The sequence below is a fragment of the Tamandua tetradactyla genome, chromosome 6 (genome assembly GCF_023851605.1).
Source record: "Tamandua tetradactyla isolate mTamTet1 chromosome 6, mTamTet1.pri, whole genome shotgun sequence".
Taxonomy (NCBI): Eukaryota; Metazoa; Chordata; class Mammalia; order Pilosa; family Myrmecophagidae; genus Tamandua; species Tamandua tetradactyla.
Genome location: NC_135332.1, coordinates 79,465,611 through 79,537,699, shown reverse-complemented (window position 1 = coordinate 79,537,699; position 72,089 = coordinate 79,465,611). Strand labels below are relative to the sequence as shown.

The 72,089-nt window shown below is 42.5% G+C and overlaps 1 protein-coding gene across 2 annotated transcripts; it reads right to left on the bottom strand.

Annotated features, from left to right (window-relative positions):
* Positions 1–18,318: 18,318 nt before the first annotated feature.
* Positions 18,319–48,934, bottom strand: LOC143688454 (uncharacterized). 2 transcript variants are annotated; one of them, XR_013178073.1, is made up of 3 exons: positions 35,707–36,371; positions 23,742–23,863; positions 18,319–20,651 (listed from the first exon to the last, which is right to left on the bottom strand). XR_013178073.1 is itself a non-coding variant. In XM_077166362.1 (3 exons), exons 1-3 carry the CDS (start codon positions 48,398–48,400, stop codon positions 20,499–20,501), a joined length of 330 nt encoding a protein of 109 aa, XP_077022477.1. In that variant the 5' UTR covers positions 48,401–48,934; the 3' UTR covers positions 18,319–20,498. The 2 variants fall into 2 exon arrangements, 1 of the variants encoding a protein (XP_077022477.1); XM_077166362.1 differs by lacking the exon at positions 35,707–36,371 and adding an exon at positions 48,346–48,934.
* Positions 48,935–72,089: the final 23,155 nt, after the last annotated feature.

Below are 72,089 nucleotides of genomic sequence, written 5' to 3'. Positions count from 1 at the left end.
ATGGGGAGAGATGTTTGCTAATAGTGATGGGTGGATGAGGGCAGATGTGTGCCAATAGTGATGGAGGGATGGAATCTGAATTGTGCTTATGTGATAGGTGGATGAGGGAAGGTGTGTGTTAATCATGATGGGGGTTGAGGGAAGAGGTGCGCCAGTAGTGATGGGTGGGTGAGGAGAGATGTGTGCCTATAGTGACAGCTGGATGAGGGGGGAGGTGTGCCAATAATGATGGGTGGACAAGGGAAGAGGTGGGCTAAGAGTGATGGGTGGGTGAGGGCAGAGGTGTGCAAATATTGATGGGTGGATGAGGGAAGAGGTGTGCTAATAGCGATGGGTTTGTGAGGGCAGATGAGAGCCAATAGCGATAGGTGGGTGAGCATAGACTTGTGCTAATAGTGACGGGTTGATTAGGGCAGAGGTGTGCTAATCATGATGGGATAATGAGGGCAGAGGTGTGCCAATAGTGATGGGTGGGTGAGGGGAGAGGTGTGCCAATAGTGATGGATGAATGAGGGCAGAGGTGTGCCAATAGTAATGGCTCAGTGACAGCAGAGGTGTGCCAATACTAATGGGTGGATAAGAGCAGAGGTGTGCCAATAGTGATAGGTGGATGAGGTCAGAAGTGTGCTAATAATGAAGAGTACATGAGGGCAGACGTGTGCCAATAGTGATGGGTTGGCGAGGATGGAGGTGTGCTTGTACTGATGGGTGGGTGCTGGCAGAAGTATGCCAATTGTGATGGGTGGGTGAGGGCAGAGGTGAGGAAATAGTGATGGCTGGATGACGGCTGAGGTGTGCCAATAGTGGTGTGTGGGTAAGGGTCAGAGGTGAGCTAATAGTGATGGGTCTGTGAGGGCAGAAGTGTGCTAATATGATGGGTGGATGAGGACAAAGGTGTGCAAATAGTGATGGGAAGATGAGGGCAGACATCAGCCAATAATGATGGTTGGAAGAGAGCAGAAGTGTGCAAAAGTGATAAGTGGGAGGGGCAGAAGTGTTCCAAAAGTGATGGGTGGGTGAGGGCAGAGTTGTGTCAATAGCAATGGGAGTGTGAATGCAGATGTGTGCCAATAGTGAAGGTTTGGTGATGGCAGAGGTGTGCCAATAATGATGGGTGAATGAGGGCAGAGATGTGCTCATAGGGATATGTGTATGAGAGCAGAAGTGTGCTAGCAGTGATGGATGGGTTAGGGCAGAGGTATGCTGATAGTGATGGATGGGTGAGGGGAAAAGTGTGCTAATAGTACTGGCTAGATGAGGGTAAAGGTGGGCTAATAGTGGTGGGTGGTTGAGGTGTGCTAAACAAAAGGGTTTGTGGGGGGAGATGCATGCCACTAGTGATGCGTGGGTGACAGTAGTGTTGTGCTAAGAGTGAAAGGTGGATGAGGGCAGTGGTATTTGAATGTGATGGGTGAATGAGGACAGAGTTTGCTAGTAGTGATGGATGGGTGAGGGCAGAGGTGTGGCAATAGAAATGGGTGGGTGAGGAAAGAGGTGTACCAATAGTGATGGGTGGGTGAGGGCAGAGGTGTGTTAATAGTGATGGGTGCCTGAGGGCAGAGATCTGCCAATAGTGACGGTTGGATGAGGGCAGAGGTGTGCCAATATTGATGGTTGGGTACAGGCAGAATGTGTCAATAGATATGGTTTAGTGATGGCAGAGGTGTGCCAGTATATGAAGGTTGGTGTGCCAATAGAGATGGATGGGTGAGGGAAGATGTGTGTCAATAGTTATGGGTGGATTAGGTCAGAGGTGTGCTAATAATGAAGAGTTTGTGAGGGCAGAAGTGTGCCAATACTGATGGATTGTTGAGGGCATCAGAGTGTCAATAGTGATGGGTGGTATTAGGGCAGAGGTGTGCCAATGGTGATGGGCTGTTGAGTGAGTAGGTGTGCCACATGTGATGTGTGGGTGAGGGCAGTGGTGTGCCAATAGTGATGGGTGGGTGATTGTAGATGTGTTCTAACAGTGGTGGGTTGTTGAGGGCAGAGGTGTGCTAATCAAAATGGGTTTGTAAGGGGAGGTGTGTACCACTAGTGAAATGTGGGTGACAGCAGAGTTGTGCTAGGAGTGAAGGTGGATGAGGGCAGTGGTGGTTGAATGTGATGGGTGGATAAGGACAGAGTTTGCTAATAGTGATGGATGGGTGAGGGCAGAGGTGTGGCAATAGAAATGGGTAGGTGAGTGGAGAGGTGTATCAATAGTGATGGCTGGATGATGGCAGATGAGTGCCAATAGTGATGGGTGGGTTAGGGCAGAGGTGTGCCAATAGTGAGGCATGGGTGAGGGCAGAGGTGTGGCAATAGAAATGGGTAGGTGAGTGGAGAGGTGTATCAATAGTGATGGCTGGATGATGGCAGATGAGTGCCAATAGTGTTGGCTGTGTGAGGGCAGAGGTGTGCCAATGGTGATGGATGGGTGAGGATAGAAGTGTGGCAATAGTGATGGGTGGATAGGGGCAGCAGAGTGCCAAATGTGATGGGTTAGTTAGGACACAGCTGTATAAATAGTGATGGGGGATAAGGACAGATGTGTGCTAATAGTGATCTGTTTGTGAGGGGAGAGTTGTGACAATAGTGTGTGTGGGTGTAGGCACAAGTTTGCCAATAGTGATTGGCTGTTGAGGGTGTAGGAGTGCCAATAGTCATGGGTGGGATTAGGACAGATGTGTGCCAATTGTGATGGGTTATTGATGGAACATGTGTGCCACACATGATGTGTGGTGAGGGCAGTGGTGTGCCAATAGTGATGGGTGGGTGAATGTAGAGGTGTTCTAATAGTGATGGGTGAATAAGGGCAGAAGTGTGCCAATAGTGATGGCTGAGTGCTGGCAGAGGTGTGCCAATATTGATGGGTAGATGAGGGGAGTAGTGTGTTAATAGTGATGACTGGATGAGAGCAGAACTCTGCCAATAGTGATGGGTGGGTGAGGGCGGAGGTGTGCCAATATATTAGGGTTGGTGTGCCAATAGAGATGGGTGGGTGAAGGAAGATTTGTGCCAATAGCTTTGGGTGGATTAGGTCAGAGATGTGCTAACAATTAAGAATTTGTGAGGGTAGATGTGTGCCAAAAGTGATGGTTGAGTGAGGGCAGAAGTGTACTGTTGCTTTCTGTAGAAACAGAGCTCGAAGGATATTAAGGAATGATGAGAAAGAAAGACACAGACGGGCTCAGGGGGTCTGAAGCTTGAGTTTACTTCAGACAGACTTCAGACAATTTTATTCTTAACCAGATCCTAGTTATATAGCACAGGATGTCAATAGATATGCAGGCATTTCCTGAGGGAGCAAGATTCTTATCTCACAGTGTTCTTCATACTTAACATAACTGTTTTGGGTAAACATTCTCTTCCTCCCAGACTGCTCTACATAACAATTGCCACAGTTTACCGCTGCCATCCCGAGGCCAGCAGCTTGCAACAAATTCTGTAGGTCTTGCTTTTAACTCTTGGCTTCTACAGTGTACCAGAAGTGTTGAGTGGATGATGGCAGACATGTGGAAATAGTGATGGGTGGGTGTTCAAGTTTGCTAGCTCTGGAATGCAACACACAAGAGAAAGATTGGCTTTTAATAAAAGAGGATTTATTTCATTAGTTCTTTAGAGTAAAGGCTGCTAAATTTCAACTGAGGTTCTTTCTTACATAGGAAGGCACAGGATGGTCTCTGCTGGCCTTCTCTCCAGGCCTCTGGGTTCCAACAACTTTCCCTGGGGTGATTTTTCTGCATCTCCAAAGACCTGGGCTGAGCTGCGAGTGCTGAGATGAGTATGCTGAGCTGCTTGAACTGTGTTACATTGAGCACTCTCATTTAAGCACCAGCCAATTAAATCAAGCAGGCATGCCTCTTAGCCAACTGCAGATATAATCAGCAGCAGATGAGGTTCACATAACATTGGCTCATGTCCACAGCAACAGCATTAGGTGCTTCACCTGGCCAAGTTGACAACTGAGTGTAACTACCACATGTCCACCCCTTGTCAACTTGGCAAATACACGCATGAACTTAAGCAATATTAAGGTGCAAAAAATTCTCTTCTGGCTGTGGACCTGTGAATCTCAAAACAAGTTGCTGGAGCCAATATGCAAAGGAGGGACAGTCAAATTCTAGGTGTCCAGTGGTGTGGGGCATGTCGAGATATCCCTTCTAAAGTGAAGGATAAGTTGCTACATCTGGCCCCTCCTATGACCAAAAAAGAGGTACAATGCCTAGTTGGTTTCTTTGGATTTTGGTGACAACATATAACTCATTTGGGTGTGCTACTCTGGCCCATTTATCAAGTGACCAGAAAAGATGCTAATTTTCAGTGGGGACCTGAACAAGAGGAGACTCTGTGACAGGTGCAGGCTGCTGTACAAGCTGTTCTGCCACTTGGGCTGTATGATCCAGCAAATTCAATGGTGCTGAAAGTGTCAGTGGCAAATAGAGATGCTGTCTGGAGCCTTTGGCAGGCCCCTATAGGAGGATCACAACACAGACCCTTAAGATTTTGGAGCAAAGCCTTAACATCTGCTGCAGATAACTACTCTCCCTTTGAGAAACAGCTTTTGGCCTGTAACTGGGCTGTAGTAGATACTGAACACTTAACCATGGGCCACCAAGTTACCATGAGACCTGAGTTGTCTATCATGAGCTGGGTATTGTCTGACCCACCATGCCATAAAGTTGGGCATATGCAGCACCACTCTATTGTAAAATGGAAATGGTATATATGAGATAGGGCTAGAGTACTGACCAGGAATTGGAATTATCACAGAAAATACAATTAAAATCTCAAAGTGAAATCCATAAGGCATTTCCCCCAGAGAATCTGCAATACTCTTACAGACAGCAGAATAAATGAGCCTAAAAATTAATGAGAAGAATGTTCTGGAGCAGCTAGAAAGAAAAATCTGAGAGGATCATTTGGTAGCCCATGACAAGCTCTGGGATCTGTCCTATAACTACTTGTTGAAGAGTGCTTTGAAAATTATTGCCTTTTTCTTTCTTTGCTTTGTATATATTGTTATATTATACAACAAAAAAGATTTAAAAATATGATCTGCAATATTTGAGACAAAAAAGTAATGAAAGGAAAAGAGATTTGAAATTATGTGCTTAAAAATACAATTTTCATGAGAAATATTCAATGCCATTGCATTTACAGAATCACATTAAAAGAATATAAATGTCAATTTATCTGGAGGTGAGGTTGCCCGGGACTTAGGCCACCCCAATGCTGTGGAGAGTAAATGTACTCCTTCAGCATTCTCAGGCATAAGAAAAAGGGTAACAGGGAAATACTGAAGAATTATAAAATCATATCACATTCATTTTAATTAATGAAGTTGATGGATAACTGTTTACGTCTGAAACTGGTTTCTGAGATATGAAAAAGAACCCAGGAAACAAATAGAAAAATTGAATTGGGTTTCCTTAAGAGCATTCAAAATAATAATAATAATGACTAGAAATAAAATATAGTATTAATAAAAAAAGAGCATTCCAAAAGGCAGTGCACATCTCTTCAGAAGCCATCCTGTCCGATGGTCTGTTGCTTCAGAACCACACTTGCAAATCTGGACTAATGTGATTTGGGAACAAGAGGCCTTGGGTGTTTTTAATAGTGTAGTTTTCCAGAGAGCTCCCTAAATGTCCCCTGGACCAAACCCTGCACTCACAGCACAGCATTTTTTATTTTCTTCTGTGGGTCACATCTGACCTGAAAAGCTGAAGGAGGGGACCTGGGTGGGGGGCATGTCCTGTCTCTAGCTCCATTGCCCCATCCTGGCTGCCCCCCTGGCTGTCTGGGGGCCCCTGGCTGCCCCTCCTTTCCCAGGTTCCCTCACCCACCCTCATCCCGACCCTACAGTTGGAGTAGTACCTTTTAGCTTTCATTTTCCACCTTTTCTGCTTGTTCTCTGTTTGGCTGGAAAGGCAGCACAGAGCAAGGCGACTGTGAACTAAAGTCATTATCCAACAGCTTACAGCTAAAATTAAATCCGTGTCTGACCTGGAAGGAGACACTCTTCCCAGCATGTGAGGTGAGTCTTCCCGACTTTCATCAGCCACGTCCCCCCACCCCACCCCCCAGGGCTCTGTCCTTGTCCTGGGACAAACCTCTGTTCTTCCAGCAGCCCCAGGACATGTACTGGTCTCCCACATAAGCCCATTCCTCGTCCCCTGAAACCCCTTACTCCTCTGGGGTCATTGTACCATTCTGCCACCAGCACAGTGCCCCATTGACCCTGTTTCCCGGGTCCCTGGGTGGGTCAGAACTGCAACTCGGCCCCAGAGTTGGGGTGGGGAGGGCATCTGGCGCTAACTCTTGTGGACACTGAATGGCCGAGAAGGATTTCCTAAAGGAAATCCGGCCGTGAGGTTGGGAAATGAAATTCTACTGTGCCCCTCCTTTCTAGGCCTGGTTTCTTCCCCAGGCCACTGGCACGCAGAGGGCAGGACACCGGGCCATGGACCAGCGCGGGTTCCAAGGTGCAGTGGCTCATTCTCATGATCCAGTCTATTCCAGTTAGAAATCAACCTTTACTGTTTCAGACCTGAAGGCTGGCACTGTCACCAGAGAGGATATTCCTTCATTTCCAAGAAAGCCCCGAACCCCGCCGTCATGGCCAGAGCAGGCTGGCCTTGGGGGGTGGGGAAATTCGAACAAACCCCCAAAACTGCAAGATAGGGCCTGAGCTTAGTGACCCGGGAGACCTTTGGTTTTTCTTTCTCATTGCCCACCTTAATGGTTATGAGAGCATGGAGCATGCTTAAGGACTAAGAAGAGCTGAGTGCTGTTAGTGGAAATTCAATAAACACACAAAAGAACAATAACACACGGTCCCTGGAACAACATAAAGTGGGTTTATTTTCCCAGCACAATCACCTGTGGGTGCTCAGCCTGGCCCTTCTCCTGCCCCACTGTGTGCCTCCCTGGGGAGCCCAGAGACTCAGCAAATGCAGCCCACTCTATGGCCAGGCTCATGTTTTTCACCTTTCCAAATGGGCTGCTCACCTCCAAACTTAAGCATGTTAAAACACTTACAGCAGCTGGCAGACATTCCCCTTACAGTGCGAGGTGGCTCCGGGGCACAGAAGGAGCTGGACACATCCAACAGCATCTCAGTGCTTTCACTGTCCCAGAACGTCTTCAGAAGCCCAGAAAAGCCCCCTGAGTTTGTTCCTGGAAGCAGAGGATGCTCTCCTCGCACCATCCCCTCTCCTTCCCTGTTCCTCCCACCCCTGGTTCTTTGAGCCCCAAATCGATCTTCAGTACCCACTCTTGTCTGGAGTAATGACAGCTCTCATCAAATAAAAAACAGCTCCTCATGGAGGGCTGAGCGACTGCAAGCCTCAGTGGAGACAGTAACACCATCATGTTGCTCTCATGGTTAACTTTAAGAAATCACACAGATAAGAATGTGTATTTTTGATGCCTTGGAATAGAACTAAGTTGGAGACAGATAAAAAAAGAAAAATTGCCATACTACATGTATTTTAAAAATGCATTTATTATGATCTTTGAAAATTCAGTTGCCTTTCTTTTTCCTTTACCTTCAAAAAATAAATTTTAACTTTCATTATAAAAATAGAATATGGTCATACAACCTCCAGATGGGTCTCTGAGACAGATAAGTCCTGACATGCAGATGGCCCAGCCTCTCCAGAACATCAGCTAGTTCCATATTGCTTAGGTATTTATAATGACATTTTGAATATTTTCCTATCCCATATTAGTGACAAACCCTTGCAACATGAAAAAGGTAGAATGGGCATAGCCCAAATACCCCTAAAGAGTAGAATACATAGATCAAAGGTGATGGAGTTATGCAGTGAAGGTAGGATTTAACAAATGAGTATGATTGCCGGATTCTTATACTGATATTTCTTTTGGTCTCTAGCACTTTAGAGCAGCTAGAAGTAAAAACCTAAAATTGTGGAATTGTAACCCATATCAAACTCTGAAATCTGTTCTACAACTAATTATTGCACTCTGCTTTGAAATTTATGGCTTTTTCATATATATGCTATTTTTCACACAAAAAAGAAAAAAACTTGATTGTAATGATAAAAATATCTATTCCTTCTAGCCTCCTATATTCTGGAGCAGTTAGAAGGAAATGTCTGAGAGGATCGTATAGTAGCCCATAACAAACTCTGGGATCTCTCCTGTGACTAACTGGTGAAGAGTGCTTTGAGAACTATTGCTTTTATCTTTCTTTGCTTTGCATATATGTTATTTTATACAATTTAAAAAGTTATAAAAATAGAAATATGGTTATATGTAGGAAGCATATTGCTTTACATTATCTGTTCTCTGCATCCTTATTTGTACAAGGCCATGGACAGGTATTCATAATGAGATTTGAATATTTTCCACACTGAAAATATTAGTGCTGCCATGTTTTATGGCATAAAAGTTGGGGTCTTTAAACATCCATTTGAGTTTGAAAAGCATTCAGATATGTTTTCTTAAAAAAGAAAAAGAAAAGAGGGAGGGAGGGAGGGAGGGAGGACAGAAGGGAGAGAAGAACGCGGATGATCAGCAGTAACTGTTTCCCTAGGGAGAAACATGGTAGAGTGCAGTGGCTCAGCACACACTTTGAAATCAGGTCCCCTGCTCGTATATTTTCCAGCCATGCACCTTCAGGCAAATCCTCACCTCTCTCCCTATTATTTTCTAAACTGTGAAACTGAAAGTGGGATACACCTAGTGCTAAAGTAAGGTTCCAAAGGGTTCTAAAAAAAATTAACACATTAATCAATGAGGAAACTAGTAGAACATTACAACTGGTCCAAAGGGCATTTAAGAAGTTAGGAATTTATTCAAAATTTAATAAAGGAATGCCAGGATAAGATTGCTGGACTAGAAATAAAATTTGTCAATGTCCTACAGACAAAGAACCATGACATTTGGAAACATCACCCCTCTCCCACCTGCCCCAACAAAAATTATTTGCATTTCTCCCAGACCCTGGCTACAAGGGGCTCTGCCTCTGCAGAGCTGCGAAATAGCCCAGGCAATAGAAAATCAGTGTCACAAGCCCAGCGATGTACTAGGGAGATACCCAGTTGTGTCCTTTACCTATTTCTAAATTTCAGGTAACTTTTCTGATACTACCTCCTCAGGTTGACATGAGAAATACATTTAATACCCATAAAGCATAAAGAAAGTGCCTGACAGACAGTAATCACCAGCTATCATCATCATTGTTCTGGTTTGCAAGCTGTTGGAATGTGATATACTAGAACTGGAACAACTTCTAAAAAGGAGAATTCTTTAAGTTGCAAGTTTACAGTTCTAAGGCCATAAAACTATCCAAATTAAGGCCCAACAAGAGAATAACTTCACTCCAGAAAAGCCAATGAAGTTTGGAGTTTCTTTCTCAGTTGGGAGGATACGTGGTGACATCTGCTAGCTTTCTTTCTTGGCTTCTCATTTCACAAAGCTCCCCTGGGATGTTTTCCTTCATCTCCAAAGGTCTCAGACTGCACGGGTTCTGGTGGCTCTGGTGGCTCTAAAGCTTTTTCCAGAATGGTTCCCTCTCAAAGAATTCCTGGGAGCAACCCCACCATGAATGGGTGGACACATATCTCCATGGAAACCATCTAATCAAAGGTTATCACCCACAAGCAGGTGGTCACATCTCCATAAAACAATAAAAAAGCTCCCACCCAGCATTATTGAATGAGGATTGAAGGACATGGCTTTTCTGGGGTCCATGACAGATTCAAATCAGCACAATCACCACCTCCATCATCATCTTCATCACAATCACCACCTTGATCATCATCACCATTACCATATAGCTGCACTTAGGGTTTATGTTTAGTAATTAAAATAATTTTATCATAGAAGAAAAGGAGATGAAATGGGTGGCAGGGTAGACATGGAAGTTTCAGAAGGAAACCTTGTGTGATATATTAGAAGTTGAGAAAAACTCATCACAGGTCTGAGTCTTTTTTAAGAGAAGGTATGGAAGCCCTTCTGAAAAGCACTGCCTCACTATAAAGATGAAGGCTAGCCAAGCTATCTAGACTCCTGTGGGCTTGGGAGGTGGAAATCAACAATTCTAAATACTAAATCCAAAAGATATTTCATTAGCAGAAGGCAGGTGAGGGGAGAGCGTTTTAGTATGCATATTATCAGCAGAAAAATGACATAAATTTGAAAGCAGCTTAATGAGGAATGGTGAATAAGTTTTCTTGTGAGTTAGAAATGGCAAAAGCAAATTAATTTTAGAGTGCCCATAATTACTCATTTAGGACTATAAAATGTCACTTTCACTGACTTTAGTTAATATGTTCTCCATTATGTTGTTTTAATAAATGCACAGCATGTTATAATGGCTTTTATGGTTTTCACTTGCATCCTCAATCCTCCCAACTCTGTTTTCCAATAAGGACTTAGGCTCTCCAATCACTAATCTTTTATCACAATGCTTTCAAAAATCCTTATGGCTGGGCAGCATCTTTGCAAGAGATCACAGCCTTAAAATCTCCATTCCCAATTTCTATTCTAAACATTGGTTCCAGTTAATCCTTGTAGAAGGTGAGATAAAGACTAGGCAAGCTATCTACCTCATCTGTTCCTAAAATAAGTCCTAAATTTGGAGCTCCAACCTAAAAAAATCACACACACTCATAAATGCAACATTTCACCTATTCCATGAGAGTTATAAAGCCACTGAAATCCCTCTTTGGACCCATAGAGCCTGCAATAAGAACTTCTATTTCAGTCTTTGCTTGTTTGCCTAACTTTTTATTCCAGAGACTTTCAAACACAAGAGTAGGCAGAATCATATAAAGAACCTCATGTATCTATCACCCAACTAGAACAGTCATCCATGCCTGGCCAGTACTCAGTTGCTTCAACCTAAAAACTGGCTTAAACAAAGCCAGACTATCAGGTAACCACACATCTGAAATGCATTATAGCCCCCTACATCACTGTCACCAAATTATACTCAGGTATGATTACAACCTTGGAGTGACTTTGATGGATATTTGAAATGACCACTAGAAAAAAATTTACTTTTATAGTTCTTAAAAGTTAGTGTTGGAGTTAGTGTTACCCATTCTTTCCCTTCATACTCCCTCCCAGGGCTCACTACAGGAATGATCTGTACTTCTCTTCAACTAATTCTTTGGGGTTATCGTATGAACACTATGAATCTCATACATGATCACTTTTCATTAAAATTATTTGGGGGGATATTTTCAATGTTGGTTGGAATAGTGAATGCTGCTTTTCTCATTATTATTTCATCTAATTTCTGGCATTAAATAAGAATGTTGATTTTCTTTGTTATTATCATGTATCCTGCCATTTTATGGTACATTAAAATTAATTCCTAGAAAATTTTTTTAGAATCTTTTGAATAACCTATGTTTAATTATGTGTGATAAGTATATGGTGATACCATTCCAAAATACTGTCCAGAATTCCTTTCATTTTTTGACATTAATTTTATTTACCAGCCCTCTATACCAACTGTTCTAGTTTTCTAGCTGCTGGAATGCAATATACCAGAAACGAAATGGCTTTTAAAAGGGAGAATTTAATGAGTTGCAAGTTTACAGATAGATCTAAGGCCAAGAAAATGTCCCAATTAAAACAAGTCTATAGAAATGTCCAATCAAAGGCATCCAGGGAAAGATACCTTGGTTCAAGAAGGCCAATGAAGTTCAGGGCCTCTCTCTCAAGTGAGATGGCACATGGCGAACACAGTCAGGGCTTCTCTCTTGGCTGGAAGGGCAAATGGCACACACGGTGTCATCTGCTAGCTTGGTCTCCTGGCTTCCTGTTTCATGAAGCTCCCTGGGAGGCGTTTTCCTTCTTCATCTCCAAAGGTCGCTGGCTGGTGGACTCTCTACTTCATGGTGCTGCAGCATTCTCTGCTCTCTCTGAGTCTCCAAAATGTTTCCTCTTTTATAGGACTTCAGAAACTGATCAAAACCCACTCAAATGGGTGGAGACATGTCATCCCCTAATCCAGTTTAACAACCATTCTTAACTAAATCACATCAACCAGGGAGATGATCTCATTACAGTTTCAAATATACAGTATTGAATAGAGATTATTCTACCTTTATGAAATGGGATTTATATTAAAACATGGCTTTTCTTAGGGGGCATACTTCCTTTCAAACCAGCACACCAACCAAGCAAACATTACCTCCTCTCTAATCTGCTTTCAGTCTCTGCAAATTTGCTATTTCCAGATATCTCATATAAGTTTCACCATACAATATTTGTCTTTTTGTTGCCTTGCTTATTTCACTGAGTATAATGTTTTTAAGATTCATTCATGTTGCAGATTGACTCAGAATTTCATTACTTCATGTGGTCAAACAGTATTCCACTATGTCTATGTAACATTTTGTTTATCCTTTCATTTGCTGATGGACATTGGGTTGTTCTCACATTTTGGATATTGGCAATAGTACTGCCACAAACACTGGTGTATAACTGACTGTTTGAGAACTTGTTTTCATTTTGGGGGGTATACAACTAGGATTGCATTCCCAGGTCAGATGGCAATTCTGTGTTTAACTTGTTGAGAAGTACCGTGTCACTTTGGAAAGTGGCTGCATTTACAAATCCATCAAGCATGAGAGGTTTTTCTCTGCTTCCTCTCCAATAGTTGTTATATTCTGTTTGTATTTTTAAAATAATGGTCATTCATAGCTGTATCATTTATAATTTCCTTCTGAGACCTGCATTTTCTGTATCCCATAAGTTTTCATTTGTTGTATTTCTATTTTAATTCATCTCTAAGTATTTAATAATTTACCTTGTAATTTCTTCTTTAACCCATTGGTGGTTTAAGAATGTGCTGTTTAATTTCCACATATCTGAAAATTTTTCAGTTTTCTTTTTCCTATTAATTTCTAGCTTCATTAAACTGTGGTCAAGAAGTTACTTTGCATGTGTATTAGCTAGGGTTCTCTAGAGAAACAGAATCAGCAAGAGATATCCATAGTGACAAAATTTATAAAAGTATCTCACATAACTGTGGGAACACAGACTCCAAGATCTGTAGGGCAGGCCACAAGCTGGCAACTCCAATGAAGGTCCTCAATGAACTCTCAGGAGAGGCTGACTGGGCAACTGTGGGAATGTAAGGGTCCAAGGTCTGTAGGGCAAGCTATGAAGCTGGTGACTCCAATGAAGGGTCTGGGAAAACTCCACAGGAGAGGCTCACTGGCAGAAGCAAGAAGAGTAACTGTCTCTTCTGAATTCTCCTTGAAAGCTTTCTAGTGATTAGATAAAATGTCACTCATTGCAGAAGACAGCTCCCCATAGCTGACTACAAATGTGGATGCAGTCAACATAATCATTATTTAAGTCCATGGTACATCCTCATAGCAACAGACAGGCTAGTGCTTGCCTGACCAGATGACCAGGCACCACCAACTGGCCAAGTTGACATATGAATCTGGCCATGAAAGTATGAGTTCAATATCTTTACATTTATGGGGCCTTGTCATATGTGGGTTATCCTAGAGGATGGTCAATGTGCAGTTGAAAAGAATACATAATCTGCTGCTGTTGGTGATGTGTTCTATATATGTCTGTTAGCTGTATTTTGTTTATATTAAAGTGTTCTCTAGGTCCCATATTTCCTTATTTATCTTCTGTCTAGATGTCCTATACTGTATTGAAAGGGGTGTATTGAAATCTCCAACTATTATTGTAGATCTGTTTCTTCCTTTAATTCTGTCAATATTTGCATCACATAGTTTAGGATCCTTTCATTAGGTATATGTTTATAATTGCTACAGCTTCCTGTGGATTGACCTTTTTGTCAATCAATATATAGCATTCCTCCTTGTCTCTCATAAATGTTTTTGATGGAAAGTCTATTTTATCTGATATTTATATAGCCACCTCAGCTGACATTAGGTTTTGCATGGAATGTTTTTTCATTATTTCACTTTCAACCTGTTTGTGTCTTTGGACATGAGATAAGTCTTGGAAGCAGCAATAGTTGGGTTATGTTTATTTCTCCATTATTCAAATCTGTGCCTTTTGATTAGAGATTTTCACCCATTTACATTTAAGATAATTACTGATAAAGGAAGAATTACTTCTACTAGTTTGCTAATTGTTTTTTGTAGGTCTTGTATCTTTTTGGTCCTTTACTTTCTGTATAGATAGTCTTTTTTTTTTTTTTTTTTGGCATTTGCAGGCTCCAGGAATTAGAAAGTCTTTTGAATAAGCCATTTTGAATCACTTCTCATTTCCTTCTGTATTAATTTTTTAGACATTTTCTTCATGGTTACCATGGGTAATATATTTAACATTCTAAATCCATTATGATATAGCTTGTATTGATACAAAATTAACTGAAATAGCCTACAGACCCTCTGTGGATAGTTTTTTCTTTTTAAGGTAAAAAATGTAACTACTGATATATTGTGCATAGTGCAATGTTGTAATCAGTCATACAGTTATCTCAGGATACAAAATGATATTGTCCAAAAGAATAACTTATTTATCCAAAAAATTGTCCAAAAGTTTTCAGGTACATTTATAACAATAAACCTATAATGCATTATTAGGAGAACTAAGGAATATCCGAACATATGCATTCTTGGAATATTCCACTTAGAGTCATTGGCCTATGCTGAGGTGAATGGGGCATAAGAATATAGGATATGTTGTTTTTTTTTCTCAAATTACATCTTACTATGTCCAGTAACAAAGGATTATGATTGATTTCAATGAAATTGAATTTTAAGCTATAAGGAGTAAAAAAAAAAAACAGTATTATAGTGAAAATGCACTGGCATTTGTTTTTGCCCATATTTACCCATATCAGAGGTCTTTATATCTTCACATGGCCTTTAGTTACTGTCTCTTGTCCTCTCCTCTTAGTATGAGGGGTTCCTTTTAGTTTCTGTTGAGGGTTATTTCCTCTGAATATTTGAAACATCATCTTTCTCTTGCTGTTTTCAAGACTTTCTCTTTGTCTTTGTGTTTTGACAGCTGAACTATAGTGTGTCTTGGTAGGGATTTTTTTTAGTTTCTCTTGCATGGAGTTCACTGAAATTTGGATGTGTCTATTCATATCTTATATTAGTTTTGGGAAGATTTCAGCTATCATTTCTTCAAATATTTTTTCTGTCCTTTTCTCTCATTTTACTAGGACTCCTATCATGTGTATAATGGTGTGTCACAGGTCCCTCAGGCTCTGTTCTTTTTTTTTCATTCTTTTTTCTTTCTGTTCCTCAGACTGGATGATTCCAATTGTCTTACCTTCATGTTTGCTGATTCTTTCTTCTGTCTGTTCCATGTGCTGTCTGAACCCCTCTATTGAATTTTTCATTTTAGTTTTTGTATCTTTCAGTTCCAGAAATTTTATGATTCATTTTTATTATTTGTGCCTCATTATTTAAATTCTTATTTGTTCATATTGCTTTCCCAATTTCCTTTAGTTCTTTGTCCATGTTATCCTTTAGTTTATTGAACTTATAATGAAAGATTGAGTAATATACCCCAGAAAAAACATTTTTACAATATTAATCCCATTCCTCTGGAGGTGAACACACTGTAAATAGAATCTTTCATAGGTGTTACTTTAGTTGTGGTGTGGCCGACTGAATCAGGATGGACCTCAACCCAATTAATGAAGGCCTTATGGAGAGAAAGCCACAGGTGGGGCAAGAAGCTGGAAATCTTTGGCACACAGAAGTCAAAGGAGAGGATTCCATGATGGGAAGGGAAAACCAAGGAACCCAGGGGCTGCCAGCCAGTCAAAATGCCACCAACCCCAGAAGAAAGCAAGTCTTCCAGCCTCCAAACCTGTGAGACAGTAACTTCTCATTTAAGCCAAACCCAGTTTGTGGTATTTATGACAGCAGTCTAGCAAAACTAAGACAGATAAGAAGTAAAAACTGCTGCTGTAGAGGCTGAAACTGAGGCCAGAATCTGTGTTGATATCTCATGGATCTGCCAGACCAAGAAAAAAGAAAGAAAAAGAGAGAAAGAAAGAAAAACAATCCCAAGATGGTCCATTGGCTCCTCACCTCCCAGTAGGTGTTGGTGTGAGACCAGAAGCTGCTGCCACTGAGAGAGCTTAAACTGAGGACAGCAGAGATGGTCCCTCAAATATCACCAGCCTGAGAAACAGACACCAAAACAACCACAAAAAAGAAAAAGTAAAGAAACCAAAAATGTCTTGATAGATGCTTGTGGGAGACCAGAAACCCTTGCTACACAGAGGGCCAAAACTTGGCCCTTAGGAACCCAGCAAACCAAGAAACACACTCTCACAAATGAAGAAAACCAAGAGGGGAAAAATGCATGGCACCTTCAACCCTGTGAATGCTGCTGGGGGTCAGAAGCCCTTGCTGCCCCAGTTCGGAAGCTGAGGCCAGCACCTGTGGACCACTTCCTTTCTAGTATGTCTTTCTATTTCTTTCATATCTTATAGTACTGACCAGTTATTAAATGATACTATTGAGAAAATATTCCCTAACCTGTGACTAATTTTAAAGGGCATGTTTCTGGGTTTCACCAGCATGTCAGCTGTAGGTTGTTGATTTGAACTTCAAATGCTTTGTCACATTAAGAAACATTCTTTCCATTTTTACTTTACAAGTAGATTTGTTTCATTTTACTTTAAATACGAAAAGAGGGGACTTTCTCAAATACCTACATGGCTACATGACATGCTTTAAAATGAACATATTCCACTGTTAATTTATTCATTAATGTTATTTTATGTCATCTAGTTGGCTAATATTAAATTCAATAACAATTGCATCCCTAGAATAAACTCTATGGCACATTAAGAATGGTTATCTCTTATACTACTATATTGTCTTTGATTCATATATATCAAGAAATGAGATTGTTCTATGGCATCTTGTCTGCATCTCTTTGGTACTGGGGTTTTGTTGCTTTCATAAAATGAAGTGAGCAATGCTTAACTTTTCTCTCCATTCCAGATTCTTTTCTACATAGCACAGGAATTTACTGATCCTTGAAAGTAGGGAGCAATGCATCTATAAAACAAACTGATTTTAGAGTCTTTGGAAAAATATCCATAGTTTTCTAAATTTTGTTTTGTGAAAATTTTTTAAAATGCATAAGTTGTTTTGCTTTTTTATGTTAAAATATAAAGTCTTAAACTATGCCCTTAAAATGGTTGCATTTTAAAGTATATAAATTATGCTTTGATTAAAAAATGAAGCCAAGGAGGATGCACAGAAGAGTGTTATGGGTTGAATTATGTCCTTCAGAAAAAAGGCATGTCAAAGTGCTAATTGCTGCTATCTGTGAATGTGACCTTATTTGGAACAAGGATCATTATAGATGGATTAATTAAAATGAGGTCACAGGAGGAGGATCCTGAAGAAGAGGAGAAGATATAGACATGGAAGAAGTTCACATGACAACAGAAGCAGAAACCTGAGTGATATAGCTGCATGCCAAGGATACCAGGGATTGCCAGCAAATGCCAGGTGCTAGAAGAGGCCAGGAGGAATTCTCCTTGTGGGCTCAGGGGGACATGCACACCCCAACACCTTGGTTTTGGGTCTCTAGATTCAATAACTGTGAGACAATAACATTTTGTTGTTATAAGCCATCTAGTTTATGGTACTTTGTTTCAGCAGCCCTAAGGGATTAAGACACAGGAAATATCAGAACCCTGGTGGATTTCCTAATGCTTAAAAAAAATTAAGCCTTTACATTTTAGTTTCATCTGATTTTTATAGATACTCATTTATTTGCTATGATTATAAGAAAAAAAAACTAAGCAATTATATTTTCATGTAGCTAAAGCAGATTTTTCTCTGAGAAGCTAGTGTTGTTTTATGCCATGAAAATAAGTTGGAAAATAGAATATATAGGTGGCCAAACTTCCACTGTCTCTTGTTAATTACTGCTGCATAGAAGAAAACCTAAATCTGGTGCTGAGTTTTAGTGCTAATCCTTCTGAGTCCATGCTCAATTAGAAATGACCTTGTACTTATATATAAACATGGGCCCATGTTAAGCATCTCACACAGCCTTCCTTTCTCTCCTCTCCCATTGAGGAAACAACCACCCATTTAATCCTCCCTCTCTAACTCCTTTTCACAACCAAGTTTCTCAAAAAGTGCACCCATGTACACCACACATGCAGGTCCACTCCATGGGTGCTCCTCCACCTCTCTGCAGCAGGTGCTGCCCACTGCTTCTCTCACTGGGCCTCCTGAGCTCCACAATGATGCTGAAGCCAAGGTTGTGTCTATACTGCAACTCCCCAGCCTTCTCAGCTGTCAGAAGTCTCTCAACCCCACCCTAAGGACCCTCCCCCAACTCTTTGCCCTCTAATCACACTGGCTTTTGCCTGCAGGGAAACTTCTGCATGGGTTAGTCAGGAGTGAGTGTGCAGACTCAGCCTCTGGGGCTATTGCAGAGAAGTGAACACCACTTACAGCACCCACATGTGCACAGACACTGCCCTGCTGCCTCCAAGACAGGCTCAGAGCCCTCCAGTGAGAGCACAGGCTGCACAAGTGCTGGGGAGGGCCAGGGAGGGAATGGCAGCAGCCTCGGGAACTCCCACCAGTTCTGCATTTTCTTAATTCAGCACTTTCCCAGTGACCACAATGCTTTAACTCTTTTCTGGAGTCCTGAACAAGATGGCTCTCCCAGTGTCTGCCAGTTGTTCAAACATCCTGTTGGAGAAGAGAACCCTGGAGAGACTCACACCACCATCTTTGTTGACCAGAGTCTATTTTGCTATGTTTTGAAGAGTATTTATAGTGATTATAAAATCCCATGTTGTCAGTTTTTTCTCCTGCACTTTAAAGATGCTATAGCATTATCCTCTGGCTTATATAATTTCTGACCAGAAATCTACTGTCATTTTTATCCTTGTTTCACTGCAGCTACTATGTATGTTTTCTGATGGCTGCTTTTAAAATATGAGAAGACTTAATGTGAGGCTGTGGATATATGGGTATTTATCTTTCTTGAGGTCACTTGAGTTTCTTGAATGTTTGAATTTGTAGTTTTCAACAAATTTGGAAATTTTCCAACATTATTTCTTTGATTATTTTTTCCTTTCCTTCCTCCAACATCAGTATCCTTCTTGGATTCCAATTACAAGTATATTAATCTGCTTAATATTGTCATATATTTCACTGAACCTCTGTTCATTTGTCCCCAATAATTTCCCTGTGCATTTCATTTTCAATCAATTCTATTTTTATGTCTTCAATTTCTCTAGTATTTTCTTTTGCAGTACCCCATCTGCTGTTCATCTAATCCAGTGAACTTTTCATTTCAGATAATATATATATATATATTTTTTTTTACCTTCCTTTTCTCTCCTCACAGCATCTATGTTTTCCTTTAAATACTTAGTTATATTATAATACATATTTTAACATTCTTGTTAAAACAACACAGTTTCATCATCTCTGTCCCTTCTAGATCTATTTCTCATGACAAATCTTTGTCCTTGCCATGGGTTATATTTCCTCTTTCTTGGCATGCCTAGTAATTTTTATTGGTTGCTGACCTTTGTAATTAATATGTTGCTGAGTGTCTGGAGTTTCTTGTCTTCTTTTAAAGAGTGTTGGCTTTGTTCTGGAAGATGGTTATGTGTAAGTCAATTTGATTACTCTGAAGTCTTTTTTTCAAGCCTGTTTGAATAGTGCTATAGTAGCCATTTCCCCTATATATCTCAGCTCCACTACTAAGGCATGACCACACTGAGGTCTTCATGGGAATGTTTCAGGTGATCACTGAGAAATCTCTATTTTGGCTAGCTAGAATTCAAACATTTCCCTGACCTGTGTCAGGCTGTGGCCTCTCAGATATTCTTGCAATGTAGGGAATGGTGAGTGGTTCAGATGGCCAACATCTGTGGTAATGCAGATGGTGGCTACTAAAGCAACAGAATTTGGGAGTTATGGCCTTCATCACAGGTTGATGGAACCTCAAGATATTGGGGTTATATTTAAATAATCAGCTTTAATATAAAGAACCTGGCAAATGATAATTGATTTTATAGCAGATTAGATATCCAAACCTTTATTTCAAAAGTCATAGTTTATGTCTCTTTGTTCTAGGAACAATGGTGAAACTGTAATTCTCACTTCATTCACATTTATTAGAAAACATTGGGCTCCTTGTGCACAAGGAAGAATTTCCTATCATTGGAAGTCCCCAAGACACCTGAGAGGAGAGACAGCTGCATGAAGCCATTGATTATAAGAACATGTTCAAGGTACACAGAAAACATGAACAGGAAGCATTCACTGCCATTTTTATGACAGCCAAACCTATACAATTCAGCAACATGTCTTGCATTATAACATTCCTGACTTCAAAAGAGGGTTACCCAGTCAGAATAAATCTAGCCAATGTGACATTTCCAATGAAATACAGACAGTGCTCTACATACTTTTAGAATGTAATACAGTACTTGTAGCAGAGAAGCCTAGACTACACACAGGTGTGCCTAGGAGTCACCTCTGGAGGACCTCTTTTGTTGTCCAGATGTGGCCTTACTCTCTGTCTAAACCCAACTCTGCAAATGAAACCATTGCACTCCCTCTACCTGGGACATGACATCCAGGGGTGATAGTCTCCTTGGCAATGTGGAAGATGACTCCCAGGGATGAGCCTGGTCCTGGCACTGTGGGATCAACAATTACATCCTGACCAAAAAAGGGGAAAAGAAGCAAATAAATAAGGTATCAGTGGTTGAGAGAGTTCAAATACAGTTGAGAGGCTACTCTGGTGGTCACTTTTATGCAAGCTTCAGTTAGACATTGTTACCTATCATAGCTTGTTAAACCCCAACCAAAACTATTCCTGCCAATCCTAAAGAATACCAAGGGCATTAAATAAGATTCTACAAAATTCCATGCTCTAGGGTAACTTTCCATCAACCTTCAACTTCCAGATGGGTCCCTGGTCCAGGTAGGTCCTGAAATGCAGAAGGGCCAGCCTCTCCAGAGCATTAACTAGTTCCATCCCCCATCCCATATTATTGACAGCCCTTTCCAACCTGAAGATGTTAGAATGGGCATAGTCCAAATACCCCTATAGAGTGGGAAACAGGTCAAAGATGATAGTGGAGTTATACAGAGATAGTCAGGTTTAACAAATGAGTATGAGTGCTGAATCATTTTATTGATATTTCTTTTAGACTCCAGTATCTTAGAGCAGCTAGAAGTAAAACCCTAAGTTTGAGGAATTGCAACCCATATCAAACTCTTGAATCTGTTTTATAACTAATTGTTGCTATGTGCTTTAAAGTTGTTTTGTATATGTGTTATTTTTCATGAGAAAAAGAGAGATAAGAAGGAGTATAACAGAGAAGATAGGATTTAACAAATGAGTATGACTGCTCAATCATTATATGGATGTTTCTTTTGGTCTACAGTGACTTGGAGCAGCTAGAAGAAAAAACAAAAAAATGTGGCACTGTAACCCATAACAGTAAGTAATCCATACCTAACTTTAAAATCTACTCTATTTGTTAAACAAACTTGGAAGTTTATTGCTTTTTGTGTATATGTTATATTTCACAACTTAAAAACTGTTAAAAAAATTTAATATGGTACATGCTCCTTCTCCAGTGTAAGAAACAAACCAGTGAAGGGTTTTACAGAAAGCTCAGCACAACAATGGTGGTAGAAATGGGAATCAAATTTCACTGTTGTCCTTAGCCATGGAATTACACCACTTCTTATGTTTAAGGTAACAAGTTCTCCATAATTCAAAGTATGAAGTTTTTAATAACCAAATAAAGAACCCAGGCAATCTCAAAGACTATGTAATAGAAAATTAATACTGAAAAATCCATTTGAACTGTAACACATTCTAAAGAAATAAGAAGTGGAGAATTGAGCCCATTAGCAAATTTCATCAATTCAGTTGGTCTGATTTTCACAGTCATTATCTTAGCTCAGAGGTCCACAGCATTTTATACATCCCTCAACTCATCTGTTTCTTTAGGGGAACATACAATTAACAATGCAAAGGCAAAGCAGTTTGCAATGAAGACTGTTTATTTGTTCCCTGTTCACACTTATCCAAAAATTACAAGTGACCTCTCACCATGGGACATGAGTGTGAAGGTGTTTGAAATGTATGTGTGAAGGACAGATAAAATGGAGATTATTGCTTTTAGTTACTCAGCAGGTATTGAATTCTCTTTCTACCTGCTAAATATGTTCATCTCAATGGGAATTCCAAAGTACAATATTAATTCCCTCCCTAAATAATGGTTTCCAGCATAAGAAAGAGCAGAACACAACAGCAAAGATAACATATTGCTTAGAATAGAAGGTGGAGCACATTGATGGAAGTTGGAAATGTCCCTGGGGCAGTAAAATACAATCTATGCCTCTTCTCACCTCTTATAGGTCCAACTCAATTTTGAATTATGCATAATTGTGCTGTGCAACACAGATTGTGCTGAATAAAATGGCAGCTTGGAATGTCAGCAGTTTTCCAGAGAACAGGGAACTATACCACTGAGGATTCTTTCACCAGCCATAGAAATAAACTCAAGTGCCCAACTGACTAAAAAATACAATTTAAAGGATAATTATATTTCCATATGCAGAGACTAAGGAAAGTCTGTAAGGAGGTACCTTTTCTTCCCTGATGCCTCCAGAAGACACATATTTGAATATATACCCAAAATAGAAAAGGCAAATCAGAAAACTTATTTTTTGAATAGCTGAAATTCCTGTAACATGTGAAGGAAAACCTTAGTGTTTCAGCAGTGTCTGACTTGCTTTCTGCATCAATTCTGCAGTAGCTGAGTCTTCCCAGCCTTCTTTCTCTAGCTTCTATTATGCAAAAATAAAAATTTCTTTAAAACTAAAAAAAAAAAAACTATTCCTGCATTTTGCTAAGCACAAGAACCCAACCTCAAAGGGCATGAACTGTAAGAGTCCATTTATCACACAGCCTGGTAGAGGCAAACCTATGGGAGCAGAGAGCTGGTAAGTGGATCCCAGGAATTCGGGTTGAGAGAAGATCTGTATGCAAAGGCAGTGCGAGCAAACTCTTCAGGGTGTGAACTCTTCTGCATCTGTTCCGTGGTGCCAATCAGAATCTCTGCCTATGCACAAACTCATGCAATGCTGAAGAAGTAAATTTCCCAGAAATTTGTCTAGAAAATTTTTAAATTAATTCTAAAATTATTTGAGGGCCTATTTTGTACCAACACAACTATAGGGTTTTCCTTACTTTCATGATGTTGGACATTCAGCATCATTACCACATTGTTGCTTCAGCATGGCTAAATCATTGCTACATCATTATTTCTGCATCATTACAATGTTGTCCACTCAGTCACCCAACCCAGGCACTCCCTTAACTAAGGCACACAACTCAAATGACAGGAACTGATGGTTGGTGGGCAGCTTCCACTGTTCCCACATGCTTGACTTTCACTGTTTTTCCACAATGTGGGGAGCCCTCTACAGCGTGGGGACCCCACCACAGCCCTGGGACCGGACCCCACCACAGCGTGGGGACCCCTCTACAGTGCAGGGATCCCAGCACAGCGTGGGGAGCCCTCTACAGGGTGGGGAGCCCTCTTCAGCTCGGGGACACAGGAACTGCAAGCGGCCTTGAAGTGGGACCCCTGATTCCAGAGCAGGCTTCTCCCCCTGCTCCCCTGGATGGAGCCCATAGGGCATCGCCTGGAGGGCTGGACACGTCTATGCCAGCAGGTGAGGGGAGTAATCCGAGGTGCTGTACTGACTTTTCCTGCTAAAACTTACACACGAGAGCTCCACACACTGCACAGGGGACAGGACTGCCAGCTGGTATGTGCCGCCTTTCCAAGATGAATTGGGCAGGACAGTGACATAGGGTGGTGGTTTTCCAGAAATCATTTGAACCACTAAAAGAAAAACAACATAGGTTTACTTATGGGAGACACTGCAGAGTAAACTGCTCTAATATTCATTTTTATTGCAAATGAAATCATCCAGAGACTTAACCTGTTTTTGGCCTGTGTGCTGCTATCAAATTCATGTAGGGATTTAGAAACTATTTTTTAAGTGCAATACATTATTTTTTATTTATATGAGTTCTGTCTACTTGGAAAAATTGGAATCCACACACACATCTACAGTTGGTTCAAAGATAAAATTATTGTAGATTTAAAAGCAATGAAAATCATGGATGGTGATGGGTTATCCATTCACCAATTTGTGTTTGGAAACAATATAGGTTCATTGTCTTTGATTATATAGTGAAATAAGTTCTGAATTTGTCACCTAAGCATCTGTGACAGAGTGCAGAGGTCAGGTGGAAAGCACCTTTTGTGGAACAGCTGGCTGCTGGGGCAACTGGATGGAGGCACATCTGGGGCTTTCGAGGGAATGTTAAGAATGCTCTAGAAATGGATCAAGTGCATCTCAGAGGCCTCTACTTATCTACACAGAGAAGCAGGTTGATACAACAGTCTGTATCTGTAAATGTGACCAAGTTCAGAGCTAAAAGAGTCTTGCTTTGCTGTGAAAACATTTCAAATGCTTGACCTGCCTTGGAATATTCCTATAGGATCTGTTTTCCCAGGGAGTGATCTCCAAATATATTGGGATTTGGATATAAAGGTGAATGCATGCCAGTGGGCTTTCCCTACATGAAGGTGTGCTCATCTGAAACTGTTATGTACCCCAGAAAAGCCAGGGTTTTTTTCTAATCCAATCTTGTGGGGCCAGACTTATTGTTTAGGGTGGGCTCTTCTGATTAGGTGGTTTCCACAGAGAAAGAAAGACCCACTCAAGGTGGGTCTTAATCCACTTACTGGAGTCCTTTAAGAGGGAACCATCTTGGAAAAAGCTCAGAGCCAACACAGACACGTCTGGATATGGAGAAAGAAGACAGCCTTGGGGAAGCTGCTTGAAACCAGAAACCAAAGGATCAACAGAGCCAGCCAGGTGCCTTCCCAGATCAGCCTTTGTTGAGTCAAGGTATCTTTCCCTGAATGCCTTAGTTTGGATATTTTTATGGCCTGAAGAATTGTAAACTAGTAATGTAATAAATCCCCTTTATAAAAGCCAACTCCTTTCTGGTATATTGTATTTCTGACAGCTTTAATAAACTAAAACAGAAGGTGATAAGCAACCTGAGTGAATTAGAATATAGAGTCCTCTAGAATTGTATGTCTCTTAGTGCCAACAAATGCACAAGGGGCCTGAACAAGAAGGCTGCACACCCAGGGAGCTGGCTGGGAGAACTGGCAGCATGGGAGAGTCTCAAGAGCATATCAAAGACCTTTAGGAATCATTGAGGTTTAGGGTTTTGAATTTTGTCCTCCAAGGAAAACCAAACATGCCCAAGCCCTAACCCCATGTACCATGAAAGAGCCTTATTTGGAAGCCGGGTCACACTGCAGCTGAGATTAACTAAAATGAGGTTATTTTGGAGGAAGATGGGCCTTATTCCAGGGTTACTGGTGTCCCAAAAAGGGTAGAAGAGACACAGACAGTCATAGGGGAAACACAGCATAAGATGGAGGCAGAGGCCTCTATACGCCAAGGATGTCAGAACCTCACAGATGGCCAGGAATCACCAGAAGCAAGGAGATGGCAAGGATGGGCCACACTCTTTCAAATTACAGATTAGAAAAATGAGGCTCAGAAAAGTGATCTGAATTGCTCAGATCCCATGTCAGGTCTGGAAGTCAAGTAGCCCCTTGTCCTGAGCCAGCACCCTCTCACCAAAGGCCACCCGGCAGGGAGGCCCAGTTTGGGACAACATCCTCTAACCACGGGACTCAATGAGCAATTATTCTGTGAATCTGATTAATGGGGGAAATGTCATTTTTTTTTTTTTTTTTTTTTTTTTTTTTTTTTTAGAGAGAGGGAGGAAAGGAAGGAAAGACAGAGAAGGAAGGAAGGGAGGAAGAAAGGGAAACATTTTTAAACATTTTCTTGGTTTATTATATTTCGTTTGTTTGTTTATTTTTTACATGGGCTGGGGCCGGGAATCGAACCGGGGTCCTCCGGCACGGCAGGCAAGCACTCTTGCCCGCTGAGCCACCGCGGCCCGCCCGGAAATGTCATTTTGAAAGCTCAAATACCTAATTTCAAAGTTTGCTAACTAATGTCATAGTCCATTTTAAAAATGGAACCATGAAGAAGGTTGTTTTTTTAATATCTCTCTTATTTTCAGAAGCTTACTCAAAGATTTTACTGATAAGGTTTAGGGTACTTAAGCTCTAAATTAAGTACTTGGGCTTGTAGCTTATTTTTCCCCATTCTAGCACATGTGCTGACTGAGGCCTGAGAGGGAGCAAGTCATCTGAAGAAAGTGCCTGCCCCTCCACCACACAGCCATAACACATGGGGAGAGGAAGTGTCACATGTGAAAAGGGTGCCTATCAGTTTTGCAATCAGACACACCCAAGTGTAAATTAGTTCTACCATCTGTCAGCTTTATGACCATGGACCACACACCTATCAGAATCCCAGTTCCCTGACCTGTAAAGCACTTTACTAACTTCCTTGCAGGTTCACTGAAAAGGAGGCCTGTGATAATGTCCCTCCATCAGCTGGTACACAGTCTGGGACCTGGAAGGTATTTAGGAAGGTATTTAACAATGGAAATGACTCTTAACTAAAGCAACTGTAGGACATGGAACCCCAGATTGCAGAGAATGCTGTCTTAACCTTTCAGACAGTTCACATGGACTGGGGACCCCTCCTAGAGAACAAAGTTGTCTGTGGATACATTATGAGCAGGCCTGTCTCTCCTGAATCCATGTTACCTGTGAACACAGGATGGGGAAAACTGGGAAATGGACATGGAGCCCTGGTTCCAGCCCAGGCCCAGATCCCTGAAGTGGTGTGGTCTCATCCCAAGCCTGTTCCTTGCTGGGAAATGAGGCTCAGTGCCTGCTTCCTGCCCCAGGGCTGACCTGAGGTTGCCTTTCTCAGCCCTCCCTAGTCCTCCTCAGTGCTCCCAGCCCTTCCTAGTGGTCTCTGTGCTCCCTAAAGCGCCCAGTGTTCCCAGCCCTCCCCAGTGCTACCAGCCATCCTTAGTGCTCCCCAGACTTCTCCAGCCCTCCCCAGTGATTTCCAGGCCTCCCAGCCCTCCCCAGTGCTCCCAGCCCTCCCCAGCCCTCCCCACCAAAAGGCATTTCCCTGGGAAGTGCCCTCCAGGTTGCACTGGACATGGACCTGCTCCCCTTTGCTACTGATAGCACTTCAGTGACACTGATGTTTTTCCTACTAGCCAAGCTCAACATGGGACTGTTGTCATGTGACTCCTTCCTTTTCCTCATTAACCAACCTGGTCACCACCACCCACCACTGCCCTTAGTGATCACTACTTTTGTCAATGCACTTGGTCTAACACTTGCAGCTTAATAGTATAACATGTCCTATGGCCTCTCACCCTCTCTGTAGGAAAAGTGGAGCTTGTCTCCAGGATGTTTCAAAGTGGGCCACCCTGCCATGGTGCCACACCTCCCCACCAGCTTCCAGTGGTCCCTTGGGTGCCTGTACACCATTCTGTATGGGTGGCCCTCCTTCTGGTCACCCCCCTCCCCATGAAGCCCTCCCTGTCTAAGGCAGCTGGAGTGGCGAGCCCCCCCCCACCCCAATACTGCAGACCTGGAGCACATCTAGCCTGCAACCATGAACAGCACAAAGCCTTGCTGGTTCTTTACATTTATATCCAACAGCTACTGACTCAAGTCTGCTCTAAGGAAGGTGTAATCCTGAGTACAGAAACTGTCTTCAGCTCCTCAGAAGACACAGTTCACTAAACACGATGAAAACTCAATACATATTTCTTAGAGTAAATTGTTGACTCAAGTCCTTGCAGGCAGAAGCAGCATTTTACACATTTTACTATCTTCTTATGAGGATAGCACATGATGGTCAGAAATTTACATATTAAACAGGAGGAGAGAAAGCCAGAATAATCCAAATATCCATGCAAAAAATCTCCATCCACTTTGCTAAATGAACCTGGTCGGTATGACAAAATATTCAGCCTAAAGGACAAATACTTGTTACCTAGAATAACTAATTAGCTAACCAATGACAAAAAAACAAATTCACAAATGAATAATCCAGATCTGAGCTGAATTCTGATCCCCTTAGAATTTCCAGACAGCATATTCGGGCTCTGAACAGTGGCCAGGGGGAAGGCAGGCTTGCAAGAATCTTATCCCCGTGGGAAGAGGGTTGTGGCAGGGGGGCAGGTTGCTGTGGGATGAGCACATTTCAAACCCAGACCTTCCAGCCCAAGGGCCTTGCCCACAAGCCTAGCTGGGAGACAGCCTATGGCTCCTTGGATAACTAAGCATAGAATTACCATATGATCCAGCACCTCGATTCTAGGTATGCTTCTAGGTACATATCCAGGAGATCAGAAAACAGGGGTGAACATGATATCTTCACCTGAGTCTCACAGCAGTTGAAAGGTGGAAGCAACCAGCCAATGAATGATAAAGAAAATGTGGCATATGCACACTAGGGGATGTCATTCAGCCTGAGACATAGGACAACATGGGTGAGCCTTGAGGACATGCTGAGTGAGTAAACCAGAAACAAAAGCACAAGTATTGTGTGATCTCACTAATATGAAATAATGAGAATAAACAAACTCATAGAGTGAGATTCTAGACACAATGGCCAGGAGCTGACTGGGGTCAGAGACCAGAAAGTCAATGCTCAGATCACACATGTTTCCACCTGGGTTCATCAGCAAGTTTTGGTAATGAATGGTAGTGATGGCAGCACAATGTTGTGAATTTAATTAATACTGATGAATTATATATTCAAATGTGATTAAAAGCAGAATTTTAGGATTGCATGTATGGTCCTTAGATCATTCTTTTAAAGCTATAGGACTATACAACACAGTGAAACTTACTGCAAATGATGGTCTAAAGTGAGCTATACGATTATAAACATGTCCTATATGATATAACAAATGCTCTACACTAATGCAAGGTGTCAGCAATGGGGTGGTATAAGGGAACTATGTATCTTATGCATGATTTTTCTGTAAACCTATGACTTCTGTAATAAACAAAGCCCTCAAATATCAAAGTCATGCTGTACTTTCCTTCTGCCCACTACTTGAATAAGTAGTGCCCTCTAAGACAGACAAGTGCACTCACTTCAGCAGTAGCAGGTCAGCTCTTGATTTAAAAATAAACTTTCTGGGTCTATGTAGGTTACCAAATATCATATTTACTAAAATGACAGATTAACTTTTGTCTTTGAAACTGTAATTTTAGAAATACCCCTAGAGTAGCCTCTATCAATTTCATAGGAGAATACTAAAAATATGGGGGAAAGGTAATGAAAAATTCTTTTAAGCCCCAGACATAGCAACATCCCTAAAAGAACAAACTGAGGAGGCTTCTCAGAAAACCTGAAGCCAAAAATCTCTGCTCTATAAGAGCCATGGGTCATTAATTCATGGCTGGGATCTGTGACACTCTTTCTTTTTACAACCAGAGATCTCTGCTAACAAAGCAGAGCATAGATAAAACTTACTTCTGTCATTATAAAACAGAAAACAAGTGGACTCCTTTGTGGCAGCAAGAATATATACACATACTAGGATAATTAAAGGTCTTACATGTACTGGACCCCAAAATTGCTTAATGGATGTCACAGGGAGGGCCCCAGAAGTCAGCACCCCCACCTATTCCAAGTACTGGGACCTATCAGTTTGGACAAGAAGAAATCATGCAATTTTTTTAAAGGGATGGAAAAAATCTCCATTACAATCCATTGTAAGACTCAGACTTCTAATGCAATCACATTAAAAGTCCTCACCCACTCACAATACAACTGCCAGAACCTCATCTGGTTCTGAAAAAAGACTTTCTAAGCATCCTCTCAGCCCTAGCACACTTTGCACATCCTGCTCCTGTGGTGTAATTGTGTCCTTCTTAAAAGTATTTTTAAACTGAGCTTGCCTTTTCTTTCATCTACTTAGCTAAAAAGAGACCCTGATCAGAGCTCTTCCATGTCACACAGGTTGAGGTGATGCACTTGGCTTCCTTGCACCCCTCCCACAGTTCACACCCCAGTGCCCACCTAAACTGCACCATCCTTACAGCCTTGTCTGCAAAAGCATAAGCTGCAACACTCCAGGAAACAAAGTTCCTGTAAATAAAGCTTCCCTCCTCTTGCCAAATACCAAAGTTACACACACACACACACACACACACACACACACATGCACACACACACGGGTGTGCATGTGGTGTGAATCAACTACCAGCAGATCAGCACTGCCAAGAGCCTTACACACACACACACACACACACACACACACACACAGAGGTGCACATGTGGCATGAATTAGCTGCCAGCAGACCAGCACTGCCAGTGGTCGCACAGGAGGAACCTGAGGCAGGAGAAAAATGGTACGAAATTGGAACTGGGTCTACACAATGCAAATATGTACACTAAAATAACATACTTCTTAAAAGTCTTAGTCTCCTTAAAAGATAAATGCTTTGAATGGGATTTATAAAATATGTGAAAAAATGCATGAAAACACTAGCACAAAGTTTAGGAGGGGAGAATGGAAATAATTGTTGTAGGGTTCTTACATTAAATGTATCATGGCATAATATTATTTGAAGGCACAACATCCTAGGTTAAGGATGCTTATTTTAAAAGCCTGGAGAAACCCTAAAGGGATGGGAAATGATGTAACCCACTCAAGACCTTGGGTCTAGAGGGAGAGGGACATCTTAGTTCCAGCACCTTCAGTGCAGCTTAAAGCAAGTGGACAATGGCTCACATGCAGGACAGGACCTGGAAAGACACTCCAGTTGTGGCTGCAGCCAGAAAAATGCAGCAAGAAGCAATTATTTCTCAACTGGTCCAGGAACAGTTGTGATGGATGGATGCTGCAGAAACAGGTCCACTTTGATTGGGAAATGGGATTCTAGTGGAAGAAACCTGGGGAAACTCATGGAAGACCTGACAGATGACTGTACGAGATCTCCTGGCCTTGTCTGTGTCCACATACAGGGACAGAAAGCCCCATTATCTGAGAAAATGCCCTTGAGAGAAGCCCATTTACACATCCCCTTAAATAGGGCAAGGAGGTGAACATAAAAGCTATGACAGTGACACTCCTATAAAACTGGTCAAGTAGTGGCTCAGCAGGCAGAGTTATTGCCTGCCATGCCAGAGGACCTGGGTTCAATTCCTGGTGCCTGCCCATGTAATAAAAAAAAAACTGGTCAAGTAAATGCACTACTACTAGTAGAGGCAATCAATACCTTCCCTAGTAACTACTGAGGAAGGTGCAGGGGGTGTCTCCTGGGGGGCCCTGCCCAGCTCTAGAGAAGTAGGGCATGGCTCCCAGAGATGTAGGCAAGACCCCAGGGGCATCTTATTCCTGAGATGTCCCTGTGAAGGTGGGACACAGTGCTCCCCAGCAGACCAGCTGTCCCTGGGCTTGCCCCCACCACTACAACAATGACAGGACAGTCAGGGGTGGAGCAAACCAAGGATGCATCTGTGGTCCCTCAGTACCAGGGACCAAGGACCACCCAGGACCTCTAGGCACCTCTTGGCTAGACACCTAGAGACATCACGGTGAGGAGATGCAATTTGTTTGTGCTGAGTGTCACAAAGCTTCTTGCAGACATGAGACCTCCATGTGCACACGAAGTTCACACAGCAGAAAAGCTCTCATGAGCAGCACATGTGAAAGTCCATCAGCCACAAAACCTCCTGTAGGCTCACAAGCAAACCCATGCCAGAGAAGCCCTGGGTGTGTCACTTTGCCAGAGAAGCCACCATCACTCCCCCTCAGGCCACCTCCCTGTGCAGGCCTTCCAGAAAAGGAACCCCCAGGGCGGTGCTGCCACACCAGATGCTTCCGCACCTACTGTCCTCACATAGAATATGTTTTCAAGCTATCCAGGGTGCTTAACAGCTCCCAAAAAGTTGTAATTATTTTAGTAGGGAGATCAGGTACAGATTGGTTACTTAGGAAGGCAGTAACTAAATGAAATAAAAAATGGATAAACAATAGAGGAAAGTAATGAGATCAAAGGATGATTCTTTTTCCAAAGTCAGTATAATTGATAACTATCTATCCAGACTGATCAAAACAAAAGATACACAATATATACCACCAATATCATGAAGAAGAAAGGGTGCATCACTACCAGTTCTACAGACATTAAAAGAATAAGAGGTAATAGTATTAGCAATTTTATGACAATAGGTACCACAAACTACAGAAAATGGACAAACTCCTTGAAAGACAAAAAGTACTAAAGTGCTTTCAAGAAGGAATAAATAACTTCAATAGTGCTATACATATTAAAGAAGTTGAAACTGTAGCTAAGATCTTCTATAAAGTAGCCCAGATGGCACTTCACTCTTGGTAAATCTTACCTAACAGGGACAAATTATACCAATTCACAAACTCTCCCAGAAAACAAGAAAGAACACTTTCCAATTTGTCCTATGACACCTAACCAGACAGATACAACAAAAAAAGAAAACTACAGATAAATATTCTTCATGGATAGAAACACAAAAGTCCTTAGGAAAATACTACCAAATTAAATTCAACAATATTTAAAAAGGATAATATGCCACAACTGATATAGGTTTATTTTAGAAATGCAAGACTAATTTCAAATTTGAAAATACATCAGTATAATTTGCCATACTAACAGATTAAAGGAGAAAATAGGATCATCTCATCTCAGTACATTCAGAAAAAGAATCTGACAAAATTCAATACCTCATCATGGTAAACACTCTTTAGCAAACTCAAAACAGAAGGAAATTTTCTCAGGTTGATAAAGAGCATCTATAAAAGCCTACAACTAACATCACACTTAGTTGTGAAAGACTAGATGATTTCTCCCTAAGATCAGGAGCAAGATAAAGACATCTGCTCTCACCATTACAACACAATATGTGCTTCATAGACATCTGCTCTCACCATTACAACACAATATGTGCTTCATAACCAGTACAACCAGGCAAAAAGATAAATAAAAAGCATTTAGATTAAAGAAATAGTAAAACTCTTTATTAGCTGATGGCATGCATCTGCCTAGAAGTCCTACAGGATCTACAACACTGTGTTTAGCAAGATCACAGAATACAAGGACTATATGCAAAAATCAACTGTCTTTCTGGCTACAACAACTGAAAATAGAAATTTAAAAACAATGTCATTCAAACATTCTTACCATATTATCATTCAATTCTTCATATATATATATATATATATATATATATATATATATATATATATATATATATATATATATAATCAATAACTCCCAAAATCATCACATAGTTGTATATTCACCATCATTGTGTTTGTATGCTATATATTTAATAAATAAAAATTTTAAAAATGTCATTCATAATAATATAAAATATGCATTACATAGGGATAATTCAATTAAACATGTGCAGGGCCTATACACTGACAACTGCAAAACTTCTTGAGAAAAACTATATAAGACCTAAATAAGGGTTGAGATTAATATTCTCATGGATTGAGAAGTGCGATATGGTTAAGAGGTCAGTTGTCCTCCAATTGCTCCAGAGAAGCCACATAATACCAGTCAAAACCCCACCAGTCTGTTTTACAGAAACTGATAAACTGGTTGTAAAATATAAAAGAAAATGCACAGGAACTAGAGCAGCCAAAACAACTTGTAAAAAACAAAACTGGGAGGCTTCAGTGTCTGACTTCAAAACTTAGGATGAAACCACAGAAATCAAGACAGGAGGTAAGATTGTGGGAAGGCAGGGGAGTAAGGCTTCCCTCCACCAGAACAACTGCAAACAGACTTGACTGTCCAAACCCACCTTCTGAAACTCTGAAGTCTAGCAGGAGCCTGCAGCCCCCAGGGAGGTACAGGAGGAAGAAGCCGGAAACCGTGGCCCATCCCAGGGAACTGCTCTCCTGCAGTGGCCTTGTCACCCAGGCCGTCTCCCACTGGCAGAAGGGAGAGGTGCACACTCGGCCCCCAAGGCAGTGTGCTGGTGCCAGAGTGGGACACAGAGACCTAACTGCCCAAGATCCAGGAGCTTCTGACCAGCTGCTGTGGCTCACTGGGGGCCACAATTCAACCCAGGGAGGGCAGATGTAGGGCTGCATGTACTGGGTGGGTGCCCAGCAAGGAGGCACAGCCTTGGGGAGTCATGGGAGAAGCTCCAGGCACTTGCCTGGCCCCACCCCTCATTGGCTCCCCAGGGCAATTTGGAGCCAGACTGCACTCCCTCTGTTAGTACAACCTCTGTGAGTGTCCCTCTGAGTGTCTCCCTCTGTGAGTGTTCTGCTCTCCATGTGAGTCCCTCTCTGTGAGTACCCCTCTGTGAGTCTCCCTGTGAGTATCTCCCACTGTGAGTCTCCCTTTGTGAGTGCTCCCCCTGTGAGTCTACCCCTCTGGGTGCTCCCTCTATGAGTCTCCTCTGTGAGTGCTCCCTCTGTGAATGCTCCTTCTGTGTCTCCCTCTGTGCATCTGGGGCCTTTCAGTGAGGAAGACTGAGTTAAACTCCTCTCTGGTGTCAATTCCCTCCCCCCAGAATCTGTCCTTCCAGCAAAAGCAGCAGGAAACAGCAAAAGTGGACAAGAAACAACAGAGTCTAAATAAATAAATAAAATAAAATAAAACAGAAACAACAGTCAAGCAGCCTGGGGCAAAGGCTAACCTGCTTTAAGTACTGCAAACAGCTGAGAGAGGGAAAGGGTCTATTTCCTGGGGAGTAAATTCTTGTGAACAGGGGACTTCTGAGGCCACCAACACATGGTAATGGCAGCACAGCACTATGCACATTAGCTGGCTGTTCTGGACTAAATATCTGAATGTGGCTAAAAGGGGAAATTTGCATAATGATAAAGAGGTTGTGTGTATATCTTGAGAATAAAAATTAAAAATGCTCCATGGTACCATATAACACAACCAGTGAATGCTATGGGAACTACAGACTTAGTTAATAGTAACAATATAAACCTGTGCTCTCATCAAATGCACCACGAATGCAAGGGGTTAACAATAGGATGGTATATGGGGACCCTGAATTTCATGCATGAATTTTCTGCAAACCCAAACTTCTCTACTAAAAAGAGAAAGAAGGAAATCAAGACAGTGGGTATTGGCAGAAAGAGACCCAAACATATATGGCCAGTGGATTTTTAACAAAGGTTCTGAAGTAATTCAACAGGAAAATAATATTTTTCCAAGAAATAATACTAAAACAATTAGACATCCATATGTGAAAAAAAATGCTCAACCCTTATCGCATACCACATACAAAAATTTACTCAAGATGGATCTGAGACTAAAGTAAAGCTAAACATATAAAACATCTAGGAAAAAAGAACTTAGTGACCTTGGATTAGGCAAAAAGCTTTTAAATGGGAAACACAAAACACAAACTGTAACAGAAAAAAATAGAAATTTGACTTCATTAAAATTTAAAACTTTGGCTCTAAACAGGACATATAAGAAAATGAGAAGACAGACCATATACTAGGAGAAAACATTTGCAAAAGATATCTATTAAATGGACTTGTATCCAGAATACAAAAGGAACTCTTATAATTTCAGAAGAAGACAAACAACCAGTTACAAAAATGGGCAAAAGCACTCAAGAGTTCCTTCACAATAGAAGATATTGGGAGGACAACAAACATGTGGAAGGATTCTCAGCATCCCTAATCCTTAGGGAAGGACAGACAGAAGCCGCAGTGACTTACCACTGTGCACCTGCTAGAGCAGCTGTCAACTGCATGGAATGACAACACCACGTGTCGGTGAGGCCATGAAGGGACCGGAACACTCTTGCACTGCTGATGGCAGGACAATCTGGCACAGACACTCTGTAAATGGGAAATTTCTTACAAAACTGATCAGATTCTCAGCCATGCAACCCGGCCACACTCCTAGGTATTTGCCCAATAGAAGTGAAAACTTAAGCTCGTGCAAAGACATACACACAAATATTTATGGTAGCTTCACTCATAACTTCCCCACACCCAGATGTCCTTGAAATGTGAACATAGCCATTCAGCCACAGCACACCCTGAGGGACCCATACTCGGCAAGCAAAGAACCAATGGCCCACACAGACAATGACCAAGATGAACCCCAAACTGTGCTGTGCCAGGTGAAAGTTGCCAGACCTAATAGGCTACATACTTCCTGCATGATTTTTCTGTAACCTATAACTTCTCTAAGAAAAAAAAGGTGCAGCTATATACTGTATGGCTCTGTTTAGGTGATGTTTTAGAAAAGGCAAGCCCATAACAATGGCAAACAGAGCAGCGTCTGCCAGGGTTTGGAGCTGACTACAGGGAACCTGAGGGAATTTTCTTGGTGATGGAACTCCTCTAGATCTTGATTTGTTCATCAAAAATCACAGAACTGCTCCTTAAAAGGGGGGTGGATTTTACCGTGTGTAAACAGGAATGAGAACAATGTCCTCCCCATGGTGAGGCCCACTTGGGCAGGCTGCAGTGGCCAGGAAGGCAGCCAGCCCTCCCTTCTCTCCTTCTGGGCCTAAGACACGCATACCCTGAGGCCTGAGAACTCGGGGTCTCAACTTCTTCCTTCTGAATCAAGCTTTCCTGTTGTGCTCAATATCAAAACTTGAAAACCAATTTCTAGTGGAACAGGCAGGATTTCTTCTGAGCCTGAATGAGACCACATCATTTCCCTTGCCCCCGTTGGTATAGGGGAGGCATGCATTTGCTCACTCTTCTCAGAGACCACCAGCTCCACTGGCTCCAGCATCCCGGGTTGGTGAATCACCTCTGCTGAAATCCACTTTGCAGGTGCTGTGTCTGTGCTTTTGTTTGTTTTGTGCTATTTGGAGACTCCCATCTGCCATTCCAGATCATAAACTGCTCTGCCTTATGTCAAGACCATGGTTCTTCCTTTCCTTCCCAAACTGTGGTCCCACAACCATCTGCTCAGGTTGGGATGTGGGATTCTTGGTGTCCCTGGCCAAGGCTCAGAGCCACTCTGGGAAGCTGGTCCAGAGGATGGATTCTGGGTAGCAATGGAGCAAACAGGAATCCTGGTCCATGAGAATGTCCACATAGGTCAGTGGAAAACTATTTCTATGACACAAGAAGAATCAATACAGTTTCAAGCATGCCAAAAGCATAAATTGCCAATTAATCATCCTCCTGGTTGGTAAAAGAGGAAGCTGGAAAATGAGGTATGACTTTGATTCATAAAATGGTTACACTCCTGTAATTTACTGTCATCTATCTTAAGGAGTTTTACATGAAACTTAGAAGCATCACTAACTGGAATTAATATTCACTTGTTTGGCCAACATGCTCTACCTCTGGACTGACATCCAGCTCGGAGGTGATCAAAGTGGACATAGATGTTGCCTTCAGGTGATGTCCACCAAGGTGGGCCACAAGACTTGGGCTGCAGAGCCCCAAGCTGTCAAGATGAGTCACAGCTGTGGGCCTCATATGGCCTCCTTGGAGGCAGGCACTGCCCACATCAGGACAGTCCAGCTGGGGACACAGCCCAGGCCATCGCCAGTAGCAGTGAGGCCCCCTTACGCATGGAGTCAACACTCCACATTGTCAGAGTGCTTCCAGAAACCCACTCAGCTGTCCCCACAAAAAGGGGGAGGTAAAACATTCCCATGTCACCAATGGGCCTGAGGCCCAAGAGGCTGCATCCTCTGCCCAAGAGCACAGAGCAGGAGTAGCAGGAGAAGGGGCCAGGAAGCTTGGCTCACCCCACCACCCACCCATAATCCACAGTTCACAGACTCGGGTGCGCCAGCTGGGAAAAGGAAGTGCACATGCAGAGAATGACATGGAAGTTGATGAGAAACATTGATGTTTCATTCTCACACTGAAATTCTCAACACAAACAGTGCAATCCTCCTCCTGCATGCTGAGCACCCTCATTTGTGACAAGCCTTGTGCTTAGGACACAGAAGCAGCCCCCGCCTGGGCCCTCAGGAAGCTGCAATCCAGAGAGACAGCAGCACCTGCTCACTAAAGTATGTGGCCCCCACAGGCTCAGAGGGACAGCCTGCGGAGCAAGGACAGCTGGACACCACACCTGCACATGGCTTGGGAGGTCAGATTCACCTGGATCTGGGTTTGGGGCTCTGCTTCCCAGCTCAAAGCCGTGGGCCAGCAGAATTTTATTTGAGTCAGTCTACGGTGCAGTGCTCACTGTGGCAGCCTGGTGTGCTAAGACAGTGTGAGACATCTCAGAAGGGACTGGTGTGGAGGCAGGGTCTGTAAAGTGAGCAGGGCCTTCTCGGGTGCATAGGAGAGCATGCTGGGTGCACAGCCACCCACCCCATCAAGATGCCCACAGGAAGAGAGGAGGGAAGGAGGGGAAGGGAGGAATGAGACATGGCTGGGAACTGAGGCAGGGGAGTACGTGGGTGGTCATGGGCCCAGCAGACGGGCTGAGGAGGCGATGCAGCACTTGCCTCCTGAGTGCCTCTACAACCCACTTACACTTATAGGTTTCGAGGTGTGCATGGCATGTTAAGGCTTGTCTTCAAAGACTTGCTTATTCCAACCAAGAGGTATAATGCTAAAAATGATGAGATTTCCAGTAAACTCTTAATTTTTTAAAATGTTTTAAATTTGGGTCCAAGAATATCCCTCCTATTTTAAAGGAAAACTTCTGAGGTGCTGTTAACCACTGATTTTGCTTCTTTTTTCTTAGGTTCAGCAAAAATAACCAGTCACTGCATTTAGTGACAGATATAAGCATAACCATGATGCAATCAAGAACATCATAAATTCTGTATACATCACAGGACAAAAGAAATAATATGTCTTAAAATTCTTAAAAACTTAGCACTCTTCAATTCAACTGCCAAATCCTAAACCAAACCCTCTGTTGATGAAAATGCAGTTTGTTGGATCCTCAAAATTTCAACCTGATTATTCCCTTAGCAAACATGCAAATAGGCCAGACCACCACTGTTATTTTCCTGAAGTCTAGTTTTCAGTCCAATCATGAAAACCAGGAACACAGAGATTGGGCTGGCATATTTTGCCTGGGAAAACCGATCAAATATACAGACCAAGCCAATGGCACACAATAAAAGTAATAATGACAAAAACATCCACTGCAGAAGAACTTGAAGATAAGATGATTAATTGCTGCAATAAAATCAAGAGGAGCTGACAGCTTAGGGAATTACCTTTGGCTGTCCTTTCAGGGATGCAGTAAAGGTGAGGAGAGAAACTGTGTACTTTCAGCAAACTGAGCCTTGGGGAACACATGAAGGTCAAGTAATGTAAGGAAAGTAACAGAGGTCAGACTGTTGTTTTGTCTGTGACCTGCCACTGTCCATTTCCCAAAGGCCTGCAGAAAGCATTTGGAAGAGAAGCTGGGTTTCAAGGCCCTGGCTGGTGGGACCTGAGCCCTCAGGACACCTGTGGTCTTGCTGTGAACTTTAAATGAGCATTACACTTGCTGAGGAATTGGCTGACAATGCAGAGATGTAAATAATTCACTCCATCCATGGATGTTTGCTTCTCATACATTTCATGTCTAATTGTGGGGAGAAGGGCCCCCAGCCCAGGAATTTGGGGTTTTGGGGAGGCCCACTGCAGAGCTGAGGGGCTAGCAGCCAGGGCGCACTGTGGCCAGTTGAAGGCCCTCATGTCTGGGGAGCAGAGCCTGAGTGAGGGTGACGAGGGTGACAGCCCCAGATCTCCCAGGCCCTGCTTCTCCCATGACGGAGATGGCCCCAGACTCCCAGGCCCTGCTTCTCCCATGACAGAGATGGCCCCAGACTCCCAGGTTCTGCTTCTCCCGTGAGAGTGATGGTCCCAGACCCCCCAGGCCCTGCTTCTCCATGAAGGAGAAAGGGTGGGCCTCACAGCTACTGCTGGCACCTCTGCCCAGGGTGCTGGGACCCCAGGCCTGGCCACCTGCCATCCTGAAGGCCTGTGCTCCAACCCCAAGTCCCCCAGTTCCATGCCCTGACACCTCGGTTCCCTCCATGGACAGGTACTCATGCATCAGCCCCTCCTTGACCACCATGCAGTGGCCTCAGGCAAAGCGCCCACAGTCTGACTGTTTTTTCCTGCACATGTAAACTGTACATCTGTTATCATCATCATGATCTACAAGTGAGAAAACCAAGGGTCAGAGAAGCTTAGACATGGCCCAAGTCTACACACAAAAACACACCCACACCTGATGGAAGTGCACGTCAGGCCTGTCGGTTCCCAAAGACCCAGCTGCCAGCACATCATGAGGCCTCTACCAGGCAACAGGAAATATATTCCTACTTCCAGAGTGTTCTCAGCTTGAAAATGAGATTTCCAACAGAACAAATGTTCCAATGTCCCTCTTGGGTAACAGGTCAGAATAGCTGGCCTGGGGTCTCACTCCCCACCCTCTGGCTTTTGTCACCTGCTGAAAGCTGCCTAGCCCCTCTCTGGCTCACTCTCCTTATCTGCAAACCAGAGAAAACACTAGTTCCACACCACAGAGCTACTGTGAAATTAAATAAGATAATATACAGAACACTTAGCACAATGCTGCACATGCTTCAAAGCAACGAGCTACTTATATGACTGTTTTGATTTAAATGAAAGGCCACTGACTGTGACCCTCCTGCATGTCACAGGGTCATTTATGATCTCCAGGGACATAACTCTGGCCAAGCACAGCACAGGGAAGCTGTCCACTCCATACAAGGCACTTCTTGAGCAAGGTGGGGGTAACCGCAAACAAAAATTTTAGTTGTTGTGCTATATAGTTTACACTTACATTGTTTCACAACTAAATGCCATTCCTTTGCAGATAAAGAGAAGAGCTGCTGCTAAATACCACTGAAGAAGGCCTTCCTTCTGATCCCAGTGGAAACACTCACTTTCAGGTGACCCCCAGTTCCTAGAGGCACCAACTGAAATGTCAGGCACTGAAAGCCAGGGATTTCCTTTTACACAAAACTCACAAAAGGGAAAATAATCCTATCAAATTGGTAGATGGAAATGCTGGTGGTCAATGAGAAGGAGGTGTGAGGAGTATGGGATGTATGAATTTTTAAAATTTTTTTCCTTTTATTTATTTTTTCTGGAGTGATGCAGATGTTCTAAAAAAAGGATGAAAATAGAGTTAGGCGATGATATTGAGAGCCACTGATTGTACACCATCTATGGACTATATGTATGTGAAACTTTCTCCACAAAAATATTTAAAAAAAAATAAAAATAAAGAGATTTTAAAAATAGCACTGATACTCCTGCAAGCACCATTGAGGTGCAGCTGGCAGGGCCATCTGCATGAGGGCAGCACATGGGTGGCCAGGCTGGCTCCCCTGGCCCTGGCTTGGCTGCCCACTTCAGCATCATGCACAGTCACCCACTGGGCTGTAAGCCCCCACCCAGCACTATAGGGTTGCCACGGACTTGAGACCATGAATACCAGAGAAGCACACACTATAAGAAAAAAAGCAAACTCAGAGTCAAGATCACAGCAAATCATAACAAGAAGGGACAAGTGGCAGCTGGAGACCCAAGTGTAGCTCAGGGGACCCCGAGGGGGTACTGGGCACCCCATATCAACTCATGGGGACCCCAAGGGTGTGCTGGATGCCCTATATCAGCTCAGGGGGGCCCCAAGGGGGTTCTGGTACACCATATCAGCTCAGGGGGGCCCCGAGGGGGTGCTAGGCACCTCATATCAGCTGAGGGGAGGCAGTTAGGCCCCTTGTCCAGGCAAGAGGGCTACCAGGTTCTTCCAGGACTGAGCATCCACCCTGCTGCTGCCCGGCCCCAGGGGTCTCTACTCACCCCACTCTGCAATGGTTGGCCCAAAGCCCCATTTCACCTCCACCCTTTCTCTGGTCCAAGCGTCCACTCCTTCCCCTTTTTAGTTGACTCTCCTTGACCTTCCATAGGGTCAAGGTGGCAGGACCCAGGCCTCCAAAGGCCAGCAGGGTGCTCAGTGGGGATGGATGAACCACCTACTGCACAACACTTCATGTCCAGCATCTGAAATTCTTCCTGAAATAAGGCTTTTCTGAGTACATGGAGCCACAGTCAATAAATTAAAATGTGTGGGATATGTATAGCACTCTGAAGGGCTGTGTTTTTACAACCTGTACCTTCCTCAGTTTTACACATGGAAATGCCAGGGAGAAGCTCAGTCTCCTGAGCAAAAGGGGGCTGTGCCAGAGTCCCTGGAAGGAAGTGTCTCACAGAGAGGGGAGACACAGAAGGTGCTGGAAGACAGAGCCCATCACTGCAGGAGCCTGAGAGCGGGAGACTCAAAAGCTAAAAGAAGAGATGGAAATTGGCTCACAATGTCTGCAAGTCAGGTCAAGGTGAGTTTTAGTCCTACTTGTGTTTGTGTGTATGAGCCAATAAAGTCTCCTTTTTAATTAAAAATAAAAAAAGAACTTGGCTGTGATTACATGGCTCTGTGACAGCTCTTCTCTGTTTGGAGCTGTGGGGGTGCCTTTAAGAACAGCTCTGCCACTCAGGCACCCTCTGCCTGCTGGCATCTGAACCCGGGTGCACTCTGACCCCCAGCCCACACACCCGGGCCTGCCTCCACGGCTGTGGCTGTGCCCCTCGGCCCCCATGGCTCCCACCTCGCTGGCTGGCAGTGAGTTGCAGTAACACAGAACAGGACCTGGTTTAGAGAAAGATTTACCAATAAAAACCATACTATAAATAAGGCTGCAGGACATGTTCAACATATTTTTGAAGTATAAACTATTTTAAAAGCTTCTTCATAAACTGTTTACAAATTAACTTAACTTGTTTTCTGCATTTGTTAAGATGATTTGGGTAAGGGTTTTCCTTGGAAACTTTATAAACAACTAGTTTGAATTTCTATTGTGCACTTAATTTTGAAAAAAAAACCAAACTATTTCTTTATAAATGCTCAATTTCTACATAATCTGTAAAATTGTGTGGATTCTTTCCCTATGAAAAATACACTATTATTTCATATGGTAATCTGTTTTGTCCCCAAAGAAATAAGAACCACAGATTGGCATGCACTAAATGCCTGCCTTGGAAACAGCGTATCTGTATATAGCTCACCAGCATCAGCAGCCAAGTACCATGTCCCAGCTCTGAACCCACCCGCTGGGGCCATCACTCAGAAACCCCACTTCTTCTCCAGTGGCCCCTGGCCCATTGGGGCCCTGGGGGAGCCCGGGCAGCGCACAGGGTGGGTAGGGGTTCACTCCTACTCACTGCTGGCCTTAGTGCCCAGCAAGGGCCACCCCAAGGGGTGGGAGGGAAGCCTCCCCTTGTGTTTGCAGAGCTGATGGGTGCCCCCCTGAGGCTGCCACCCTCAAGCCCAGCCCAACCATGGGGGCCCTGCCCTGATTACTCCACCCTGAAAGTCATTACTCCTTTTTCCCTTCCACCCTCATTCCCCAATGCCCCTTGAACTAACTGCCCAAGTTAAAGTCTCCCTGTTGGCCTGCACTGTGGGGACTGCCTCTCTGACTGCATCCTGGCCCACCTCCACCACCATCCCACCCCAACAGCCACACTTGAGCTCTCAGGCAAGAATGCAAAAGTCAAGAGGACACATTTGGAAGCTGCAGTTTAACCACATTTGTGCCTCATCAATGTGCCCTTTCCCTCATAAATCAATTTATGTTTATTCCACCTTTTAATTTAATATTCAAATTTCACATAGTTTTACATGTGCATTCTTAGGTTCTATAAAATCTGCAAATCTAATTTCATATTGGAGTGTATTGGGCTAAGTACAGTGAATACACAACAGCATCTCTATGAATTTTAGTTAACTTAAATCTACCATATCTGTATTAGAGAAAATTAATTAAAAATAGCTCTAAATTTGGACAAAATATTATCATAAAATGTCATTTATTAAGACAATTATGTAATAGGCAATACACCTTAGCTTGTTATATATAGGAATTACTGATGCCAACTGCCAGCTCTTGCTACTCTCAGGACAATGATGACCTTTCTATGGGGTACCCAGGGGATACCTGATGACCTAGGACTCAGCACTGTGTATTGTGCCCCTATTTAAAAGCAGACTGGGTGAGCCCAAAGGCACTAAGACAAAAGACAGTTAATAGTTATCATAAATTAAGATATATAAAGAGGTATACTTTTTCATTAAAATTTCTTGTCTTACATTTAAAGAAAGAGTTTGGTGGTTCAAGAGAGTCTGAAAACTCTCTGTCAACCATCCTCTTTTGGATGATGTATTAGGAATTACAATTGCAAAATCTGATCAAGGTAATTTCTGTTTCAGGACTCAGTTTCAGTATTTTTATTGTTTAAAACATAAAAGAAAAGTTATTGCAAACATAACTAGGAAATCACTGGATATAATGCCTCTTAAATTAATCATACCATTAGTCATGCAAAGAAAATATGTTAAAATGACACACTACCCTAACTCTGCCCTGGAGCCATATGACTTTCTCTTCCACATTAAAGAACTCCTGAATATATTCAGGCCCTATCCTCTGTTTTCTCCCCTCCTGGGTTGAGCAGGAGGGGAGAAAACAGTTCTAAGCTGTCCTTCTGGCTTCCTGAAGGTCCCCCCATCCTGGCCCCCTCCCCAGAATACACTCCCACTTGTCTGATCATTCAATAAGGGCTGACTGTGCTGCACACACGTCTAGACCCAGAACTCAGCCTAACAACTCATGTGCCTGTCAGTTCACTAGGCATCCATCCTCTGTGCTTCACAGTTAGCTTCAGAGGATCATTTCCAATGTGTGGAAAGTAGGGGTTTTGTTTTTACTCTAACAGTCAGATGTGAGATGTCCAATTGAAACTGGATGCAATGTATAGACATGTGACAAATGCCAGCAACTACAGAGCACTGAGACCAAAGGGTGGGGTGGACTGAGGCAGGCCAGGAAGGGTGAGCTCTCCTTCTGCAGAGTCTCCTTCCCTCCCCCAGGGCACTGCAGCCAGGTGCTGGCCAGAGCACACTCACTCCCCACCCCAAAGGGAAATTCTCTCTCCTCCCAGGCAAGCAGTCTGTCCATCTTCCTCTCTCTCTCTCTTTCTCTCTCAATCTCCCTCTACCTTGGCAGTGCCTCCAGCTCTGGGAGGAGGGCACATTGGGCTCTGAACTTCTTGGAGTCCCTCAGAGGCTGGAAGCTGAGAGGACCCTCAGCCCTTCTTAAAGGGGACAGATGGGCAAGTATTTTTCAGCGGTTGCATTTCACAAGCAGTTTCCACATAATCCCTGCCATACAACAGTCATTCAATCATGAAGAATGAATGAACTGAATCCTCTCTATAATATCACTCATGTTTTTTGTGGCTATTCATAGACTCCTAGATCTAAGAGACAGATGGCAAAGATGAACAAACTTTCAACACCACTCCTGGAAGGGGAGGAGCTGATGGAGGGGATGCAGCCGCTGGCCCCAGGACAGTGGTTCCTGCCAGCCCCCTCACTGGCTCTCTCATGCAAAGACTCTGAACAGGCAGCAGCAGGGCTGGGGGGGGACTTGCTGCGGCCCTGGGGGCAGATGTGGGGGGGGTGCTGCTGAGGCTCAGGGCGGGAGGGGATCACCACACTCCCAGGGCCCCTGCAGCAGCCTCAGGGAGCACCAGTGAAATGCGCCCCTGGGCTGCACTGTCACCAAAGCCCTTTCCAGGGCCAGCCCCAACCAGACCACTTCTCCTGCTGGCCTCTGACTCACACCCAGGTTTTCACATACTTGCAATACAACATGTGTCCTGCTTTCCAGTGGCAAATATTTAGAGCAGTCCTCCCGGGGCAGGCGGGGCCAGAAGCCACACAGGCAGGGACATGGCATACAGATGAACAGCAATATGTCAGGTTTTCAGATTTCTAGGAAGCCCTCTGGGGAAGTGAAAGATCTACAGACATCCCTCAATGCAATAACCCCAAGAGAATTAAAGTCTAAGAATATAAACACTCATGAGGCATGAGATCAATACTGCAGATTTCAGTTCATACAGTAATGCAGTGCCACCAATTCTAAATCAGCAGCAAACTATCTTGAGGTTTGATTCAAATTTATGAAATGAATGCTATAAATGGCCCTAGTAATTCATCCCCCACAAAAAGGCCATACTGAAATAGATTTTATTCATAAAATTAAAATGTGTGCCTTGTAAGAATACGTACTTATAACAATAATTACTGTCAGGACTATCAGGCCTGGAAAGTAACGTCATTGTCAATGTACCCACTCATTAGCTGTTTCATTTTCCCTTGCAACATCCCTAGGAGTGGTTTCCCACTCCATGCTTGAATACCTTACATAATGGGGAACTCATGACTTCTAGGCAGTTCAGTTCATCCTTGGACATTCACGTTTCATTCTACATGAAAGCAGCATACTTCAAAATGCAATAGGTAAAGGGCAGGAAAAATGTTTTCTGATCAGTTATATAGTTCTTTAGTTACAACTTTACTTTGAAGTTTATTTAAGGAGATGGATAGACTTCAGTGGTCAGTAAACATGTACAATAGCATTTCTGTTCATGGACATTCCCTTCAGAAAGCTCACAGTGAAAACTTAGGTAATCCAAAGGAAACAAGTGCTATATAAGGAATTCATTAAAAGCCATTTTTGGAACATCTACAGCATTTTAAATCCTACAATGTCTACAGTAACTGCCAATGTTAAGGAACATTTCTGTGTAGTAATGGAAAGAGCCTTATCTTCCAAGGAACATTAATTTATTGACAGTATATTCTATTTACTACAGTAAAAAAAAGAGTATACATTTTGGAATAATGTTCAAATACTGGGATTCAAATGAAAGGGCTGGCATGTCCACAGCACACTAGCTGATTACTCATAGGTGAGTTCTACACTACAGGACAATTTTTGCTCTGGTCAAGATTTCTGGGTACACAAGCAGTTAACTTTCCACACCACTCAGGCCTCTGCCCAACTGATTAAAAAATCATTTTGTTGGCTATGAATATATTAAAATAATAGCATTAATGAATCAATTAAACCAGAATTGTTTTATCTAATAGCAACACCAAGCAAGGGCACCAGGGTGGGGCAGGTGGGGGCCTGCTCTCACCACCTGCCCTGCTGCCTGGTTGTGCACTGCAGATGGCCCACCTTCCTTCCACCTGGCTGCCACCCACCCACAGTTGCCAGCTCTCCCAGGAGTGCTCTGTGCAAGCTGTGCTCAGGGGGAACTTCTGGGGCCAGGACCCAGGTGCTGGCCTCCCTACACCCTGTACCAGCAGCTGCTTGGGGGTGGTGGCCCCACAATGCAGCCTGAGGAGGCCCCTGGGTGGGCTGCAGGGGCAGGAGGCTTGGGAAACCTACACAACCCAGTGGGGGGTACAGAGAAGGACTGGGTCTGCACACATCTCAACACATGCATCATCTGATCCCCCAGCCGCTGCCTTGAGATCTTCACTTCAAACACAGTGTAGTGTTTTCAATTTCTTTTTTGAAAGTCGGGAACCTGAGAAAGACAACCCAAAAGCAGTAGTAACTTTTTCTGTCCACCCACATTAAGACACACTGCATGTAAAACACCAAGCTCTGGGCCTCAATGACCTGGATGAGAAAGACAGAAAAGAACAAATTCCTCAGTGATTTGAAACTTGACTTCTTCAGATGGGGCCAAGAGATTGGCTCCAGGTGGAGGTGAGGAGGACAGGAAGAGGAGCCAGCAGGGCCCCAGAGGGGCAGCCCAGAGGGCAGGGGCCCAGAGGGACAGCCCTGACAGAGGGACAGGCCAGAGGGACAACCCAGACAGAGAGACAGCCCAGACAGAGGGGCAGCCCTGATGGAGGGACAGGGTGCAGAGGGAAGGCAGGAACAGACCCACTGCCCATAGAAGCCTTGGCCAGCACTTTCAGAAGAGCATGTTCCCCAGGACACCCATCAACCCAGCTATTCAGGAACCCTAATAAACCGTCTAGCAGAGATGTGCAGAGCTTGGGGCTGGCCAGTGGTCACTGTCCGAAAGCTGTGCTGGAAGGCCTCCTGGGCTTTAAGTCAGGCCGTCGCCAACTGCCTGGCACCATTCAGTGTAAGATGGCAAGTGCAGCTCCTTGCTGCTCTTTAACATTTAAATACTCCAAAGTCTCCCAATCTTTTTTCCAAAGCATTCCGGAAGACTCCTTATAAAACTTGGCTTATTTCCCAAGTGAATAGGAGATTAAGTTGTAAAGACCTGTCCCTAGCTGGTTTCCTGAGGAACGAGCAGCAGGAAAAACAAATCAGATGCAGAAGAAGCTGGATATTTGAGGATCTGAACCAGATGTCCTTAGAACAAGGCACCGACATGACAAAAACCCAGAAGAGAAAATTCAGGGCAACTAGTGAATTGCACACTCCACACTCATCAAAATGCCAGATTCCACTTCACAGAGCTAAAATGTAAGTGAACAGCACTAACCTGTGTGGAAAACATGCAACACAAAAGTCATCGTTAAGTTCTGTTTCCTGGTCATAAGCGATGTGGGATACGCCACAGCGTTTGTTTAAAAATACTCGGCGAGGCTCTCGATGGCAGCCAAGGACTCCCCTCCGTCCCCGGAGAAGCCAGCGTGGAGGTGCCCGCGGCTGTGTGGCCGCCGCCACTCTGAGCCGCGTGACCTCTCTGGGCCTCAGTCCCGAGCCCTGCCCTGGAACCCGCGCCAGCGCAGGCAGAAGCTCGGACCAAGCTCACGCTGCAAGCCGTGATGGAGAGAAATTCGAACCCAACTCGTCTCCAGACCGGGCGCTCCAAACGGGCTGCAGGAAACCGGGCAGAACGGCAGCAGAAACGGGCTCTCTCCCTGTTTTTTTCGGGTAGTCCACCCGCGGGGTGACTGCGCCCCTAGCAGGCCATTAAGAAGCGTGGGGGCATCGCAGCTGTTCACTTTCCTCTGCATGAGGAAAACGCAAGCCGGCTCGGAGCCCCTCGCGCCCAGCGCGCCCTCACTGACTCTCTTCTCGCCTCTTGAGAAGGGGAAGCAGCCGAGCTGGCCCATGGCTGCGGGCGCCGCGCCGACTCCGCGGGTCTCGGCGCCATGCAACCCACCGCGGGACGGAGCCGGCGCCGCGCTCAGCCAACGCCCGGCCGGCGGCGAGCAGGGGGCGTGCGGGGGGCGCGCTGGGCACCCGGGGCCGTCTCCCGGACGCCCGCCCTACGCCGCCGTTCCCCCCCCCACCCCGGTGCTCCGGGGAGAGGCGGGCACGCGCTCTGGGAAGGTGTCCGCGGGCTCTGGGGAGAGGTGTCCGCACGCTCTGGAAAGGTGGCCCCGGGCTCCGGGGAGAAGTGGGCGGGGCTCACGGAAGGTGGACGCGGGCCCCGCGGAAGTGGGCGCGCGCTCCAGGGAGAGGTGGCTGCACCGGAGCCTCGGCTTTAGAGGAATGCCACGTGGCGTCAAGGAGCTAGGGCGCTGCTTGTCTTTAAGACAGGTGACGGAGCCCACACCGCCGCGAGACCTTTCCCCTACAGACGAACGCATGGGTTACACATGAAACACACCCCTGGAAGCCTATTTCCGGTCGGCTGTTAGAGAGGAGCTTTCCTATCTCCCTAGGAGACTTGCACCTGGGGGCTATAAGACTAGGGACCTGTGTCGCAACGCTCTGAAAACGCAGCCCATGTGAAGTGCCCTTAGCTGACTAACAGAGTGAACAGAGGGAGTGACAGGGAATGTCGGCCGGCATTGTGCTAGATATTTGTTTCCTGAAACACTGCTTTATTCCTCTACAAAGTGATCAATACGATGAAGTTTGAAGTGGTAACATCAAAATGTTATTAGTCTAGGAAATTCCCTTCTAGAAGCATCGCTGAAGAAAAGATCAGGGACAACGTCATCTTTTGGACGGAAATCGCAAGGCTGTTGAACAAATTCAGGGACAGCAAAACAACTGCTTTGAACAAACAATGTGTTCTGAATTTTATAACATGAGATAAAACTGGTTTCAAATAATTTTAAAAAGTCTGTTATCTGGTATAGGGAATAGCCTTACTTTATGGCACTGTGGGAAGGAAAGATCGCTCTTAGTGTCAGAAATTCCATCCAAGTTCTTACTTTCCCCTCTATTTCTGAGCTAGGGACCCCCGCAGTTCAGGAGTTGGAAGGAGAGGTGCACTAGAAATGATGGAAACTACCGTGATCTTGACACAGTCATCCACCTTTAATACGCATGAAACAGAGGGTATGCCATTCGGAAGAATAAAAACCGTGAATTTTATGAATTCGATATATTGCCTTTTTAAAACCCCCATTCAAGAAGTTGAAAAACATGTGCATGCACGTGTATGTATGTATACATACAAAAATACAGCAAGTTTATATATATAATACAAGCAAATATATATTAATTTTTTGTTTTAATAGAAAAAACTACTCACAGTAAACACTTTTCATTGAGGAAATCCACACATTTCCTGGCATTGCCCAATCCTGACACTACTGTGGATTGATAAAACCTTTCAAATTTTAAAGAGCCAGGAGTTTGGGTCCTGGTTCCACCAGATACTACTGTCAGGCAATACTCAGAGCATCATCTGTAAGGCAGGTGAGTTCATTGTAAGGCTGTGGTTTGTGGTTACCAGGTAGGTAGGCCCATAGCATCTGAGGCTGCTATGGCTGCACTGCGTCTCTGGCACAGCTGCCTGGCCCTGCCACCTGAGCTGTGGCTCACAGCCAGTCTCAGGACCACGGGTCTGCCTCAGAGTACAGCACCCAGCAACAACTGTCCCATGGACCTAGCACCTTATTTTATTAATTAGTCCCTGTTGGTTCTGTTTCTGAAAATGCTCAGTTTAAATAAAATGTATAAAATATAACAGGGGTTACTGGGATACTCTGCAATTCCTGGGTGGGGCAGGAGACCATGCCTATGTATTGTCAGAGAGGTTTTTTTGTAAGCATTGAAAATGAGTTAACCAGAGAGAGGGCATGGTTTGTAATCTTTTTTTAATTTAAAGATGAATTCAATTTAAAAATAATGAGCCCATGTCACTAAGTATCTCAGTTCCCAAAGGCTCCAATTTCAGACCTAGCTGAATTTCCTAGAATCATCTCCAGCTGCATGGTTTGGGGTGTTTTTCAGTAAAGATGACTCATTAAATATATAACTTAATGTGACTTTATGTCTATAGACTTCATAAGATTTTTTATACACATGTTTTCTAATCAAAATAATTTAAATTCATGTATACGGATTTTTAGGAAATTATCTCCCTCACTCTTTTGTATTTTATACGTTTTATATAATATTGGTGAAAAATTGACTTATTTCCTGCCATTCAATCTCCCCACCTCAGGTTTGACAGCTATCATTCAGAGGAATCTAGAAAGGAGCCATCATCTACCCAATTATTTAGGATTGCAGCAGGATGTAATTTACTTGAATAGTCTGAGCCCCTCCTCACCATTCCCATATCACCCAAAAACAATCAAGTAGTGGATGAATAAGGAATAATCCCCACCTTTACTGCACACTCAGCACCTTCTGGGCCCTGGCTGCATGCCTCACACCTGCTCCTTTAACACTACAAGAGCCCCGGGAGGTGGGGAGCTGCTGTTTCAACCTCACAGATGAGAAAACTTCAACTCAGAAGAGTAAGTGGACAAAAATCTCTCAACAGAGTATGTGACAATAATGGGATTTAAAGTCAATTTGCCTGGTTCCATTAAGCCAGATCCATTTAATCCCCAAATTCTGCATTACCAAACAGAATTTATATATAGTGTCAAGTACATACTTATTAAAAAGCCTATGGCACTTTCAGAATGATCAGCAGGACAAGAGTTATTTAGCCAAGGCCTATGATAATATGCTCACCATCTTGCCCCTGTTTCTCAGGTTTTTGCCATACCCTTTCTTGATCCTGCCAGGGCATTTCGGTCCGACTTTAAACACAGATCCTACAAACAGGTCCTGCTTGGAGTTGCAGTCTCAGCCATGGCCCAGGGAGGTGACTCCACTGAAAGCGGAGGCTCCAGTGGGCCTGGGACACAGTCACTGGCCATCAAAACAGCCTCTGCCTGCCCAAAGGGTGCCCGTCGGTGGGCTTCTCATGGGAGTGTCAGCTCCTTTTAGCAACAGACAGAGATCCACTTCTAAAACAAAAAGGTGAAGAAGATCTTTCATAGATTTACAGCTGCAGGCTTGGGCGCAGGCAAGCCATGGTCACACAGCTGCCTGGATCTGCTGTGGCATTTCAGATTTTGATTATAATGGAGAAAATGGCAAGAATAGAAGTGAAAAGTATGGGAGTGGGGGATAGGCTGTCTTTTCTCTATGTACTTTGAAATAGCAGGTCTGATGACTGTCTCTGATGGAAGAGTGAGTCACAGAGAATTCCTAACCATGACCAAAAAGTCAGCTCTGTGTGTCATCGGTTGACATTTTTCTATCTGTAGCTGAACATGTACATAGAGATTTATCAGCAACCTCATTGGAAAATTCTGACTAAAGAGGATTTAAAAATCAGTATGGAAGGGAATCTGAGTTTGAGAACTTAAGGAAATAAAAAGGAGAAAAAGAAGGGAAATGTGTTTATAAGAGTGGAGAGAAAAGAGGATATTAACCATGAAGTATAAAGAGAGGGAAATTGATATATTGCTCCAGATTCTGGGACAAAGTCTGAGGAACTAGCTTTCAAGCATGAAGGAGACACTTGAGGAAGATTCCATCATACAGCAGGTAGCACACTTAGGAAAACTTGTGCACAGAATGTCACAGTGTCAGTGAAAATGTTCCAGAAGTGCCTGAAAATTTATGGAAACAAAACTCATGAAATACAGTATAGTCCAATCTGTATATTGATATTGGGGTAGCAAAAGACAAAACCACACCTGGGGAAGTTGGATTGACATGGTATAATATTGCATTTTATGTCTCTGTGTTCTTGTACTTAAAAAAAAACTCCCAATAATCCATCCATAATAAGCATGTCTCTGTCACCCAGGTCCCATTCATCATTCCCACTTTTAGCATGGCTGCATCTTTATAGTCACTTTGCAGCCACAAGGAGAGGCCGGACACTGCAGTGTCATATAGTCATATTTGAAAGCTGTTCTGTGAGGGAAGGAGATTCAATACTGCAACTGAAAACAGTTCAGGGACTGCCTGTCTCACTGTTAAGCTCGAGTCTTTAGTTTCCTTGGTGTAACTGTAGAATTTGGGAGCTGAGAATCATTTTTTTAGCCATCATTCCTACATTAGTCATGTTTTCTGGCATTAACAATGAAATAGCAAAAACTGACATGAGTTACTTGCTCAAGGGCAAGCTATATATTTTGGGTATTAACCCCTCACCTGGGGGGAAGAAAAGGGATAAGGAAAAGGAGACCCCATGACCTGCTAGTGGGCTGTCTGTGGCCCTTTCTCAGCCAAGCCCTGAATGCTCCCCTGTCGTGACCTCTTTGAGGACAAAGTGCCTTTGTGGGAGGTTGACAACTTTTAGGAAACCCAAAAAGACTCAATGAAAGATTTTGTTTGTAGTTTAACAATGTAGACAACACAAATTTTGGTTCTCCAGTTTCTAATTTACTAGAATTTTTGTTGTTGCCATTTTTCCCCATAAATCATTATTCACACGGAATCACTCAGTCTCTACTTTGCCCGGAAAGTGGTCACTGACAGTGGATGATGATAATCAGTCAGGTGAGGGTTTCAGACTTAAAGTAGCCAGTGCTCCAATGGCTTCATCCTGTGCTTTCCTCTCCAATAACACTTAGAGGGGTGAGAATGAAAGCGAGGCCTGAGAGCCAATGTGAGAACTCCTCCACATGAAGCTGCTGCCCCATAGGCTTCCTGGGCCCCCCATTGCAGACTCACCACCAGCCCTGGGCCTCTCCCCACCCTGCCCCAGGCCTGCCCCCACCCTGCCATCCCCCTCCCTGGGCCCTGCGCTCCACCCCTATGGCCCTTCTCCCCCACTCTGCCACCCCCACTCCAAGCTCGGCCCTGCACCCCACCCCGGGCCCTATCAATGACCTGTCAATCCCTCTACTAGGTATATGCCCCAAAAATTGAAAGCAGGGAATCAAACAGATATTTGCATGCCAATGTTCGCAGCAGCCTTAATCACAATTACCAAATGGTAGAAATAACCCATGTGCCCATCAACTGATCAGCAGATAAACAAAACATGGTACAAAACAGAGGAATGGCATTCAGCCATGAGAACGGATGAAGTCCCAGTAATGCAACAATATGTAAGAACCCTGCAGACATCATGCTGAGTGAAGAAGCCAGGCACAAAGGACAAATAACATAGGCTCTCACTGACATGAACTGATTCCAACAGGCAAACCCACAGAGTTAGAAACTAGACCATGGTGCCAGGCTGGGGCTGGGTGCAGAGTGGGGAGCTGGAACTGAACTGGTGCAGAATTTCTATGCAGGTGGCTGTGAGGGTGCTGAGGGTGATGGCGGTGTCAGTGTTTAAGTGTATGAGTACACTTAAAACAGCACAGTACATGTGTGTGACTGAGGTGAAAGGAGGACACTTTAGGTTGTAGATATGTTGTTAGAATAGAAGTTCAATAATAAAACATGGGACTGTATAACATGGGGAACCCTACTGTAGAGGGTGGACTGCAGTTAATAGTGCACATATAAGATGTTCTTTCATGAATCATAACAAACCTATGACACTAAATGCACAGTGTTAGTAACAGGGTGGTTTTGTAAAAAAAAAATACACCCAATGTAAATTATGATCTAGAGTTAATAGCACAATTTTAATATTCTTTCATCAAAAAGATACCACTCTAATACAAAGTGTCAACAAGGGGTAAAAGGGGATGCTGTGATCTTTATATCATTTTTCTGTAAATCTACAACTTCTCTAATTAAAAAAAAATAACTAAAAAAAGTTAAAAAAATTTCCTCTATGGATAAATGTATGTCACACTTGCAAACTAAATTTTTGCTAAGATACATATCAAATAGCAAAACTGCACACTGCCTTTCTCTGAACCTTATTATGCTAACATTGGCTGCTTGCTTATGTAAAAGCTTTTGCTTTGATCAGAGCTGTTAGCAATGAAAAGCTTCAGCAGCTGTGGTTCTCTTGAATGAAATATAACATTTGTGATGAGCAAATGCAATTTCCTTTACTCATAGCCAGGAGACAAAATACTCATCTGATTAACACTGCAGTCAACAGAAGATCAAATAGATTCAAAATTCATGAATTGACAAACTGCTGTTAGCTACAGTTAAGTGCTTTACAAATTTTATATTAAAATCAGGTAAGAAATCAAAGGATCCTCAATGGGTTAAGGAAAAGAGACAGAGAACTTAAATTTCATAAAGGGAAAAGTAAAGTACATTTTGTGCTTCTCTGACCTTCATTACTCCATTTCCAGCAGAATAAGAGAAAGAAAATAAGCAAGTGTGAATAGTTGAGAGGCCTTTGTATGCCATTGTTTTCCAGGTTCCATAGACAACAAGAAACAACAAGTGCATCCCCACAGCCTTTTTTCTCTACCCTAGACCCCTGACCAAGGTCTTCTTTCCTCAAGATGGTATCTCAGCCTGGCGCAGCGGGTCAGAGGTCCCAGCCTCCAGGTCCACCAGCTGCTGCAGCTCTGCTCCCAGCTTCCACTAGCCACATGCCCTGAGCTGCATGTCTGTCTCTTTCACCTGCACCCCATGCCGCTCTCCTGAGCACTCTCTGACTGGGCCCAGGTGCTTCACTAACTTCCTGTAGTTAACTCTTCTTCTTTTCACCAAACCCTGCTCTCCTTTACTTTCCTCACTGGTGTAAGCCACAGTCATGCTTGGCTGTGTACACCCCACATCACACAGACCCCTAGGATTATCTCCTCTTGTTACAGGTTCAGTTGTGTCCCCCCCAAAAAGGTTCTCAAGCTGAACCCCCAGTCCTGTGAAAAGGACCATTTGCATTCTGGCATCTAGCAAACTAGAACAAGGGGTATAAGGAGGAACACTAATATTCCATGTTATGGCTTTTAATTAACAGGAAGACATCATCAGTACCACAGCAATACCAGGGGTAAATAATTGGGGTGGAGGGACAAATGATAAGGGGAGGTTTAAATGTGGTTTTTGGTTAGGCTGTGTTTATCAGTTTTTTGTCTCTTTGGACCAATGAAAATTATCTAAAATTTGAGAGTCTTAATGAAGGTACAACTAAGGGATCACACTGTTAAGACATGGATTGTTTATTTTGGACATTATCCATGACACCCAATAGATGGAGGGGGCTGAGGGGTACAATGATTGAAAAGCAGAATGGTAAACATGATGGAATATTGTTCTGCAAAGGGGAAAAAGTCATGAGGCACACAGAAAAGTGAATCAACCTTGGAGACATTGTGTTGTGCAAAATAAGCCGGAAACAAAAGAATAAATATGGTATGGTTTGGAGTACTTATGTGACACCTGAGACTCAGAGCTGGAGTTGTGCACGGGAGATGAATCCTAGGGAGCAGCTTGGCCCTGGGACTATGGTCTTGACAATGCCTTCCTGACCAAAAGGGGTCAAAGAATGTAACAAAATACAGTATCAGTGGCTGAGAGAGTACAAAGAGTCAAGAGGCTATCTGGAGGTCACTTTTAAGCAAGCTTCAGCTAGATATTGCTATTTACCATGGTTTGCCAAACCCCAACCAAAACCTTTCCTGCCAACCCTAAAGAATTCCTAGGGTTCTATCTGAGATACTACAAGGGTTCCATGCACTAAGATACTTTCCAGAATCTACAACCTCCAGATGTGTTCTTAGACCAATAAGCCCTGAATCCAGAGGGGCAGTCTCTCAGAACATCAGCCAGTTCCATCCCCTTATCACATCTGTTGACACAATTTTCAACCTAAAAGTTAGGATGGGCAGAACCTAGATACCCCTAAGATTAGAGAACGGTTGAAGGAGAAAGAGGATTATAACAGAGAGTTAGGATTCAACAGATGAGCATGACTGCTGAATCATTATATGATTTCTGTTTAGTCTCCATTGTCTTGGAGTACCTACAAGGAAAAACCTGAAATTTGGAACTGTAAACCATCCAAACTTGAAGAGCTGTTCTATAGCTACTTGTTAAAATGTATTTCTTTTTAATACATATATCTCACAATAAAAAATATTTAAAAAGACAGAGATTGATATAGATGATTTACATATAGATAAAAATGGACCAATGATGAGAATACGTTATGAACCATGATTACTGGACCTGAAACAAGATGGAATGACATGAAAGAAAATAAGAACTGTTCACAGGAAGTAGGTTAATACCTAATTTATGATCACTGGATCTAGCTCAAATGGCACTCATCCAGGTTAAGATTTTTGTTGTCTGCTTCTAATTGCCTAAGACTTTCAACTGTAGGGCAAAAGATAACATGTTCCCCAGTGGATATGGGACCTTCTCCCCTCACTGATGGGCTGTAACCAGGAAGCAGTGCCTAAACAGGAAGAAAACACATAGCACAGAAGGAAATGCTGCTGCTTCCTGAGATTTATCTTTTTCTACATCAGCAGTTCCTGCAGAACTGGTGTCACTCTAGCAAGATAGGTGTTTTGTCACTAAAATCAAGCAAGGTGATCTTTCCTCAATTGCTAAAAAGCAAACAAATGTATAGAAGTTCCCAACTTTAAGTTTATCCTTCAATAAATTTTCTTTACACCACTGATTGCTCTTACTGCTTGTCTGGTACAGAGTCTTAGCTAGCAACAAAACCAATAAGCAGAAAACACTATTATTGGGAAAGCAACAGGCATGTAAACTTTCAACAGCTTATATTGTTCAGTGACAGGTATGTTAACAGTTGTGATTTCTACTGTACTCTAAAATATAGTTCTATTTCCTGCTGAGATAATTGTTATGATTATATGAAGAAATTTTAAAATTTTGAAATGTCTAGTGTTTCTCAAAAAAGAACTTAATTTCCAGGACTGCCTACAGGTAGAAAGGTCTGAAAAGCTTTTAGTTCTCTAATAGAGTGTTTTGGTGCAGCTGTCCTCAAGCACATGTCCATCTTTCACTGGACTTAAAGTAAAAGAGGGAAGCAGAAAGCACAGGAGCACCTGAAGAGCAGCCTCAGCTGATGAAATCAGGTACCATGGCTCAGGTCAAGTAACTTTTCACTGGCTGCTGGTATTGGCGGGCAAGGGGGCACCCAGGTGTGGGTCAGTAGGCCCTGGTTTGGGCACATTCTGGCATCCACTGTCCCCCATGCCCTCCCTGAAGGAGGCTCACCACCCCACAACCTGCAATGGGCAGCCAGCTCCTGCTCATCACTCAGTTCTCACCACATGCCTGGCACATGCCAGCAGGCCCTGGGGAGCATGGGGACAGTACTCACACATCCCGAGTCCAGGCCACCATCTGCCAGAGAGTCCCCAACCCAGATGACCCTCTGGTCAAAAGCACAGGGCAACTGATCAGATCTTTATTTGGCTTCTTTACGTATCCCAGCAAACATCACAACTGCTCACATATGATGGGAGGGACAGAACTCTCAGAGCTAGCAGTTCTCTATGACAGAACTTATAGAAAATGTCTGCTCCCTAGAAAGATGGAATTTCATCTGAGAGTGTCGCCGTTTGTTTTACCTGCTGTTTCCAAAAGTGTGTGCATGTGCTTGCCCTCTATCAGCTGCACAAATGCGATCTGATTCATGAATGTCCCAATCCCTTGAAAGGGCAGAGGCCACTGCTGTCCTTGGAGGATCTCTTCCACAGATGACTTTAACTCCCACAGGGCATTGATACCACTGGCAGGAGAGCATGTCCTTTCAGTCAGCAGTAAGTGGGAGCACAGACCAAACACGGAACAAGGAAGCAATTTTAGAATATTAAATTAATCCTCATATTTGCATTACTAGATGTATAAATATTTGTTGATTAAATGTGTGCTACTGTTGCATAAACAATTTATATGATTAAAACTTATATTAACATTTAAACAAAAACTGTGGAAAAAGCAAATTAAATCTTTACCTAATTATATAACTATTAAAATAAAAAAAGATTTCATAATCTAATTCCATAATTGGAAATAAATTTTAACCACAAAATACTGAAGCCATGTATAAAATCATTAATATTATATACCGAAGAAAACTCAATTACTACAAGAGTGTATATCAATTATATAGAGAGCTTTAGATTCTTGTTAAAAGGACTAATTAAATAATTTAATAATTATTAAATTAAAGCAGCATATATTATCTCTCAAAATAATGGCCTCAATAGTAAAACAACATGCTGGTCTAGGGTTCAAATAGAACAAGTCACGCTGTATAATATAATGTGCTATATCTTTTCAGGCTGGGGGGTTTAGGGCCACTCTGTGCTTCAAATGCTTTCTTTTTCTTTAAATAAAATTTATTTAATACATTAATAAATTCAACATTATCAGATTTGGAATACTTTAAAAATTAGAATCAGTTATTTCTACACTGAAGATGGAAATTATTTATTATTATATGAAAATATCACTAGAGGGCAGCAATTACTCAAAAAAAGAAAAAAGCATATTCTTAGCATATGGGGAGATCTTTAAAAACAAACCTTTTATTAAATCACAATTACTACAAATTATTTTGATCTGTGATTTATTTACCAGTAGTTTACATACTAACTGTGGGGGGGGGGGGCTGGATTTTGGTACTTTTCTAGATTTCTTATATTTATAAATTGGTCTTCATATAGGTTTTTCTTTTTAACAAATCTTTTATTTAAGAAAACAAACAATATGCCTAGAACCACCAGCAATAGGTATCTTAGTTAGCTTACCCATAGGCATATTTAAATAAAATATCCATATAATCATTGCAAAGCCTGTGTTTGTGCAGTAAGTTTCACAAAATTAAGGCAACAAGGAAAAACCTACATAGTCACATAGAAAAGTTCCCACATTTTAATATTAAGAACTAACTTAGTTACCATTTGATTAACTATCAAAACTGAAAATGCTCTCAAAATATTAAGTACAAAGTTCTTACAAATATCTGCACTGCTATAGCAATGATCAATGTAACTAAATATTTTCAAGATTTTTATTTCAGGAATTTATATTATCTAATGTTATTATAACTGCTTATAGATTTTTTGTTTTTATTGTATAGTATAAAATATATACAAAGCAAAGAAATAAAAATACAATAGTTTTCAAAGCACTCTTCAACAAGTAGTTACAGAACAGATCCCAGAGTTTGTCATGGGCTACCATAAGATCCTCTCAGATTTTGCCTTCTAACTGCTCCAGAATTTAATATAGGCTAGAAGGCTTAAATATTTTTTATCACCACAATCAATTTTTTTTGAAAAATAACATACATGCAAAAAAGCAATAAATTTCAAATCACAGCTTCACAATTGGTTGTAGAACCTATTTCAGTGTTTGACATGGGTTACAATTCCACAATTTTAGGCTTTTACTTCTAGCTGCTCTAAGATATTGAAGACTAAAAGAGATATCAATTTAAAGATTCACCAATCAAATTTAGTTTAAACCCTACCTTCTCTGTATAATTCCACCATCACCTTTGATCTTTCTCCCACTGTTTACAGGTATTTGGCCTACAGCCATTCTAAATTTTTCATGCTGGAAGGGTCTGTCACTAATATGGGGTAAGGAGATAAAACTATCTGATGTTCTGGAGAGGCTGGGCCCTCTAGGTTTCAGGACTTATCTGGCCCAGAGACCCATCTGAAAGTTGTAGTTTTCTGGAAAATTACTCTAGTCCATGGAACCCTTGTGGATTCTTATATATTGCCCTAGGTGTTTTTAGGATTGGCTGGAATGGTCCTGGTTGGGGGTTGGCAGGTTATGATAGGTAGCGATGTCTAACTGAAGCTTGTGCAAGAGCAACCTCCAGAGTAGCCTCTCGATTCGATTTGAACTCTCTCTGCCATGAAACTTTGTTAGATACACCTCTCTTCCCCCTTTTGGTCAAGATGGCCTATAGCTTTTTTATTTTTAAACCTTTTTTTAGTTGTAAGATATAGCATATATATATATATATATATATACACACACAAAGAAAAGGGGGAAAAAAGCAATAATTCTCAAAGCACTCTTCAACAAGCAGCTACAGAACAGTTCCCAGAGTTTGTCATGGACTACCATGTCCTCATCTCACATTTTTCCTTCTAGCTGCTCCAAAACACTTGCTGCCTTATCAGAGTCCTAAGAATGGAATCATACAGTATCTGTCCTTTTGTGTCTGACTTAATTTACTCAGCATTATGTCATCAAGTTTCATCCATATTGTCATATGTTTCAGGACATCATTTTGTCTAAATTCTGCATAATATTCCATTGTATGTATATATCACATTTTGTTAATCACATAACAGATGCTCATCTATTGATGGGGACTTGGATTATTTCCATCTCTTGGCAATTGTGTATAGTGCTGCTATGAATATCAGTGTGCAAATGTCTGTTCATGTCACTGCCCTCAACTCTTCTGGTTATATAGCAAGTATTTGTTTGCCAAGTCATAGGGCAACTCAATATTTCATTTTCTGAGGAATCACTAAACTAATTACCACAGCAGCTAAACTATTTTACATGCCCACCAACAGTGAATAAGTGTTCCAATTTCTCCACATGCTCTCCAACATTTATAGTTTCCTGTTTGTTTAATAGCAGCATTCTTATAGGTGTGAGGTGTTATCTCACTGTCATCTTAATATGCATTTCTCCTATAGCCTACAAAGATGAGCAGCTCTTCATATACTTTTTGGCCATCTGTATTCGCTCTTCAGAAAAGTGTCTAGTCGTTTCCTCTGCCATTTTATCATTGGGTTGTTTGTTCTTTTGTTGGTGAGCTGTATAATTTCTTTATGTACACAGAATATTAAGCCTTTATCCAATATGTGGTTTCCAAATATTTTTTGCCATGGAGTTGGCTGCCTCCTCACTTTTTAACAAAGTCTTTTGAGGCACAGAAGCTCTTCATCTTAAGGGGTTCCCATTTGTCTATTTTTTCTTTCACAGATGTGCTTTAGGTGTAAAGTTTAAGAAGCTACCTCCTATTTCTAGATCTTGAAGACGTTTCCCTACATTTTGTTCAAGAAGTTTTATGGTACTGGCTCTTACATTTAGGTCTTTGATCCATTTTGAATTAATTTTTCTATAAGGTGTAACCTAGGGGTCCTCTTTTATTCTTTTGGCTATTGAAATCCAGTTCTCCCGTGCCCGTTTATTAAAAAGATTATTCTGTCCCAATCCAGTGAATTTGGGGGCCTTATCAAAGATTAAAACCTATAAATTTAGTGATCAATCTCTGCACTCTCAATTCTATTCCACTGTTTTGATCACTGTGGCTTTATAGTAGATTTTAAAGTCAGGAAGTGAAAGACCTCCCAGTTCACTCTACCTTTTTTTTTCAGGATATCTTGATGCAATGCATCTTTTCCCTTCCACATAAATTTGATAACCAATTTGTCCAACTCTCCAAAGTAGGTTGTTGGGATTTTTATTGGTATTCCATTGAATCTGCAGATCAATTTGGGTAGAATTGACATTTTCATGATATTTAACCTTCCTATCCATGAACATGGAATATCTTTCAATCTATTTAAGTAATTTTTATTTCTTTGAGAATTTTTTTGTAATTTTCTGTGTATAAGTCATTGACAACCCTCATTAGGCTTATTTCTGGCTACCTAATTCTTTTGGTTGCTATTCCAAATGGAATGTTTTCCTTAGTTGTCACCTCAAATTGGTCATTGCTTGTGTTTAAAAACATTGCTGATATTTGTACATTAATCTTGTATCCTGTTACTTTGATGAATTTGTTTATTAGCTCGAGTAGTTTTACTATAGATTTCTCAGGGTTTTCTAAGTATAGGATCATGTCATTTGCAAATAATGAAACTTTTACTTCTTCCCTACTGTTTTAGTTTGCTACCCACTGGAATGCAATATACCAGAAATGGAAGGTTTTTAAAAGGGGGAATTTAATGGATTACAAGTTCACAGTTCTGAGGCCAATGAAATGTCTCAATTAAAGCAAGGATATAGAAATGTCCAATATAAGGCATCCAGGGAAAGATGCCTTGATCCAAGAAGGCTGATGAAGTTCAGGGTTGCTCTCTCAAGTGGAAAGGCACATGATGAACATGGTCAGCATTTCTCCCTCAGCTGGAAGGGCACATGGTGAACACAGCATCATCTGCTAGCTTCCTCTCCAACTCCCTGGGAGGTGTTTTCCTTCTTCACCTCCCAAACTCACTGGCCAGTGGACTCTCTGCTTTGTGGTTCTGTGGCATTATGTCATCCTTCTCCTGGCTCTGTCATTCTCTGCTCTCTCTGAATCTCTCTTTTACAGGATTCCAGTAAAGTAATCAAGACCCACCTAGAATGAGTGGAGACACATTTCCACCTAATATAGCTTAACAACTACTCTTGGTTGAGTCACATCTCCAGGGAGATAATCTAATTAAAGTTTCAAACACACAGTACTGAATAGAGATTAGAAGAAATGGCTGTTTTTACAAAATGGGAGTAGGATTAAAGCATGGCTTTTGTAGGGTACATACATCTTTTCAAACAAGCACACCTTCTTATTTGGATGTCTTTTATTTCTTTCTCCTGTCTAATTGCCCCAGCTAATACTTCTAATACAATGTTGAATAACAGTGGTGACAATGGGCAGCCTTGTCTCATCCCCAATCTCAAGGGGAATGCTTTCAATTTCTTACCATTAAGTATGATGCTGGCTATAGGTTTTTCATGTATGACCTTTATGATATTGAGAAAGTTTCCATCGATGCTTAACCTTTGAAGTGTTTTTATTGGAAAGGATGCTGGATATTTTTTAATGCTTTTTCAGCCTCAATCAATATGATCATGTGGTTTTTCCCTTTTGATTTGTTAACATGTTGTCTTATGTTGATTGACTTTCTCATGTGAACCACCCTTGAATCCCTGGTGTAAATTCCACTTGATCATGATGCGTAATTCTTTTAATGTGGTGTTGGATACAGTTTGCTACTATTTTGTAAGAATTTTCGCAGCTGTGTTCATTAGAGATATTGGTCTGCAGTTTTCTTTTCTTGTATTGTCTTTATCTGATTTTGGTACTAGAGTGATGTTAGCTTCATAAAATGAGTTAGGTAGCATTCCTTTTTCTTCAATTTTTTTTGAAGCATTTGAGCAGGATTGCTGTCAGTTCTTTTAGAAAAGTTCGATAAAATTCCCCTGTGAAACCATCAGGTCCTGGGCTTTTTGTGTGGAAAAATTTTTGGTGACTGATTGGATCTGTTTACTTATAATTGGTTTGCTGAGATCTTCTATTTCTTCTTGAGTCAGTATAGGTAATTCTTGTCTTTCTAAGAATTTGTCCATTTCATCTAAGTTTTTTCATTTGTTGGCATGTAGTTGTTCATAATATTCTCTTATGATTTTAAAAATTTCTTCCTGATCTGTGATAATAAACCCACCTTCATTTTTTATTTTATTTATTTGTGTCCTCTCTCTCTCTTCTTCTTTGTTAGTCTAGCTAGGGGGCCATAAATTTTATTAATTTTCTCAAAGAACCAGTTTTTAGTTTCATTGGTTCTTTCTTTTGTTTAATTGTTCTCCAGTTTGTTTATTTCTGCTTTAGTCTTTATTATTTCTCTTATCTTATTCACTTTGGGGTTAGCTTGCTATTCTTTCTCTAAATTCTCCACATGAGCAATTAAATTCTCAAGTTTTGCTCATTCGTGTTTTTAATATAGGTATTTAGGGCAATAAATTTTCCACTCAGCACTGTCTTTGCTGCATCCCATAAGTTTTGATATGTTGTATTTTCATTATCATTCACTTCTAGATATTAACTCCTTTCTTTATGCAATTTCTTCTTTGACACACTTATTATTTAAGATTATGTTGTTTAATTTCTTTATATTTGTGCAAGCTTTGGTTATTTGGTGGTTATTGTCAACTTTATTCCATTGTGATCAGAGAAAGTGCTTTGGATAATTTCAATCTCATTAAATATATAGAGACTCAGTTTATGTCCAAGTACTTGATTGATCCTGGAGAATGTTCCACATGCTCTAGAGAAGAATGTGTACCCCGGAGTTTTGGGATGTAATGATCTGTATATGCCTATTAGATCTGATTTATTTATCTTATTGTTTAGGTTCTTTATTTCCTTGTTCACTCTCTGTATTGTTGTTCTATTTATAGCAGAGAGAGGTGTACTGAATTCTCCCACTATTACTGTTGGTTTGTCTCTAGCTCCCTTCAGGTTTTCTAATATGTGCTTCATGTATTTTAGAGCTCCTTGATTGGGAGCATGCATATTTATGATTATTATTTCTTCCTAGTGAATTTTACTAATATGTATCCTTCTATTAATATATAGAGTCTTTCTTTGTCTCTTATGCCATCTTTACATTTAAAGTCTATTTTATCAGATATTAGTATAGCTACTCCTGCTTTCTTTTGGTTATAGCTTGCATAGAAGATCTTTTTTCATCCTTTCATTTTCAATCTAACTGTGTCCTTGAGTCTAAAATGTATCTCTTATAAACAGCAAATAGACAGATTGTATTTTTTTATCCATTCTGTCAGTCTGTATCTTTTAATTGGTGAATTTAGCCCATTAGCATTCAAAGTAATTACTGTAAAAGCAGTTCTTGATTCTACCATTTCGTCCTTTAGCTTTTATTTGTCAGATGTGTATGTTATTTTCCTTCTCTCTCTCTCTTTTCCTTTACATTACCTTTACTCATATTCTTCAATTCTGTGCCCTCCCCCAGACCTCCCTCTCCTGTCTTTTTATGATCTGACAGGGTTCCCTTTAGTATGTCTTGTAGGGCTGATCTCTTGTTGACTGACTAATTCCATCAATCTTTCTTTATCTTTGAAGATTTTAAATCTCTTCCTCTATTTTGAATGATAACTTGCCTAGATAAAAGATTCTTGGTTGAAACCCTTTCCCATTCAAGATCTTAAAAATATCATACCACTGTCTTTTGCTTCCATGGTGCCTGTTGAGTAGTCTGAAGTCAGTCTCATGTGTTTTCCCTTGTATGTAGTAGATTGCTTTTCTTCTGCTGCTTTCAGGACTTTCTGTTTCTCTTAACTCCTTACAGTCTGATTAGTATAAGACTTGGTGTGGACTTGTTTGGATTTATTCTATTTGGAGTTCACTGGGCCTCTGATGTGCATATTCATGTACATTATAGGAGTTGGGAAGTTTTCTCCAATAATCTCTTCAACTAACTTTCCCAACCCTTTGCTCTTTTCTTCTCCTTCTGGGACACCAATAATTCTTATAGTTTTGTGCCTTTTGTTGCCCATGATTTCCCTAAGATCTAGCTGTGTTTTTTCCATTTTTCTTGCCATTTGTTCTTCTGTGCACTCTAGTTCTATTGTTCTATCTTCCAGCTCACTTATTCTTCCTTCTGCTTCTTTGAATCTGCTATCATGTGTCTCCATATATTTCTTTATTTGGTCTACTGTATCTTTCATTTCTGTGAGATCTGCCATTTTTCTATTTAACCTCCCAAATTCTTCTTTATGCTCTTATAGTGTCATTCTGATATCCTTTATTTCTTTATAAATATCCTTAAGTAGTTGCTCCATATTCTGTGTCCCCTCTGGAATTTTGATTTGGTCATTTGGTCATTTGGCTGGGCCATTTCTGCTTGGGTCTTTGTGTGCTTTGTGATTTTCTGTTGTGTTCTAGGCATTTGTTTGTCTTATTATGCAAGTTGGTTTATTTCACTCTTCTAAAGTTTTGTATTTACTTCATTTTTGTTGAATGCTTCCTTTTACACTTTGTTGGTTATTCTCTGCTAAATCAACATCCAGATCTCATGTAGGGGATACAATTTAACTTGTGGGTCTATTATAAGGTAGGCCAGGGTGCATGGGTACTCCAGTGGCAGAATGGCTACCACACAGGAAACCCAACCTGGACTCTTAGCCACATCTGGCCAGCAAATGGCAACTATAAGGCTCCTCTTCCATCAGCTCTAACCCTCCTGGCTGGATCACCTCAAGGTCCACATGCTCAGCAAGGAGGCTGTTCAGCAGGGGGCTGCTCTAGTTGGTGGGTCTACCCCAGGACCTGCAGTCCTGGAGATTTTCTCCCTGTCTTCTATCTTGTTTCATGGAGCAGGAGTGAACTCACTCTTCTCTGGTCCACCATCTTCCTGGAAGCCATGGTCTTCATATCATTTTTAACTGACTTTCATCCTGGCTTCCATACTCAGTTTCATTACTCCACAATAACAAAATGTATGATCTATCAGGATAGCTTTAGAAATGTCAACAGTTTTCCTTGCTCCTCAAAATCTACAGTGTTAATCCAATCTTTATTTACATTCATCCAAAAAACCCAAAGTACACACTTGTACTGCAACATTGTCATTAACCGTGTGCTGTGAGTTAAAGCAACACGACAATAGAATGGACACTTCTGGGGTATCTGTCATTATCTGGGGAAACTCAACATATTTGCTTTAAATGAAGCTACATTAGAGCAGGCCATGTCAACTGCCAGGACTTTCCCAGTGAATTATACATTCTTTTTTCTTGGAAGAACACAGATGATCTACTCAGTCCAGTTGTCCAGTTCTTCAGTGGTATAAATCAATAAATTTGTCTTAATGAGATCTCACTGGTTCCCAGAAAGAATCATAGACTATATTGGTAAGAATCATTGTCAAATACTTTTAAATAGAATATCTTTTCAAGAGCAGTTTATGGAAAGACTTTTCTTTAAGGTAAAATATATACGCATATAGGAAATTGAATTCTTAAACTGGAGTTCAGACTCAATGCTTGTTTTAAAATTAAGACAAGAGAGCCATCTTTTCAAAACAGCAGCAGAGTTTCCATAGTTTATTTCTGTTTCTTTCTTCTACACAGTGAGGGCATATAGGATCTCTGATAATGTCTACCTGAGGAAGTCCAAAATCCATGATTTTAAAAAGTATCTCTGCATGCTCCATGTTTAATACAGTATTTTAATGAATACCTAAAATACAACCACAACAAATTTTGAAAAGTAAGAATAAAGGACAAGAAACTCATGCTCTAGAATGCTGGCATATTATGCAGTACAGGATGACAGATACGAAGAAGAGGTTAGAGACTCTAAACCCCTTCAGATAAAGAGTGTCTCTGTGGAACACCATTCACTTTCATTATCTGGCCCGGCCACCCTGGGACCTATCATGACTCAGCAGTTGACAGCTCTGCCCAAAACACCTCCAGACTCTCCAACGGGAAGTGAACCTGCCCTCCTCTGAAATTCCACTAGCATTGTATCTGATGAAACACACCACTTTTTATCTCATATTATAGGTATCTAGGTTTATGGAATATAATCAGTGAAACTGTATAATCTATGAACACAGAATCCAGTCCTGACTCATCTTTATTGTTCCCAAACACCTAAGTCAACATCTGGCATGCAGCTGATAATTAATGTTGGGTGAATTGCAAAATATTATCTTTTCTTTATAGCAAATTATTATTAGATTATTCTTAATTACTCTTATTTATTCTTAATCATTTCTTAGATTTTGCTTTATAACTTAGTCAGCATTACTAAATTGCAAATATCCATCCTCAATTTCCAATATAAACACCATTCCAGTATCATAAAGTGGCAAGAAAATTCTGCTTTAACTTTTCAGAGCACACTTGCTAAGCTTTCAGTTTTGCACACAAAACAGACATGGCCTAGCAGGGGGCAGAAAGGCTCAGCATTCCCCTGCTCTGTGGAGATGACCCCGGGATTGAGGGTAGGATCCCCTTCCTCATTCAGACTTTTCCCCAACATGGGACTTGGGGTAGGACTTTATTTCTGCCAACAAAATGCCCAGAGCAGTCCTCAGGAACTGCAACAATGAAAAATGCCCCCAAGTATTTCCAAAGTCTCCTAGAGAAGGCCTGCTCCCACCCCAAGAGCTGCAGGCATTACAAGCATCATGAACTGACCTAGGACCCACCCCAAGCCCATTAGCCTGTCTACATCCACCAGCTGAGGCCACTGCCTACCCGAGGCCAGTAACCCATTAATACCACCAGCAGCCCAGCTGCCGCTCAGCCTCCCAATCCTCTCTCCCTCTCCCCATCACACACACGCACGCACGCACACACACACACACACACACACACACCATGATATAGTAAAGACAACTGATTTCTCTACTGAATGCTATTTGCTTAATTCCTTGGCTTCTCAGTTTCCTGTGCATATAAAAGATGACATTCTGTGCTGCCCACCTCACAGGACTGTTGTGGATTAAATGAAATAACGGGGAGGGGGGCAAAGGGAGCAGTACAGCAGAGATTGATATGTACCCACCATGGTCCCGGTGATGGGGAAAAAACCTAAACTTGCTGATTAACAGTGACTCCATCTCTTCTGCTTTAAAAGATCTCCTTGGGGTACAATTATTCCATTAATTAAAACCTCCCTTCAAGACTTTTCAGGTATACACACTTCCATTCTGGGGAGCCCTGGGGCAACCCTAGAGAATGCCTCAGGGCCTTGGCACCAGACTGGCACTTGCTGCTGGAGTCCCTGATGGAGGAACAGGCCCGGCCCTGCTCTGGCCCTCCATAGCCTCTCTTGACCCACTGATTTCAGCCACACATCCACACCCTCCCATCAGGCACTAGGAAGCTTCTGGGCCTCTATGTGTCCTGTACTGCCTTGAAGAGAAGTGGGAGCACCTCAGGCCCCTGCTGGACTCTTCCAGGCCACCTTAAGTGGCTCTATATCCTTCCAGCTTTAGTGGAGCAGGAATTTCTCTAAAGAGTCTAGTCAGTTCCCCAGCTATGCCCCGAGGGGCCCACAGCAGCTTGAATGTTTCTGGCATTCTGAGCTCTAGCCCCAGAGCCAAGGACAGGGGAAGAGGCAGTGGGACCCTGAGGGGAGCCAGTCCCCACATTCACCTCTGTGCAGCCAAACAGGCCTCAAGGCCCCACCCCCACCTTCCACCCCCCACCCCAAGTTCCTGGAATTGCTGCTGGTCCCAGGCCTGGCTTGGCAGCACTGACCGTTCTGCCCTGCAAACACAACCCCTGTTCCTTCCTGAGGCCTTCCAGCACTATCCTCTTTAGTGACTCTGTTTCTAAGAGCATCAGAGCATTTATTTTTTTATCTGATGGTCAAAGTTATCAAAGCGAGCCAGTGAAATATTCTGCCCTCTCTACCCTTGTGAGGGGCTGGAGAGCTGCCTTCCCAGGTTCATGGGGAGCATCAGGCAGAGGCCAGAAGACAGTCTCTAAAGACTGGAGGATGTGCCAGAGAAACACAGCCACCAGCACAACTGTTCCGGGATGTGTCATTCCTCTCTCTCAGTTTCAACAGTGCCACCTCACGTGTGATCTGCACCCTTGGGGAAACACCCAGGCCAGTGGAAATAGCAGTAGTCCACCCTGCATCTGACTTCAGCACCCAAAGAGCAAAGGTCCAGCTCTGGGAAGTGTGGCAGGAGCAAGGAGGTCATCCCTGCTGGGAGAGTGCCCAAAGGTGGAGGGAGAATGAGTCTTCTCCCCAGGGGATGCAGCACCTAGGAGGGCAGGGTCCCAGGGTGGGGGGCAAAGACAGAACTGGCCAGTGCCCAGGGGATCAGCAGAAGCTGCAGCAGTCACCATGGGCCAGGTGCCCCAGAGGGGCTCTGGCAGGCACTGATGCTATTATTTCCCCCTTTACTTAGAAAGTAAAGAGATAAAAACATACTGCCAGTAAGAGGGGTTCTGACATGGTCCAGCCCTCTCCCTAGAACCAGCTTAGGGGATGGGACCTAGAGTGCCTGCACACCATCACAGAAATCAATGGTGTAAGCAAGGGCTGCCGGGCAGGGCAGTCTAGATGAAGAATATTTACAAACCTAGTTCTGCACATTGATTATAATCAAGATAAAATATAATAAAGACTCTAGTGTTTGGATGCTCACTGGGTACAACAATGCTTAGTCACATTAAAGGAATCACTGTAAGGCTAGCAAGGCACACACATTACTCATGTGCTCATTTCCTCCTTGTTCAGCAGCTGTATCACCAGCACCATGACATGCAAAGTGCCAACCCCAACCATGACTTTGGCCAAGTGACTGTTTTGTTGTATTATTTCATTTTGCAGGGTCTTAATTCCTCTTGTAATCTAATCACCATCATCAGTACCCCCCAAAAATATAATAAAAAATTAGGTAAGCAAAATTTCTTAATGGCAAAATATAAATCAGAAAGAAAAATTATAAAACCAAAATAAGAACAATTTAAAGATTCTTCAACCAAACAAACTCTTGATTGTCTATTTGCTCTTGAAGACCCTAGATAGTTGACTTGGAAGACCTGGATATGTGGATTTAAAAACCACACACTGCTTTCTAATCTTAGCAGCATAAAACCCATGCCCTCTCCTATTTCAGATGGGTCATGGGTGGGGTGGAAAAACTCCCACTGCCATGATCTTTTCAGAAACTTGTGCTTGGACTGGACTGTAGACTTGCCTTAATCATGATCATCCTAAAAGTGCCTTACTGTTGTGCAGAAGGCCAGCAGCAGCTTCTGTTTCCTTGGAAGTGCAATTTATTTGTTCCCAAGTGAATTAACCTGAGGAGACAGCCATATGATCCTTTAGGAATGGAAAAAGTTCAACCAGAGGGGCCATCGTCATTTTTCCAGAAGTGTGAAGAGGAGCGTGACCCTGCAGAGTGCACTGCACAGAAGTTCAAAGGTGCTGCTCGGAAAAGTGGCCGAGGCAAGCAGGCAGGCAGGGTTGCTGGTTGCCCCAGCTGATGGGGAATGAGGCCCCCCAGCCACCTGGCCCACAGCTCAGCAGTGGCCTGAGCACTCTGAGCACTCACTTTCCACATGGGAAGTTGGGCAGCACTGAGGGAACAGGCAGCAGCACCCGGCAGCCCTGAGAGGAGAGGGCACCGTGGGGGAGTCAGGGCCAGGAAGAAGAGAAATAGAAACGGGAAGAAGGCTGAATGGAGAGCCCCGCTGACCATCCCGACCCATGAGCAGCTACTTTATCTTGACCACTATCTCTTTCACCTGTCACTACCTCTGTCACCTTTCACTACCTCTATCACCTATGGAACAAGCCTGGCAAATCATAAGACGCTGTTGGGACCTGACTTGCATGCACCTTTATAAGGGACCCACCACCCCAAAACAACTTCTGCTTTCCTCTGGTCCCCCCGATCTGGAGCAGTCTCACACAGAAGATGG

Excerpts from the sequence above, each read along its gene's own strand:
- LOC143688454 (XM_077166362.1), bottom strand. The coding sequence starts at position 48,400 with ATGACCAGGAAACAGAACTTAACGATGACTTTTGTGTTGCATGTTTTC. Across the intron at positions 23,864-48,345 it reads GTTGCATGTTTTCCACACAG|TGGTTCAAATGATTTCTGGA; the intron begins GTTAGTGCTGTT and ends TTTTTCTTTTAG. Across the intron at positions 20,652-23,741 it reads AGTGTGTGGAGCTCTCGTGT|GATGTAATTGTTGATCCCAC; the intron begins GTAAGTTTTAGC and ends TTTTTTGGTCAG.